The sequence below is a fragment of the Quercus robur genome, chromosome 6 (assembly GCF_932294415.1).
Source record: "Quercus robur chromosome 6, dhQueRobu3.1, whole genome shotgun sequence".
In the NCBI taxonomy this organism is placed as follows: domain Eukaryota; kingdom Viridiplantae; phylum Streptophyta; class Magnoliopsida; order Fagales; family Fagaceae; genus Quercus; species Quercus robur.
The window spans coordinates 50,666,306-50,738,394 of NC_065539.1; the positions used below are offsets into that span (position 1 = coordinate 50,666,306).

The 72,089-nt window shown below is 37.8% G+C and overlaps 4 protein-coding genes across 4 annotated transcripts in view; 1 reads left to right on the forward strand and 3 right to left on the reverse strand.

The window, feature by feature from the left end:
* Nucleotides 1-2,377, reverse strand: part of LOC126689317 (dual specificity protein phosphatase 1) — a 4,079-nt gene extending 1,702 nt beyond the window's left edge. Inside the window, exons 1-5 of the mRNA XM_050384477.1 lie at nt 2,207-2,377; nt 1,389-1,539; nt 1,113-1,248; nt 456-576; nt 1-27 (exon numbers count right to left, since the gene is read on the reverse strand). The exon at nt 1-27 is cut by the window's left edge and continues 119 nt beyond it. Of these exons, the coding sequence (XP_050240434.1) occupies nt 1-27; nt 456-576; nt 1,113-1,248; nt 1,389-1,496 (392 nt within the window). The 5' untranslated portion in view covers nt 1,497-1,539; nt 2,207-2,377. The remainder of the gene's footprint in view (nt 28-455; nt 577-1,112; nt 1,249-1,388; nt 1,540-2,206) is intronic.
* A 16,886-nt stretch (nt 2,378-19,263) lies between these two features.
* Nucleotides 19,264-20,712, forward strand: LOC126689318 (probable aspartic proteinase GIP2). The gene has a single exon (XM_050384479.1). The coding sequence runs from the start codon at nt 19,296-19,298 to the stop codon at nt 20,598-20,600; it is 1,305 nt and encodes a 434-aa protein (XP_050240436.1). The 5' UTR covers nt 19,264-19,295; the 3' UTR covers nt 20,601-20,712.
* A 26,819-nt stretch (nt 20,713-47,531) lies between these two features.
* Nucleotides 47,532-48,324, reverse strand: LOC126689321 (phylloplanin-like). Its single transcript, XM_050384481.1, has 2 exons — nt 48,116-48,324; nt 47,532-48,002 (listed from the first exon to the last, which is right to left on the reverse strand). Exons 1-2 carry the CDS (start codon nt 48,264-48,266, stop codon nt 47,710-47,712), a joined length of 444 nt encoding a protein of 147 aa, XP_050240438.1. The 5' UTR covers nt 48,267-48,324; the 3' UTR covers nt 47,532-47,709.
* An 8,214-nt stretch (nt 48,325-56,538) lies between these two features.
* LOC126689320 (phylloplanin-like) lies at nt 56,539-57,307 on the reverse strand. Its single transcript, XM_050384480.1, has 2 exons — nt 57,123-57,307; nt 56,539-57,009 (listed from the first exon to the last, which is right to left on the reverse strand). Exons 1-2 carry the CDS (start codon nt 57,271-57,273, stop codon nt 56,717-56,719), a joined length of 444 nt encoding a protein of 147 aa, XP_050240437.1. The 5' UTR covers nt 57,274-57,307; the 3' UTR covers nt 56,539-56,716.
* Between the last annotated feature and the right edge of the window lie 14,782 nt (nt 57,308-72,089).

Genomic DNA, 72,089 nt, shown 5'->3' on the forward strand with positions numbered 1-72,089 from the left:
ATTAGATAGGCAACAACTACGGTTACACTGCAAGCCAAAATATGCAAAATAATCTAAGTTCAAAATGAAAGTTCAAACAAGATCACAATCCAAGTGCAAGCCAATTCAAGGTATAGACACGGTTTGCATCCCAATTCCACTTACTTAATGAAGCAAAATATGGTTTCTTTGAAGCATACATCTTAAAAGTCTATGCACACTAAGAGATAAGATAAGGCTTCAATCATAATTTTTTTTTTTTTTTTTTAATTGTAATAACTAAAACTAATAAAATATATGAGAGAAAAAAGTAAAATCAGAAAAGAAGATAACATATCATTATAAAAACTGTAAAATCACAACACTTTGAAAGCCCATGCATCATTTATAAGGAGAGGAGATGTCATCTGGTCCAGAGACCGTTGGCAAGAAGATCCCCAGAAAGCAAATAACCTAGATAGGGAAGAAAAAATCACCTTCTGGACCTTCCAACAAGGCAGTGGACCAAAACACCACCACCCAATCTTTTAGCTTCATCAATGAAATTGAAACACTCATCAAAGTACTGTTTTATATCTGTGTCTTCCCTGTCAGCAACTACCTCAAATTGCAAAAACACCGAAGATAATAATTTCAGCTCTAGAAACTCAACAAGGTTCAGAACAATGATAAGTATCAATAAATTTTGCATCAAAATACTCGTATCTTTAGGAATTAGAACTCTATAAGGTGGGAGCAATAAAAATAAATTGCAGCGCTGTGAGATAAATCCACACACAAAAAAAAAGGTGTTGGTGAAACTTGTTTAAAAAATTATTGTTGGGATGCATGTATGTACCATTAGAGTAAAACCTAAAAAACATGACAAATACAAATAAGAGACACATTACAATGCGAGAAATAGAGCAAAAACATTCTTTAAGCTAACACAAAAACAATTACTTAGATAAAAAGAGAGGACAATGGAAAAATCTACTCAGAGAGCTATAGATAAAAGGAGAAACATTAGATATAGATACAGAGAGAAGAAAACTAAAAAACTTTAAGGTGACATCAATTCATAAAAATTATATGTTAGAGTTTAGAAAACACACACATACACAATTCCAACCGAAAGAAGAAAATTTTCATACCATTGATGATTTTGTATACGAAATCATTTGGATGTCCTGGTAGCAATGCACTAGCTACAGTCAATACATGTGTGACATTCAAGGCTTTCAATGCATCCTTGTTATTTGCAGCACCAACAGAACCCAAGAAAAGACCCTGAAAAATCAAGAACAAACATATAAAACAACCTTAGTAGCAAACAAAGGTTAAAGGATAGAATGAAAACAAAACCAAGATGCTGAGTAACTAAGCGGTAAAAACACCAAACTGGATCATAATAACCAAATTTCAATCACCTCTTCAATTTTGCACGGAACATTGTCATCTTTAATGCATCTTGTAAAACTTATAACTCGAAAAAGTGCCGCTACTTGTTTCCTGATGGACTCGTCAAACTGATCCATTGTCAACTAGGAGAATATTATACACTTGATTCTTCTTTTTCACCTGTAAAACAGGCATAAAGTTGCTAATTTGTGATTCTCCAATAAGTTTCAGGCACAAAATTGCTAACCAACTATGTGTTTCTCCTACAATACCAATAGAGTCATGTTGTCCCACAATTTAAGAACGACAATTCAATGATTCCCCATTCTGTCACAGCAACTAAGAATGTGACAAAAGTGCTACATTTCGAAAACCCACATCATCATTTTATTTCACTATTGTCCCTTGAAAAACATGTTTTGACCAAGCCAAACATACAGACACGCACACAAGATTGTCTAATAGCACATGAATCGCCAAGGGAAAAAAACAGTATCTTTATGAATCACCATGAGAAGAAAAAAAAAACAAAATCTTTATGAATTTTTGACTCCAAGAAACAATTTTGACACCAGCAATCTAAGCAAAACAGTAAAACAACACAAAAGTGATTAAGAAACACAACGAAGAGGCCAAATTATCATCTGGGTAATTGATGAAAATCCAAAAACAAACTTAAAAGGCAAGCATATACATATAACAGAAATAACCCATATCAAAAAATTTACTCAACAATCACTTTATAATAACTAGGATCGGATTATTCATATAAGTAACGCGAATTTACAAGATTGCAAAATATTATTTGGAAAGGATAAAAAGAAAAAGGAAAAGGCAACAAACTTACAGAAGAAGCTCTGTATCTATTGGAAATGGGGTCTGAGAAAAGACTGAATATTTGGAGTGTAAAACTAATATCCCTTCCGTTTTTACCGCTTGCATTTGATTTGTTGATCCATATAAAAATGATTTATATAATATAGGGGTTCGCTATCGTGTAGAGTTTAGTTTTTTTGGTGGAAAGGTCACGTCGCGGGAATTTGCTTTCTCTACGGTCACTCTTTATGCGGTCCTTACTTTTAGCCGCAAAGAGCCATCCGTACAAATTTGCCTACAAATTTGTTTTTTTCCATCAACAATACGAAGATATCTTAAGGAAATATTTTACATGTAAAATAAAATATTTTCAGTAAAATATTTTTAAGTGTGTGGTATGATAAGTAAATTTTTTTAAAAGTAAATTACTAAAATTAATGGCTTAACACTAAAGTTGCTGGCCTTTAGAATCAGAAGCAAGAATGGTGGTTTTAGTGACTAGACTTTCAGCGACCGGACTGCTAACACCAGTTGACAAGATGACATCTTCGATTATCAAACCTTTCGCACTATTTACGATGCGGTGACTTTGGCCACCAGATTGCCAGCATTAGTTGTCAGTGCGGAGTCTCCAAATATCGAATTGCTAGCACCAATCGCTAATGAGGCGTCTCCCACCAATAAACTGTTGGCATCGGTTACTAAAGTGGAGTCTCTGACCACCAGACTGTTGGCACCAATTGCTGTAGTGGTGTCTTCGGCCACCAAATCGATGACCTAGTGACTAGATGGGAGAAGGGAAGCCATTGTGTGTTTTTTGAAAATGTTTTACGAAATTTTCAAAGGCAAAAAATTTTACAATTTTTTATAAAGGATTTTACGGTTAACATAAAATATTTTACAAGTTTCACTATATATTATCTACAAACAAACACCTAAAAATGAGAAAATATTTTACATTAGAACAAACGGAGTGAACATGTGTCCTTATCGCATGTCACTTTGTTGTAGCCAAACTTTGTTTTTTTTTTTTACTCATGTATAATGAAGTCTAGCTTGGTTTCCATCCAAATCTCGAAGTCTATTAACATGTGTTTTCTTGGCTAATGCAGGAGCCATAGAGTTGCCTTGTTTCTTTGACATGTTCAAAGCTCCACCGTAGTACCTTCCTAGCTTGTCCTTGTGCATCCTCAATGATATGGTCACAAGTTGTTAGACATTTCTTTTTAATTTGGAGGAGGAGGAGGAAAGGAGAGTAAAGCAGAACAGAGAAAAGAGGAAGTGTAGCATTCAATAAATTTTGTTTGGATATTTTTTAAAGGGGAGGAATAGGAGATTAGAGGCAAATAAAATAAAAATAAAATAAAACATAATTATTAATTGGATTTAAGTAAAATGAAATTAAAAACAAAATAAAACATAATTAGTAATTGGGTCATATTAAAGGGTGTCTTTAATGTATTTATTAATAAAATATTTAGAAAAATTTTGATACCATTTTTATGAGAAATATAAAAAAATTGTGAAATAATTGTAAAAAAATCAATTACTATTTTTATATATTTTTTAAAAAATTTCATAAATCAATACCCTTAAAACGTCCCTTAACTTTTCCATTAAAAATTTTTACACCAGAGATTAAAAATAAAATATTTTAATAAACAATGCCCCAAATTGTGGCCAACTTGTTTGTGTAAGAGGATAAAGTCATAAAACCTATAAAAAATAGATTTTGGTGGGGACATCCAAATGACCAAAGGAATATACAAGGTCCAATTGGGACGTACGCCATTCCTTCCTCGAGGGTCAATCACATATAGGGAAAATTATACCGTATATAGAGGCCAAGACAAAGTATGATAAAGGCAAGACATGTCATAAATAAAGGAATGTATTATGTATGGATAGTTCATAGTTGGTTATGGTTTGATAATTTGGGGTGACAAATGTGTACAAACCTTTGGTATGCATAAAATCGTCTCATTCTAAATAACCCTCCATGAGAATGCCACTGTGAACAAATTTATAGAATCAGGAAATGCACTATCGAATGCCATGTGAATAGATAAAATCTTCATGCCCTAAAAGCATAAACTTTCAAAAGCATTCCTAAGTGATGTCATTAAAACCTAAAGAAAGCACACATGATACTTTCTTAATAAAACAGAAACTACATTGTTAGTTTTTGGTAGTAAACCTCGAATTCACGAGGAGTTCCCTGAATCCATAAGGAAAAAAAAAATGAAATTCACTAGAGAAATAATTTGACAAAAGTCTGTGTTTATTGATAATAATTTGATTTGCCTCTGACGACTACAAAACATATAAATATTAAGAAAAATGTCTAAAACCCTAATTCGTACTAATTACGTGATTAGGTGACAAAATACCAAAATTTACCAAAAATGGTAAAATTGAGTTAAATGCAGAATTATAAACTACTAATTTTAAGGGTTGTTCCAAAATAGATAAGACCTTATTCTGGTTTTTAAACTAAAAGTTATTAAAGAAAAACAAATATTACTATAAATAGCAAAAATACTCTTTTCAGGGCCTTAACGAAGGAATTTGCCTAAATTTAGGCAATGCTCATGGCAATCATGAGTTCAGATCAGAATGCTGTTTCCCTTCAACTTGCTAAATTTCATGCAATTCTGACACTATCACCCTGATGGCCTTTATTAGCATTTCTCCATCTTGCATTGTGACTTCTTGCGCCCTTGTTGCTCTAAGAAGGCATGTATTGTCTGTTCTATATCACTAAGTGTCATGTCTGATGACACAAGAATCATGATAAGTACCCAAGATGGTGAGTTTTCCATTATAAGTGCATATATCAACTAAAACCTAGAGTAACCTAGCATTCAAGCTTTGTTTCCATGAGCCTTGCAGTACATCTGACACTACAAGTGTCAAGAGTCAGCTAGCATCAAGGTGTGAATTCCTTCTTCCTTCGTTATAACTATTGAATTACCAAAAAGCATCTGGATGTAAATACCATGCATCCAAAAGAATTTGCCTAAAGGCCTAAACACTAGTTTGTATAACATTGAACAGTGATAGTAAAATTATAGGTACTTAATATTTGTCTCTGTTTGAGTTCAACTTATTTAGTTAGCTTTTAATTTTTAATTTTTATGTAAAACTTTTTAAAATTTCATTTTTTTCCTCACTTTTTTAAAATATAAGTATATTTTACCAAACTTTTAGCCAAATAATGGTCAGCAAAAAACTAAATAAGCTAATACCAAATGCATACTTGAATATATCAACCTCTTTCATTTTTTTCTGCACTACACATGCATATATATATATATATATATATTGTGGGGCCCGGTCCAAAATAATGGGCTAGTTAAATACAGGCCCATCCGAGAAGCATCGTGTCCAAGGAGAAGTCATAGCCAAGACATTATTCAAGCCGAACTGCGGTAAAATAAACCTGTCCGAGGAGTAACACCTCCTTGGACACCACGAAGTCCAGATCAAAAAGCTCGCCCCAACCACTGCAGCTCATCCTCCGAGTATATAAAAAAGAATAAAACCCAAAATATCTCATGGAAAGCTGCTACCACCACATTAAATGTGCCACAACCACTCTCTTGGCCGCATTAATGAGGAAAAGACCCCTGAACAGTACTACCTTGGCCACTGCAACTCACAAAGGAGTGATAAAGGTGTCTGATAGGACAGGTGCTCAAGTGGGGGTTTAGATGATCAACAAGTGTAAGGTTCAGATAAGAATGAGAGAGCTATATAATGTAAGGGAGTCCCTCAAAGAAGGGGACGGAAAAAACTGTATTCAGCACTCAGGAAATAGAACTTTCTGTGGAGTATCCATTCTGGTGTTTTATACTTGCAACAACATTCTCCATACCTTAGGCTGACTAGGTTCATTGAGGCTAAGTTCTTTGACCCATCCTCTACAAGTATTTATTGTGTATTGCGCCTTGGGCCAGGGCTTGATCAAAAGGGTTTGGGCCAGGAAAATCGTGCAACTATAATTGGCGCCGTCTGTGGGAAGAACTACAGCATCAGCTAGCACAACGGTCGAAGTATGGCAGAACTAGGCCCACACCAGGAGAATCCTCACCAGGCAAACTCCCAACAGACACAACCCGCCGAGTCCCAGAGGCAAAATAACCCCACCAACCCAGGCGGCAGGGGGAATCGTGAGGGAAGTGTGCATACTATTCGGACGAGCCAGAGTCACACTCAGATAGGCAGTCACGTGTCCCAGAGGCGAAATAGTCATCAGGCCATGCAGCGGGAGATAGATGACCTGAAAAGGGAGTTACGACGTGTGCGGCGAAAACGATCCCCCTCTGACTCAGACGAGTCTTCTAATGCGGAGGATGCGAGTTACCGACGGAGGTCAAGGACCCCCCCAAGTGAAACCTTTTCCTACGAAAGGGAACCACGCCCTGTACGGAAATATGAGAACCCATCCAGCAAGGGTTCAGGGAACGATGTTATGAAGAAGGCGCTGGACCAGGTTTCGAGATCACCCTTCACGTATAGAATTGAAGGGGCTAAGCTGCCCCGACGCTTCAACCAACCGGCGTTGGCCATTTATAATGGCCGAGCAGACCCGGTAGAGCATGTGAGCCAGTTTAACCAGAAAATGGCAATCTACTCCCAAAATGAAGCCCTAATGTGCAAAATCTTCCCATCCAGCTTGGGATCAATGGTGATGAGGTGGTTTAATAGTTTGAAGACAAATTCCATAGGCTCCTACAAGCAGCTCACTCAGGCTTTCTGCTCCCGTTTTATCACAAACACCAGAGTCCCTCGACCCTTTAGTTCATTATTGTCCTTATCCATGCACGAAGGAGAAACCCTGAAAGCATACTCGGATAGATATTGGGAGGTGTATAACGACTTAGATGACAACCATGATGATGTTGCTATCAGCACGTTCAAAAGCGGCCTCCCCACCGAGCATGGCTTGAGGAAATCCCTCACTGGTAAACCAGTTGCCGACGTTCATCAGCTGATGGATAGGATCGACAAGTATAAAAGGGTGGAGGAAGATCAGCTGCAAGGAAGGGGAAAGGAGAAGGTCATTCCCCCCAAAGCAAATGACTTTAGGTCGGAACGGTATAACCCTAGCCAGCCGAGGAGAGATTTCTCGTGACAGGCTGGACAGAGCCACCCACAAACAGTGAATGCCGTGTTCAGGGAGCCAGTACAACAGGTGCTGGAGAAAGTAAGAAACGAGCCCTACTTTAGATGGCCGGGAAAGATGGCCGGAGACCCTTCTAAACGTAACCAGGACCTATACTGTCACTACCATCAGGACCATGGGCATACCACTGAGGACTGCAGGAACCTATGGAATCACCTAGATCAGTTGGTCCGAGAAGGGAAGTTACGTCACCTTCTGCACCCCTCGAGCGGACATCTCGGTCAAGCAATGCCAGAGTCTCGAAAGGATGTGTCCTTAAGACCCCCTACTGGAACGATACATGTCATCCTCGCTGCACCAGGAAGAACTGGGCCACCCATCCCCAGGGTACTGGCTGTAGATCGGCTCTACTCCGAGGACAGGCATAGGGAACCCAAAAGATCGAAAAAGCGAAGCTCTTTGATACTGGGATTCTCGGACGAGGATAAGAGGGGAACTATTCAACCTCACGACGACGCCTTGGTGGTTACGTTAAGAATTGGAGGCTTCGATGTGAGAAGGGTGTTAGTAGACTCAGGAAGTGTGGTAGAAATAATGTACCCTGATCTATACAAGGGGCTGAACCTAAAGCCGGAAGATTTAGCAGCTTATGATTCCCCCATTCTCAGCTTCGAAGGGAGGATGGTTACACCGAAAGGGCAGATCCGGCTACCCGTGCAGACTGGGTCGGAGGTGGTGGAGGTAAATTTTATCGTGGTCGACGCTTACTCCCCCTACACCGCAATAGTTGCCAGGCCGTGGATCCACGCCCTAGGAGTTGTATCCTCCACACTCCACCAAAAAGTAAAATACCCATCCAGAGGGCAAGTAGAAGAAATCCGAGGAGATCAGGGCGTAGCCCGGAAGTGTATGGTTGCCTCCATCCTACATCGGCCCGTTGTCGAGTCCTCGGCCCCACAGAGCTCATAGCAACCAGCCTCCTTGGCCGGGCAAGGGGATGGGCTAGCCGAGGAGATCAGGTGTGAAAGTTTAGATAAGATCGCTGTCAACAACGACCCGGACAAGTTTTTTCAGGTCGGCTCTGAGTTGCCTGCTCAAGAAAAAGAGGAACTGGTCAGATTTCTCAGAGGAAATGTCGATGTGTTTGCGTGGGACGCCTACGACGCCCCGGGGGTTGATCCTAGTCTTATTTGTCACCAGCTGAACGTCAACCCGTCTTCCACTCCGAAGAAGCAGCCACCCCGACGCCCTTCAAAGGAACACGCTAGTGCCTGCTCAAGAAAAAGAGGAACTGGTCAGATTTCTCAGAGGAAATGTCGACGTGTTTGCGTGGGACGCCTACGACGCCCCGGGGGTTGATCCTAGTCTTATTTGTCACCAGCTGAACGTCAACCCGTCTTCCACTCCGAAGAAGCAGCCACCCCGACGCCCTTCAAAGGAACACGCTAGTGCCGTGAGAGACGAGGTGGCAAAACTGAAAAAAGCAGGGGCTATTAAAAGGTCTTTTACCCCGAATGGTTGGCAAACACGGTGGTGGTAAAGAAGAAGACAGGTAAGTGGAGGGTCTGCGTGGACTTCACGGACCTGAACAAGGCGTGCCCAAAGGACCTATTCCCCCTACCCTGAATAGATAGGTTGGTGGATGCAACCGTGGGTCATCCTCGGATGAGCTTCCTGGACGCCTTCCAGGGCTATCATCAGATCCCCCTTGCGCCAGAAGACCAGGAGAAGACGGCTTTCATGACGCCCATCGGAAATTATCACTATAAGGTGATGCCGTTTGGGCTAAAGAACGCAGGCTCAACCTACCAAAGGATGATGACCCGGATGTTCGAACCACAGCTGGGCAAGATCATTGAGGTTTACATAGACGATATGGTTGTGAAAAGTAAAAGGGTGTCCGAGCACGTGAAAGACCTCGAAGAAATCTTCGCTATCTTAAGAGAACACCGGTTGCGGTTGAACGCTTCCAAATGTTCATTCGGAGTTGGGTCGGGGAGATTTCTAGGGTACATGGTAACCCATAGGGGAATAGAAGTGAGCCCCGATCAAATCAAAGCAATAAACAGCTTACAGGCTCCTCGGAACTCGAAGGAAGTGCAGAAGCTCACTGGTATGATTGCAGCATTAAACCGGTTCATATCGCGGTCAGCGGATCGATGCCGACCATTTTACCTCCTGATAAATAAGTGGAAAGGGTTTGAGTGGTCGGAGGAGTGCGTTCGGGCTTTCCAGCAGCTTAAGGAATATCTGTCACGACTCCCCATCATGTCCAGCCCTGAGGCAGACGAGGTGTTGTTTGCGTACATCGCTGTAGCTCCCCATGCTGTAAGCCTGGTACTGATACGGGATGATAATGGGGTGCAGCGACCAGTATACTATGTGAGCAAATCATTACACGAGGCTGAGGTGCAATATCTACCTCTAGAAAAGGCAATTCTGGCGGTAGTACATGCCACCCGAAAGCTCCCTCATTACTTTCAGGCGCATACGGTCATCGTTCTCACCCAGCTTCCCCTCCGAGCAGTGCTTCGAAGCGCTGACTACACAGGAAGGATCGCCATGTGGAGTGCGCTTTTGGGAGCATTTGATATTAAATATATGCCCAGATCCTCCATCAAAGGTCAGGTCCTCGCAGACCTGGTAGCAGAGTTCGCTGAACCCTCTATAGAAACAATAACCGAGAAGAAAGACACGGATGGAAAACCAGTTGGCGTAATTTCAGCAGGGAAGACCTTGCATTGGAAGGTCTACGTGGATGGCGCGGCCAACCAGAGAGGATCTGGAGTTGGGATAGTTTTAGTATCACCAGACGGTGCCGCCATTGAAAAATCACCGAGGCTCGAATTTTCAACTACGAACAATGAAGCCGAATACGAGGCCTTACTCCAAGGGATGATAATGGTTCAAAAACTGGGCGGAAGAGTAATAGAAGCATTCTCGGACTCCAGGTTGGTCGTCGGACAAGTGATGGGTGAGCTGGAAGCCAGAGATGCTAGGATGCAAGAGTATCTGGGACAAGTCAAACGCTTGCAGACGAGTTTTGAGTCATTCAATCTGATGCACGTTTCCAGAAGTGCAAACACTCATGCAGACTCGCTGGCCACTTTTGCCACGTCCTCGGCGCATGATCTGTCACGAATGATCCTCGTAGAAGATCTAATCAGGGCGAGTCCCCTCGGCAAAAACCTGGCCCAAGTCCATCAGATTAGACAGAGTCCCAATTGGATGGACCCCATAAAGAACTTCCTCCAAGACGATATCTTACCGGAAGAAAAACTAGAGGCCGAGAAGATACGTAGAAATGCTCCTCGGTTCTGGCTATCAGAGGACCACAAACTATATCGGCGCTCTTACTCTGGACCGTACCTACTCTGCGTACATCCAGAAGAGTCCGAGTCTCTGCTTGAAGAGTTACATGAGGGAATTTGTGGAAGTCACATCGGAGGAAGGTCGCTGGCGCACAGGGCACTCACCCAAGGATACTGGTGGCCGAACATGCAAAGACAGGCCCAAGAATACGCTAAGAAGTGCGATCAGTGCCAAAGATTTGCCCCGAATATCCACCAACCCGGAGGGGTTCTCAACCCATTCTCTAGCCCATGGCCGTTCGCACAATGGGGTCTTGATATTGTCGGACCTTTCCCCAAGGCTGCGGGGAACAAGCGATACATAATAGTTGGAACCGATTACTTCACTAAATGGGTGGAAGCTGAACCTTTGGCCAACATTAGGGACGTGGATGCCCATAAATTCATCTGGAAGAACATTATCACCCGCTTCGGAACTCCACGTACACTCATTTCCGACAATGGTCTTCAGTTCGACAGTAAGAGTTTTAGGGAGTATTGCCGCGAATTTGGGATCATTAATCAATATTCCACCCCCGCATACCCCCAAGGAAATGGGCAAGTCGAGGCCGTGAATAAGGTTATAGTGAACGGACTGAAGAAAAGACTAGATGAGGTAAAGGGAAGATGGGTAGAAGAGCTCCCGCACGTCTTGTGGACCTATCGGACAACGCCGCGGCGTTCAACCGGTGAAACCCCCTTTTCGATGACTTATGGGGCTGAGGCCGTGCTCCCAATCGAGAAAAAATTCCCCACACTGAGGTCTAGCTCGTTGACCCCAAGCGATAACGACGAGTTATTGGGAAGAAGTCTAGACCTAGCCGAGGAAAGAAGGGAAAAAGCCACGATTCATATGGCCTATTACCACCAGAAGCTGAGACAAGGGTATGATGCCAACGTCAAGCTGCGACCTCTAGGTCCAGGTGATCTCGTGATGAGAAAGATTCTCGGCAGCGCGAAAAACCCCTCTTGGGGCAAGTTGGGGCCCAATTGGGAAGGACCATACCGTGTCACATCCGTGGCCGGGATAGGCGCTTACTACCTAGAAGATCTGGATGAAAAAACCGTATCTCGACCATGGAATGTAAATAACCTCAGAAGATATTGTTATTAATGAAAATGGCTTCGCCCATGTTTTGTTTCGTGATTATCCTTTGCCTGCTGATCTATCTACGACTATTCATAGTTTTAAACAGAACCTAAGTCTTGCATGGCTCTTCGGACCACAGACTTAGGGGAAATTATTACTCATGACAATTTATACAAGTTTTAAACAGAACCTAAGTCCTGCATGGATCCCCAGACCACAAACTTAGGGGAAATTATTACTTATGGCGACTATTCATAGTTTTAAACAGAACCTAAGTCCTGCATGGCTCCTCGGACCACAGACTTAGGGGAAATTATTACTCATGACAATTTATTCATAGTTTTAAACAGAACCTAAGTCCTGCATGGCTCCTCGGACCACAGACTTAGGGGAAATTATTACTCATGACAATTTATACAAGTTTTAAACAGAACCTAAGTCCTGCATGGATTCTTGGACCATAGACTTAGGGGAAATTATTACTTATGGCGACTATTCATAGTTTTAAACAGAACCTAAGTCCTGCATGGCTCCTCGGACCACAGACTTAGGGGAAATTATTACTCATGACAATTTATACAAGTTTTAAACAGAACCTAAGTCCTGCATGGATCCTTGGACCACAGACTTAGGGGAAATTATTACTTATGGCGACTATTCATAGTTTTAAACAGAACCTAAGTCCTGCATGGTTCCTCGGACCACCGACTTAGGGGAAATTATTACTCATGACAATTTATATAAGTTTTAAACAGAACCTAAGCCCTGCATGGATCCTCGGACCACAGACTTGGGGGAATTATTACTTATGGCGACTATTCATAGTTTTAAACAGAACCTACGTCCTGCATGGCTCCTCGGACCACAGACTTAGGGGAAATTATTACTCATGACAATTTGGGAAACTATTGCCTAAGGGAAATCGTTTTAAGGCGTGCGCGCAGTCCAGCAACGTTGCGACCCTTATTCAAATTCGCTACAAGACATCCTCTTCACCTTGACCGTTTATATCGTTATCAGCGTTAAATAAAAGGATAGTGCTAACAAAAATCCATGAAAATGAAGGAAACATTCTATATTAATATTCCGAGATCAATACAAAAAGAGAGGTCCTTACAAAAGAGTGCAAAAACAGGACGACTCTCGTTCAAAAAAAAAAAATATAATAACAATATAGGAAGGAAATATAAAAGTTAAAAAGCCTAAAATCTAAGCCTTGGTAGGAGGGTCTTCTTTCTGCTCTGGCTGAGGAGGAGGAGCCTCGATGGTAGGGTCCGCAGCCGGATCCTTCGAGTTGTCAGGTATGGGGACGGCATCTGGCACCGTCAAATCCTGCTCAGACGCTGCTTGGACGCCGTCAGGATTCTCTCGGATCTCCTGAGGGTAGAAGACGTTCTCAGGCAGTCTTAACACCGAGTCTGCAGGAACTCCTACAGCATCAAGGGCCTGAGCCCATGAGATGCTGCAGTAATCCCTGCACACCTCAGGGATCTCCTCGGACAGCCTGGCCTCCGTTTCTTGGACCCCAAGCTGGTGAGCAGCATTCTTTTCAGCCTCCGTAGCCTCTCGGATCAGCTGAGCCTCCTCTTTAACCCGCCGCAGCTCACCCTCGACTTTTTGCAGAGCAGTCTTGAGATCCAGCACTACCTGCTTCTCGGTGGCGAGGTTGATCTGGGTCGAATATAGCTCTTTGCGCTGGTCCTCTGCCTGGGTCTCAGCACTCTTCAGACCAGCCTCAGCACTTTTGCGCCGTTTCTCCGACTCCTTGAACTTCTCAGTAAGTTCAAGGTGATCGTGCTTGAGAGACCCCAAGGCTTTCTCCATCTCCGTCCGAGACTGAGCCTCAGCCTCAGCCCGACTTCGATTATCACGTCAAAATTCCTCAGCCACAAATACCTGCTGAGTAATCTGCAAACGAAACAAAATCGGTTCAGAATTTAACAGGGTTAAATAAATTAATAAAACAGTAAAAGGATTACTTACCATCGCAAGATCCCTTTTAAGGGATAGGAAAATCTCGGGTTGAGAGAACCGCCTATAGGCCTCCATATCCCGAGGAAGCAGTAGGGGTTGCTCTAAGGCATCAGCCACGTACCCTGCTAGGCCCCGGTTGTACTCTCGGATCGACGAGTTGTAGGGGATAGCAACCCCATCCAACTCCAACTTAGGGCTCCACGTACGCGGGGTAGCGCGCACCTCAGCACGGTTCTCCTCGTCCCTGCTCTCAGAGGAGTTTGCCCTCTTACTCCTCTGTCCCTTGGTAGCCTTTTGCTGCTTAGTAGGCCGGGTAACCAGCTCACCCTCCTCAGGGATGTCAGCCTGCCTCTTCTTTTTCAGGTCGGGGATAGCCTTGAGGCCAGGATTAGTAGGGACCTGAGGGGCGATTGGAGGTGGGTCCTGGGTTTGCGCTTTGGCAGGCGCCTTCGAGGACTGACCCTTGCCTCGGCTGGACATCAACTCTCTTAGAGACTTACCCATATCACCTCCTTCTCCGTCCAAGGAGTCTTCCGAGCAGGTTATAATAATTGGACCACCAGCCACGGAGTTGCGGTCCTGCTCTTCTTCAGGATCAGAAAGCTCAACCACGGGGTCTTGCTGAACTTCCTCCTCGAAATAAAACTCGTCTATTTCTTCCTCAAGAGAAAGACGAGATGATTCGATTTGCCCCTCAACTGGAACAGCAACACCAGGCTCTTCTGGCGGAGGTAGTTGCTCTGCTATACGGGGATACCGAACGCCGGGTAGTACGACTGGTGGAAGATCACGTTGAGCTAGGAACCCGGTCTTGGATACGTCAATACTAGCCAACCTCGGATTGCCAGCCCTTATGGCGTGACCAATAGCTTGGAAAGAGCGGCTTAGAGGTTGATAGCCCAGAACCAGATGAGCCGCACGTAGCTGTCCGTCCTCAGCAACGTAAACCTCCGACCTTAGAAGGTAGTTCAGCGCCGGCACATTCACGAAGTTTAGCCGGGGAGCGACGTGAACTTTATCTGCAAACATCCAAGAAAAGTGGGGTTAGTACATGAAATTCTCCAAGTGTAAGGAAAGCAAGAAAAATAACCCCCCAATGCTAAACCCTTTCCCCAAAAGGATTGGCCCTAAAGACACCGCACCTGGGATTCCTGCCCTGGTCGGACAATGAATACCATCGAACCACTTCCCCGAAGCAATAAGAAAATCATTCTTCACGGTCTTATTGGATACTGGAAGACAAGAGATCAATCTAACAACCTCGGATCGGGATTTAAGATAATACCCTCCACTCTCGAGGCGGTGACACTCATACAGATAAGCCAAGTCGTGCCAAGTAAGGCCTAGATTCATCCGCTCGTCTAAGACATCTACACAGCCTAGTATCTTGAACATATTTGGGGCACACTGATGCGGCGTCAACCTATGGTTGAACAGGTATTCCCTTGTGATCCTACGCATGGGAAGTGTCATCCCTCCCTCTATGAAAGCAATCATGGGGATAACAACTTCTCCCTCGCCTCTATCTGTCAATACTCCTTCAAGAGGACAGTACTGCAGCCCCACACCCGGGGGAATGTGGTATTTTGCCCTAAAGGCCTCCATAGCGGCCGGAGTATTTACTAATTTTTCGAATCTACCCATCTGAGCTGTACTGGAAGAATGAAAATAAAGACCAAGGGAAAAACAAAGTCCGAGGAGGAAGTCGAAGCGACAAAGCGAACGGAACTTACAGGTATCTTCTCAAATGACCAATGAGGAAATCGGAAAGCTCTTCTATGGAGGGTGCCTCGCAGAAATGACTATGAAGATCTGAAGGAAGGATGTGCTCAAAGATTTCTGGGCGCTGGAGTTCTCTGGAGGTCTCTGTTCTGATGTGCGGATAAAAAGAAAAAGAAAAAGGGAGCCTGTCTGACGTCTTATATAGCCAGGAAGAGAGAGAAAAGATCGACCTCGCCTAAAAAGTCGAGAAGTAATGATGGCCGTTCGATCCACGTTTCACCGTTGGATGAAGGGGACAAGAAACCTCCGGAAGTAAATGGCCGCGCTTCGTAAATTGTAGCGCGTCCAAAAGTAACTGCCCGCACGCGCGCCCCAAGCCTTCCTTACTTCCATCCTCTTACTGACATTAAAACCGCGCTTTTCTCCTCGGAAGGAGATAAAAACCGAAGTTTTGAGGGGCTATTGTGGGGCCCGACCCAAAATAATGGGCTAGTTAAATACAGGCCCATCCGAGAAGCATCGTGTCCGAGGAGAAGTCATAGCCAAGACATTATTCAAGCCCAACTGCGGTAAAATAAACCTGTCCGAGGAGTAACACCTCCTCGGACACCACGAAGTCCAGATCAAAAAGCTCGCCCCAACCATTGCAGCTCATCCTCCGAGTATATAAAAAAGAATAAAACCAAAAATATCTCATGGAAAGCTGCTACCACCACATTAAATTTTCCACAACCACTCTCTTGGCCGTATTAATGAGGAAAAGACCCCTGAACAGTACTACCTTGGCCACTGCAACTCACAAAGGAGTGATAAAGGTGTCTGATAGGACAGGTGCTCAAGTGGGGGCTTAGATGATCAACAAGTGTAAGGTTCAGATAAGAATGAGAGAGCTATATAATGTAAGGGAGTCCCTCAAAGAAGGGGACGGAAAAAACTGTATTCAGCACTCAGGAAATAGAACTTTCTGTGGAGTATCCATTCTAGTGTTTTATACTTGCAACAACATTCTCCATACCTTAGGCCGACTAGGTTCATTGAGGCTAAGTTCTTTGACCCATCCTCTACAAGTATTTATTGTGTGTTGCGCCTTGGGCCAGGGCTTGATCAAAAAGGTTTGGGCCAGGAAAATCGTGCAACTACATATATATATATATATATATATATATAATTACATATTTTGTTTTTTATAATGCTTCTCTGATTAAAGGATAGAGTTAACTAATTCCGTGCCATACCTTAACCTCATGAAGCAAGATACGGAGCTTATTTTTCATTCTTTTACTTTCTTTTTGGCTACACATGTTCTCACAGTTTTCCTTGATTTGGAGACTTCCATGTCATAATATATACATGAATCAAATTAACACAGTTAAAAAATTGAGAGATTATATAAGCTAAAGGGGTTGGTCCTGCGATTTTCAGGCCTCCTGTTAAACATAAAATCTTAAACCAAGTCTCTTTAATCTGGTGTGTTTGATTTTGAAGCCCTTTTTTTTAGGGATTTCGGGTCCCCTGGTCCATTGGTATCAGGTGTATTCTGCTCCTTTGTACCATGGTGGACAATTTGTAGTATTGTTTCCAGTGTGATTTTTTATTTGTTAGCTTCATCTTCTCAATTCCTTGTTTTCTCTTTGGTCTAGCATCTAACCTTGGTCAAGGAACCACGTATTCAATTTCTGTAACGATTGGAAGAGTGTTTGATTTTCCAACATCATTTTCTTCTATGTAATCTTGACCCCTTCATGTAAAATGGTGGCCCATGTGGAGGAATTTTGCTTGGATTGGATCCATATTGATCAGGAATCCAGCTTGCTAGTACTGGTACGGTTGGGCCCAATCTAATAACATTTGCGGGGTGGTCCGTTGGGCTTTAAAATTACACCAAAGCCCATCAGAATCTTGGCTCCGTTTACACCTTAGGAACCCTGCCATTAGCTCCTTCTCTTTCCATGTTGTATTGTTGGAAGAGAAAGTCTCCAGAAACAAAAAAATTTGACACCTGGCTTATATGACAAATTATTAGTGGTAAGTAAAAAAATAATGTCAACAATGAGTCTAAGATAAAAACTAATAAAAATTTGCTAACTCAACTGTTATGAAAAATATTGTAAATATTTTTGGGTTTGTAGCATTTTTCTAGTTGGAATGCATACACAACATGTTGATTTTGTTTTCATTTTTAAGTGTAAAACTCATGTGACACACTCAAAATCATACCCAAATTGACTCTAAGCTTATATGCCAACTTTTGATTGGTGAACCAAATATTTTTTTTTTCACCAAGTACATATAGTGGTTACATGTATAAATGTTGTAATCTAATCACATGTTAGCCAAGCATTTTGTGAAATTGACCTTGAATTTGGGTGTGTTGTAGACAAACAAAATGTCATTCTTTTTTATATTATTTTTATATTTTAATTTAATGAAAAAAAGGAAGCTTGTAGGTGAGTTTACTACCTCTGACCCACTTAATCTATACTCATAAATAATGGACAATTTTAGCTAATTAGCCATTTTCACTGATCAGGGTTGACTTGGCCATGGCTAATGGCCTAATGTGGCTATTTCAAAAAAAAAAAAAAAAAAAAAAAAAAATTATTCCAGGTAGAACTCCTTATTAAAAAAATTGAGTTCCATGTATTTTTTTTTTCAATGAATTTGATATTAATAATATTGAGTTTCGTTGAAATGTTTCTCTAACTATCTTATCTCATTCTCTCTCTTACTCTCGTCCTTCTTTGTTTCTTGTCTCCCTTAGTCGCATTAGTGCTCCCTTGTCTCCCAAAAGTTTAAAGGAACTCGATTTCATCATCTTTAAGTTATTTTTCAAAAAAATTACAAAATTTGTTATTACAAAAACTGAGTTCTTAAAAAAAAAAAAAAAAAAAACACAAATTTCACATTCGTATAATATTTTACTTTCCTTAAAACTCAATTTTACTAATATCGAGTTCCACCAAACAACATTTTTTGGAAATAGCCTCATCAACCATTGCTACCTCAGCCGTATTTATTGAGAACGTTTGAGTACCAAGGATAACTTAATTTTTGTATCATCAAATTCCAAAATAGGGCAGGAAAAAGTAATGTTATTTGGCTAAACAATTCAATAACTATCAGTCAAAATCGCCTACATAATGGAGGACCATTTACACCATAGCATTCACAGCAAAACATCTAAAAAGTATAGCTTTTAACAATTTAAAAAGTCATTTTATCTATTTTAATAACTCACTTAACAATACACCTAATATCAAAGGCTCTATTTTAGCATACAACACATTAAACTAATATAAACAATACAATAAAATAATATATCTAACACAATAAACACTACAAAAAACTAAAAAGAGAAAAAAGAAGGATAGCAATGTACCGTGCCACAATTAAAAAAAAAAAAATTTATATATATATATATATAAAACTCTTAGCTACAGTGAGTTGCCATCCTTGGCAGCTTACTGTAGTTAAGACTTAAAAATTTATAGGCATGCCAACTTTGATGTTGATGTTATTTTTAACGTGTGTTGGTGCTAAACTAGTTTTTTTAATTTATTTTGACTACTTTATTGTGAGTGCCCGAGGAAAGTGTTAAAAGGGACCGCGATGCCGTTATACCCTGTTGGTGAAGGTGGCGATGTGCATACATAAGGATATAAAAGAGTGTATATTTCCGCCCCCACAAAGAAAAAGAATGTATATTTATATGCTTGAGAGTTCAAAATATTGCTAAATGATAAAAGCACGTGCAAGTTTGTAATCAATATTGCCAATTGACAAGGCTTGCCAACCTTGACCACCCAAAACCCGAGACGCCATTCTTTCCATTCCATTCTAGCTTTGATAATTTTCAATGGCTTCTACTCTCCATCTCTTCCTCTTTTCCATTGCTGTTGTCTTCTTCTCTACCTCAAATGGAGCAAATTATAAACCACATGCCTTTCATCTTCCCATCAGAAAAGACGATGTCACACTCCAATATTATACTTCATTTGAAGTTGGACCCACTCAATTTATTGTGAATGCAGTCATTGACCTTGGGGCACCATTTCTATGGTTCAACTGTGGTGATGGTTACAACTCCTCATCTTACAACCCGGTTCCTTGTGGCTCATCCAAATGTAAAGCAGCTAAGGGCATAGGATGCCTTGGCTGCAATGGGACACCTAGGCCAGGGTGCACCAACAACACTTGCTCTTTGTACTCATATAACCCATTCAACAATTCACTTCGAAGTGGGGGATTAGGCGAGGATAACATTTATGTTTATGAAACTGATGGGAGAAGTGTCTTATTACAAATAAATGTGCCTAGATTTCCTTTTGTTTGTGCAGATTCAGGCAGCTTAGATGGCCATGCTAAAGGTGCTAAAGGTATTCTAGGCCTCGGAAGGACCCAAATTGCATTACCAATGCAGCTTGCAAATGCATTTGCACTTAAGCGTAAGTTTGCCCTTTGTGTACCTTCTTCATCCCAGTCAGGATTAGGGGACATTTTTATTGGTGGTGGACCTTATTATTTGCTTCCTAATACCAAAAATGCATCAGAGTTGCTCATCACCACCCCACTAATCATCAACTCCGTAAGCACTGCACCTATTTATTCAGAAGGTGACCCATCTGATGAATATTTCATTGGTGTAAAGTCCATCAAAATAGATGGACAAATTGTCAAACTTGAGACCTCCTTGCTATCCATTGACAAAAAAGGAGTTGGTGGGACTAAAATTAGTACCATAAATCCTTACACTATTTTGCATACTTCTATCTATAAGGCTGTCCTAAAAGATTTTGTCAAGAAGGCTGCATCAAGGAAGATTACTAGAGTGGCATCCGTGGCACCATTTGGAGCATGTTTCAGCTCAAAGACCATTGCTAGCACCATGACTGGACCAGCTGTGCCAACTATTGATTTGGTCCTGCAAAGCAAGAGTGTGTATTGGAGGATTTATGGTGCCAATTCGATGGTGAAAGTCAAGGAAAATGTGCTATGCTTAGGAGTTGTGGATGGTGGATCGAAGCCAAGAACTTCCATTGTTATTGGCGGACATCAGTTGGAGGATAATATGTTAGAGTTTGATCTGGCTTCTTCAAAGCTAGGCTTTAGCTCTTCGCTTTTGCTTCACAATACAAATTGTTCTCACTACAGAATTTTTTGAAGTGGTAGGTTTGGTTCAGATGTGTATTGTACTTGATTTTAGCTTTGCTTCATGAGCAATTTTTTGTACCACTTTTCATATCCAAAAATAAATGTTTTTCTTCCTCTTTTTATCCTTCCGCCCTCGAGACTATTAACATTTATGTTGGTTGAACTGTGATTATTTGCATAATTAGCATAATTAATCAACTTGGACAATTTATTATAATTAATTAGGGTTTAAATTTCGCAACATAATTAACTAATGGAAGCTCTAGGGGCCAATTTCATTGAGACCAAACATGTGGCCAATATTCCTAAGGACCGATTGTCCCAGTGGCTCAGACTAGTGGGATTAAGATGCGTTGAAGGAATGTTAGCCTAAGAAGATATTCAAAACTAGGCTTTAGCTCTTTGCTTCTTCTTTACAATCTGTTCTCACTACAGAATTTTTTGAAGTTGTAGCTTCGGTTCAAATGCGCATTTTACCTGATTTTAGCTTTGCTTCGTGTACAATTTTTTGAACCACTTTTCATATCCAAAAAATAAATATTTTTTTTTACCTCTTTTTTTCCTTTGGCCAGTGAGAGTATTACTATTTATGTTGGTTGAACTTTGATCATTTTCATAATTAGCATAATTAATCAACTTGGGTAATTTGTTAAAATTAACTGAGGTTCAAATTTCGCAGCATAATTAACTAATGGAAGCTCTAGGGGCCAATTTCATTGAGACGATACATGTGGCCAATATTCCTAAGGACTAATTATAGTAGCTTAGACTTAGGGGATTAAGATGTGTTGAAGGGATAGTAGCATAAGAAGATAGTCAAATAGCTTATGAAGAAGCCAAAAAGGCATTAGTGGGCAAACTGTTATCAAGAAAATCAACTAAAGGTTAGTCAAAGAGATCCTAATAAAGTAGTCCAAGGAGAATCTGTACTATAGGGAGGAGAATGAGAAATGTTTTAGAAGTAAATGCTACCAAAGAAAATTTGATTTGATTTTCTTTGATTTTGGTGGAAGCCAAATGAGCTAACTCAAGGAATGAGGCCTCACAAAAGATGAAATGGAAAAAGAATCGTTATATGGGTTGAGGCCTTCTTCTGATGTGGAAAGTAGAGATGAAAGCAAGATAAGTATAGTGCTAGGAGTGTTCACCAAATTGCTTAAACCATATGATTGCATCCAAACCAACCAAAATCACTTGTAAAATGATGTAACTGCACCGCACTGCAAGTAGTAATGAACTATATCGTAATATGATGTGGAGTGCGGTTTATGATAAGAAACCGCACAAAACCACACTACACCACACCCATATATATATATATGTTATATTGAATATAAATTAATAATTTAATATTATATGAAGTAAGTTGTCAGCCACCACCTAGTGTTAATTCATTCCAATTTCATGTTAAAACAACTTCATTTTGGTTAAATACAAATTTAGAAGTTCAAAATATCATTTACTTTTCCATCTCACACTCTTAGTCTTACAAAATCAAAAGTTCAAAAGTTTAATATTATTATTTTTTTGTTTTGCATATACTATATATTTGTGGGAATTTTAGTTCCCTGTCAATCTGTCATGGATTTTTTTTTTTTTTTTTTTTTTTTTTTTGTTTTTGTTTTTGTTTTTTGTCTTGTATATATTTGTGTTACTTTTTTTTTTGTTACACATGTTATATTTAAAAAAAAAAAAAAAACACTTATTGTCATATTGACTAAGGGTGACAATTCGTGTTTGCGTGTCGGGTTTGTATTATGTTGACTTATGAGTATTCAACTATATGAGTTAACCCTTAACCCGACATGTTTATTAAATAAGTCAAGATTTCTCAACTCTAACACAACCCATTTATTAAATGGGTCAGTCATGTTGATCTGTTTATCAGATTTTATCAAAATTAAAAAAAAAAAAAAAAAAAAATCTAATTTTAGTATTAACCAAATTGATATGAATTATGAAAAATCGAACAAATAAATATTTTTAATATAAAATTCAGAACTAACGAGTAACTGTATTACAAATAATCATTCAAAACTAAAGCATATCTCGATATCATAAATAATAAATCAAAATATGTCAAAGAAAATAAATCACAACAACTAATAAGTTTATATGCCTAGGGTTTGAAGGGTATATTGGTAAAATGTCATTTAATTAAACGGGTCAAACATGTTCCATGTAATAGACACTAATCCAACTCATTTATTAAATGGATTAGTCATGTCAACCTGAATATGACACGAACCTATTAAGTCTCAACTCATAACCTACTAATTTTGTATCGTGTCGTGTTAGGTTCGTGGGTCATGTCCAATTTTACCACCACTAATTGACATGATTATTAATAGTAAATTACAAAATTGGCCATGGCATCTTAAAAAATATACCATCACAAAACCGACCAAACTGCACCTTGTACACCACATCGAACCGCACATGTGACTGCAAAATTGAGGTGCAGTGTGGTTATGGTTTTGGTCAAACCGCACTGCAAAGTTTAGTGCTTAAAATGGTCCAAAGCCACACTGAATAGCACCGCAAATACCTTGTATGCATAATTGCTAAATATGAGTGTACTTAAATTTGATAAATTTGTGTGTACATAAATTTGTCTTAATTCTATCATCGTGTATATCTCCCATGTTATTCTACAGGCACATGAGCGTCTTGAATATTTATGCAAAGTCTTTTTTTTTAGTGATGTATTATGGATGACTCTATCTGAGGGATTTTAAACCAGATCGTCTATGTATTTATATAATATCTTTTTTGATGAAAAGAATATTTTGTTTGCATGCTTTGAAAGTGCAAATACTATCTTATAAAAAAATGATAAAAGTGCACAAGTAAGGTTTTGTAATAATTAAAGTTGGCAAGGCTTGCCAACTTTGATCACCCAAAATCTAAACCGTATAGCAGCCATTAGCCCATAAATTATTTGCATTCACTATATATATATTAAAAAAAAAAAAAACGCGGCTATAGCTCTTGAAAACGTGGCTCTAGGATGATTCGGCCTATAGCCGTGTTTTTTTAAGCCGCTAAAAAATCGCGGTTATAGCTCGCGTGTTTTGTAGTGATTCTTTCCTTCCATTCCATTGTAGCTTTGATAATTTTCAATGGCTTTTTCTCTTCATCTCTTCCTCTTTTCCATTGTTGTTGTCATCTTCTCTAGCACACTTGGAGCAAATTCCAAACCTCAAGCATTTCACCTTCCCATCCCATCAGAATAGACAATGTCACACTCCAATATTATACTTCATTTGAAGTTGGCACAACTATAGTAATAGTAAATGCAATCATTCATCTTGGGGCACAGTTTTAATGGTTCAACTGCGATGATGGTTACAACTCCTAATCTTACATCCCGGTTTCTTGTGGCTCATCCAAATATAAAATCGTTAAGGGCGTAGGATGCCTTGGGTGCAATGGGACACCTAGGCCAGAGTACACCAATAACACTTGCCCTTTGTACATAACCTATTCTATCATTCACTTTGAAGAGGATGCCATTTATGTTTATGAAACCGATGGGAGAGGTGTCATATTGCATATAAATGTGCCTAGATTTTCTTTTGTTTGTGTAGATTGATGTTATGGAAGCCTGAAGAAAGCACACGCGATGCTTTCTTTGATGGACAGAAGTTAAACTATTAGTTTCTGAGTAGTAAACCTCAAATTCACAAGGGTTTTTTTGAATCCACAATGTGTTTTTTGAATCCACAATGTGATAAACTAGAATACACCAGAGAAAGAATTTGACAAAAAGTCTGTATTTTACACTGAGAAAGTAAAACCTTAGGATGATTAGGAAACATCTAAAACCCTAATTTACACTAATTATGTGATTGGGTGACAAAATACCGAAATCAACCAAAAATGGCAAAATTGAGTTAACTGCAAAATCATAAACTACTGACTTTAAGGGTCGTCCCAAAATAAACGGGACCTTATTCTTACTTTTAAGTAAAAAGTTATTAAAGAAACAAAAATTACCATAAATGGCAAAATTGTAGTTTTTAGGGTTTAAACAGAGGAATTTGCCAATTTTAGGGAGTATCTCGTGGCAAAGCCACAATTATTGCTCAGAAGATTGTTTCGCTTTAGCCTACTAAATTTCAAGGCGTTCCAGAGAGTCCAAAAGAGCCATGGTGATTTGTTTTACATCACAGATTCAAGTAGCTTAAATGACCTTGCTAAAGGTAGTAAAATTATTCTAGGCCTCATAAGGATTCAGATTGCATTACCAATGCAGCTTGCAAAAGCATTTGAATTTCAGCGTGAGTTTGCTCTCTAAGTACCTTCATCCCTGTCAGGATTAGGGGACAAATTTTTTGGTGGTGGACTACCTTATGATGACATGCATCTTTGTACCAAAAATGTGTCAGAGTTGCTTATCACCACCCCATTCTTTCCTCGAGGGTCAATCATATATAGGGAAAATTATACCATATATAGAGGCCAAGACAAAGTATGATAAAGGCAAGAAACGTCACAAATAAAGGAATGTATTATGTATGGATAGTTCATAGTTGGTTATGGTTTGATAAATTTGGGGTGACAAATGTGTGCAATCAAAAATAGTAAGACACTTAAAATTATCCATGATAACAGAGATCAATGATCAACTCTTAGATCAAAAGATCTAAAACAAAAGAGCTACTACCCACTTTGATGCCACTTGTAAGTTTTTAGACCCCTGTAAAATTAGATTGTTCAACCTAATTAATTAACCAAGTGAATACTTAGGTTTATTATTCAAATATAGGTTAAAACAAAACAATCATATCATGCAAAGCAGCGAAAATACAAAGAACACAATGATATGATGATCCAGGAAAACCAAACCGGTAAAAAACCTGGGGAAGATTTAACCTAGTTATCATCAAGGTAAAACAGCAAGTCCACTATGAAAGAATTGGAGTTTTTACAATAGAACTTAGACCACTAATATCCTATTGCTACCTCGAGTAGAAAACTTACTACCACAACCCCATGATAGCTCCGAGTCCACGGACTACTTCTTTCCTTAGCCTTTGCAACAACACAAGCTCACCTGCTTGTGACTTTGAGACTCCACTCAAAGGTTTTGGATCTCCTTAAACGTTGATTTTGTATGCAGCAACTTCTACAATACTAAATCTTGAGATTCTTCAAGGAATAACACCGGTAGAAGACATGAGAGAGCTTTTGGGTACAAAACCCTAGATCTACAAAAGAGGCACAAGATGCACTCTAATCTCTCTAAAAAACTCTAAAAAACCTCCCTAGGAATAGCTTATAATGTCCTTTAAATACTGGAAAAAACGACTCGCAATTTGGGCTTCAAACGGTCAAGTTATGGGCTTTTTATGTTTTCTGATTTTTGCTGATATGTGATTTTCGATTGATCAAGTACCAATCGAACGAAATAACTTGTAACTCATTTTTTTTCATCCTGAACTTGAGTTTTTTGTCTTGGACTTCAATGTAGACCATTCTAAACCAATGAGACTTTGTTTTTGTCATGTTTTGTCATGGTTTGCCAACATTACAAACTCAAAACCTAACATGGGCTATTTATTTAAGTGAGTTTCTAAGAATGATGCATGATGCATTAATGCAAGAGTGACAAAGAAACAACTCTAGAAAATATGGGAGTAATATTTTACAAAAATTGGACCAAAGGTGAGTTTATTATTTAGAAAAACCTTAGTGTTTTTTTTTTTTTTTTTTTGAAAACATGATTTTTTTTAAAGAAGAACACGACATGCATGAGCTTTTGAAAAATGATGGAAAGATTCTTTTTAAAAAAGAATGCATGATGGAAAAAACATTTTTGAATCATGTGTTTTTAGAAAATAGTGCATGCATGTTTCTGGAAGGGAATTAAAAAGAATTTTTTTTTGGGAAAGTTTTTTTTTTTTTTTTGAAAAGCTTTTTAGGGTGTAGACACCATATTTTGTCCGTCCTCAGTTTGCATGCCGGACCCCGAAAATTCCAAAAATATTATCTTTTCTCCACAAGGCCGTGAAAACATCTAAATTGACGTGGCACAATCCGTTCGGACATCAGAGCACTCAAAGTGCCATTTCAAGTCAAATTGACCAAAATGCCCCTAGTCAACCTTCAGTTGACTGAATGTCAAAGTCGGAAAAAATCAACCAAAAACAACAATTTCATATTTCTACACCAAACCCGAGCTACTCGGTGATTTTCATCAACTTTGACTAAGTTTGACCAAGTTTGACCTGATGTTGACTCCCAATGGCACCAGAAATCCTAATTTTGATCTGACCATTAGAATCAGTTAGGACTAGTGCTGTTGTGAAGATTATCAAATTCCCTTTCCAATGACTATTCATGGGTCAAAATTGGAGTTAAAACAGTTGAGATATCTAGAAAACCGTAAAAAGCGCGTCAACACGCTTCCCAATGCCATAACTTTTGATCCGACTATTGGATTTTCAATTTCTTTAGTGTTCTGGAAACTAGACATCCAGAGCTTCCTAGGTACACTAAGATCAGCTCAATCTGAGTACAAGAAAATCTTCAAATATATGTCCAAAGTTGAACCAAGAAAAGGCCGAAACTGCTGATGTCAGCAGAGTGGCTAGCAGCCCTACAAGGTGCGTCGGAAGCAAAAGGGTAATTTTTTCTGTATAAATGAACCCAGACCCCACATTTTGCAAAAAAAGAAAAAGAAGTTTTGGGCAGTTTCTTGGCTGATTCTCTCTCTAATTTCTCTCCAAACACATCAAAGTACCCTTAAACACCTTAGGTTCTCATATTTTCTCTATAATCATTAAGGTTGTGTTCTTGCACCCAATCTTCCTCTCCTTAGTTCCATACCTTGGATTTGAGGTTTAGGGGTGTGGATGTAGCTTTTTAGATACAATCCACACCCCTTTCTCTTTATAGCTTTTCCCTAGCTTTATCTTGCTTAATAAAATGCTTTTATTGCTTTTTCTAGCGTGTTCTTGCTTCCTAGCATGTCTCTATAGTTTTTCTTGCATGTTTCCCTGCATATGCCAAGATTTATCGCTTTGATGCTATTGGCTATCAACGCCTCGTGGCTGCATGTTGACCACCCATCGCGGTGACGCTCACGCACCTATTCAATGTGAGAGTTGTTATGGAGGTGTGTCGTACCTCGGGTGTGTGACTGGAATCTAAGTCAATTTTAAGGAAATTACCAAGGGTAAGTGAAGTTGTCACCAATCATTGGTCACCTGACTCTATTTGATTTTATTACCGATCCTAGGTTATGAAAAAGAGCATTTTTCCTAATCTAATGTGGATGGGCAAAAAATTCTTTATTCTTGAGTTCGAAAGTCTAGTTATGTGTGGGGAAGGTGTTACGCACCACACAATGTTTGTCCATAGACAGTCCTTTATTTTGTTAAAATCATAATTTTTAGACATTGGTGTCGACGGCCGGCCTCGATTGGGGTGGAAGCGAAAAAACCACAGCTACCATCTCAGGCCCTCATTCGACCACTCGCCGTGGTGACAGCTCCCGCGTGCGCGGGGCCACGTTGGAGGGCCCCTCTTGGTATATATGGTGGTGTGTGTTCGCGTGGAGCTTCAGGTGCTCTCTTTCTCGGTGAAGGAAGGTTGGTCTACCTTTGGTTTTAGGGCAGGAATCTGGGCCAAATTTCAAGGGATTACCAAAGGTAAGTGAAGTCACCACCAATCATTGGGTTTTTCTAAGGTGTGATTGGTCACATGTTTCTAGTTGATTTTATTACTGATCCTAGGTTAAGTAAAATGGCATTTTTCCTAATCTAATGTGGACAAACGTATTGACCCCTTGTGATGAATGAATTGATTAATTAGCCAAGTTTATTAATTAATCAAATTAACATGCAACCACATGGTAGCACAAACAAATCACCAATTAAACTAAGTATGTAGTGGAAAATAAATTGACACGGTGATTTGTTTACAAATGGGGAAAACCAACACGGTAAAAACCCAACTTGGTGATTTTACAGTCACCACTCTTGAAATTTCACTATTATCATAACAAACAGTTATAAGTAAAGGAATCCTAGTACTTTATACTAATCTACAGTTGAACCCTTACCCTAATACCCAATTGGACATGTTCTGTAGTGACAATTTTTCCTTTCAATGCACGGCTTCCAAATACGTGACTAACCAATTGCGCGGATCCCAATATGCGACTTCAATCACCAACTAGAGAAGGTTGTTGGCTGCAAAGTTCTTCAGTTCATCCCAATGATGAAGATAAAGAAGATGCTTGGTCACAAAACCCAACAGTGCACAAACACAGCAACTTCTTCAAGAATGATAAACTAGGGAAAATTCTATCTCCGGTCACAATTTGCTTGAACAAACTTTGCTTAACACTTGTGCAACTTGTGAACTCTTTGACGGGCTTTAAAATAATCCTTTTATATGCCTAGGGTTGTGAGAAAAGAAGGCCCAAAGACACATTCACGGATCCTAAGAAAACAGAATAGAAAATTTGTTTTTCTTAAACCTCGATAGATAGGAGCTGTCGAGTAGTTGTCGAGCAGGTGTCGAGCACACGGGCTGAAATAGCTTTCTTAAGCTTGATAGATGCAATTGTCGAGCTTTAATGAATTTGCACTATTCAGCTTGTTTCTTGGACAGACTTGAATGATTTTAACACTTGATCTTGAAACCTTATTTCTTGAAGTATTAAAAACACCTAGATCTACGCAATTACAAGTAAAGTGCGTTTTGTCAAAAGATTAGCCAATTACATAAAATAGTGACATATGTTTCTAACAAGTGAATCAAATATGTCCTAACAATCTCTCCCTTTGGCAATCCATGGCAAAACCACAACAAAAAACTGAACATATGAGAGAAGTCATAAATCACTCAATTCATATTCACTTGTTGAATACAATAAAATCTATCCTAACACAAACTCTTGAAAAACTTTGCAAGAAGAGAGTTTATGGCAAGTAGACTTTGACAACCTGTATTTCTGAAACACTTGAAACAAAACACATCAAGGCTTCTTTGTGTGAAACATAAATAATAAATTGCATACAAGTAATAAGAAGCATGTGCATAAAGAGAGAAAAGAAACAACACATGTAAGGATTGGTGAAAGAAACATACATCAACATATGAAGAAGATAAGTACAATGTATGTCAATAATGGTCACAAGACCCAAAGTACAAGAACAAAGTATCTATAAAAGAAAGAAAAGAAGAGATACAAAACATCCTCACTACATCCCTCAAGATATCAACACTCCCTCTAACAAAAGTGTCCTATACTAACTCTCCCCCTAACAATGACTACTCTTATACCAAAACTACTTCCCTTTTTTGTCACGAGTGATAAAGGGTAAGAGTATCAAGTAGATATCTCATCGATAGAGCTAGCATCTCCATCATCATCATCAGAAGCATCATCGTCATCATCCTCAGCCTCAGAATCAGTAGCCACTAGAGGAGGTGGTGGAGGAGAAGCCTTAGGAGCAAAACCACCCATAGTTGCCTGCCACCATGCGATACAACCAACATGAAAGTTCACCTCATACAGCTCTGTAGAGAGTGTATCAAGGTGAGCATCCATACGCTGCAACTGTGCCATGATGTCCCCAAGTGACACATCACTCGTAGAAGAAGAAGGAGCAGATGTGGATGGAGCAGATCGAGAAGGTACTGAACGGGAGGGAGGAGTTGCTGACTCCCGTCGTGACCTAAATTGCGCTTCGCTACGTTTTACGGTAGTGGCGTCTATGGCACAAATATGAGTGAAGTGGTCAGACACAAGAAAAGGGATGGAAAAACGGTGTAATATCCTCGTGATAGCGGAAGGAAAGATGAGTTTATCATAGGACGTCGAATCCAGATGAACATCTATAATGGAAAGAATAAAAAAGGGAAATCAATAGTAAGATGCTCAAGAAGGGACAACAAAAACCGAGCACGAGGCTCTGTAATGGAGTTATAATGAGAAAGAGGATGGAGTGCAAAGGTCATCACCATGTTCAAAAACAGAGGGCCTTTTGCAAAGCCCGAATAGTAAGTGAACTGGCATTCACTCCACTCGGATGGACGCTCACAAAAAGTAGATTTGAGCTCATCTTTGGTCACAATCCTCAGATGCTCACAACTAGGGTAGTTAGGAAACTCCACCCTAGGAACATGAAGCACATCTGCAACAAGTTGCGATGTGAAGGGAAAGCACAGACCTCGAATGCAAGTGAAAAACTGAGGTACAGAATGATCAATTCTGTGCATGTTGGAGTAAAACTCTTGGATAAGCATGGAAGGACAAATGACCGGGATGTCACACAGTGACTCCCATCCCCAACTGTGAATGACATCGGGAAGGTCAGTGTCGGCAAAGTTCACTAGAATGACTTGGCGTTCAGAATGAATGTCTCGTCTAGAAAAGTTCTCCGAGAAAGCATGTCGAGCATCCTCATCACAGAACCGAAGATGAGAAGGAGTAGGATCAGAAGACGAAGATGTCTCGGAACAAAGAGGGTTCCGAGATGGAATAGACTTATGTTTTGGTGCCACAGACACTATTAACGTAAACAGAAAGAGAGGGAGAGACAAAGAGATAATTAGAAAAGTCCCAAAATATTTCAAATATAACAAGTATATCGAAAATAGAGTACGTATGCATGGGAAATGCATGAGCATGTGACATGCAAAAGAAATTGCATCATGGGCTCAGCCCAATCCAATTCTACCAGCACACAAATTGTTCAACATGTATAACACACAACTAAATGCATGAAAATACAATTATAATGCACATGAAATGCAATGAATGAGTTTTTTAGGATCAAATTTTCAAAACCCAACCCAAAAATTTCACAAAAACCTCTTTGATTTTGAAAAACCCTAAATTTTGCAAAAAACCCCCCAAAAACTTAGGTTTTAAAGAATGAAATGCATGAAAATGAAGGATTAGAGACATAACAAGTGAGGAAAAACTTGATTGAGCTCGAGAATCATTTGGGAAAGAGGTTTGGAGAGAGAGAGAGAGAGAAAGAGAGAGAGTAGGGAGGTGAAAAGACACTTCTGTCGAGAAAGAGATCGAGAAAAATGAGAAGAGAATCGCGAAGAACCTATTTATAGAACCTCAGTAAATCTCGACAGATGCAAGTGTCGAGAGGTGTCGAGCCATGTATCGAGGTAGGTGTCGAGATATAGGCCGTCGACAAATGAAGGTGTTAAGAATGTGTTGAGGAACAAACCACCAGATACATGAACAAAAGCTCGATCGATCGACCTAGCTGTCGAGAAGCTATCGAGAGGACATGAACTTTCTTGATCAATCCATGGAGTGTCGAGATTGCGATAAGAAAAAGCTTAAAAAGCTTGACAGATAGCTAGGTGTCGAGAAGTTGTCGAGCTAGCTTTTAAAAACAGTTTTTCGAGAAGAGAAAAAAACAGACATAGATGCAATCAAACATGCAACTCAACCAATGATCCAATCAACATATTAAGCTCTCAAAATCATCTCTCAAAAATAATTTTAAGCACATTGATCCCAAAAACACATACACACACACCAAACAAGTCTAACCAATTTTATATTTCAAAATCAAGTTAAGACAGTTTAGTGAGCATACATTAACATATGTAAAACCTTGTGATGGCCAAATCACATTGTACTTGTACATGTATCAAGAATAGCAAAGAATATTGCGTGTTGTGTGTGCAAAACATCGCAAGATTGCATAAGTGTATACATGTTATGACGATTTGAGATATGAAAAAATCACTTTAACTCACACACGATCATAACTATTTGATGGGGACTATCACCTTCGAGGTACATCCTATAACTCCTACATCTCCTAGAATACACGTTGCAATCACATTTAAAAGCATTTTGATCTTTTTGCTTTTTATTTTTCTTTGCATATTTTTCTTTTTAAGCAAATCATGCATGAGCATATAAGAGATAAAAAAGAGATACCCAATTATGTTAAGCATTTGACATTCCAATTTTGTTGTGCCAAAGCACACAAATGTCATTGACATTGCACTTTTACTAGGCCGAAGCATACAGATGTCATTTCATGATTAGTAGGCAATAGTGGTGAGATGGTTATTTATGTCTTTCTCTTAGGATTTTCTAGTCATTCCCGTCAAAAAGAGTGATACGAGTGTTAAGTATAAGAGATTACTTAATCTTACTCATCACAAACAAGAGCCATAGAGCTCACTTGCTTAATTGTGCAGAGAGATACTCATCTAAGCTACAAAAGATACAAAGTTTAGAAAACTTTGTTTCAATGGCCATCGAAGGTACACAAGTACCAAAGTACACATACACACACTGTTTTTGTATTTTTCTGATTTTTTTTTTTAAATATATCAAAAACAAAGTAAACAAAACTGAAAACAAACAAAAACATGTTAACCAAAGCAAAGCATAAAACTAGATTGACTCAAAACTTGAAAGCAAAACACACAAGTAATGCACACACAAAAACAAGAAGAGAGAAAGAGAAAAGTGATAGAATCACTTGGAGTCTTTTTTCTTCCACACCTTAGAAGAACATTTCCTTTGATTAAACCCTTGAACCGACGGTGAAGGGGAAGAATTGAAACAGTTCAAGTTCGAAAGGAACATGAGGGCTTTGAGAAGATCTCCAAGGGGAGCAAGAGAAGATTGAAGTTGATTCTGGCTTCCAGGTGCTATCATGTCGTTGCTCTGTTGAGTGGCTAATCACTTATAGCAATTTGGTCGAGTATAACTAGTAACTCCACAATGATGACAGAGATGCTGCTTCTTCTGTTTAGGCTTTTAAGAGTTAGCCTTCTTAGCCTAAGGGTTTTTTGCTTCCTTCTTATCTTGCTTAGGGGGTGCTCCTAAGATAGATTTACCTTTGTCTAAGTTCTCACTAGCTAAATCAGTTTTAACATCATTGTTCTCAATTTCCACATTATTGCTAAGAGGAACAAAAACAGTAGTACTAGTAGAGGCAATATTAGAGGAAGAGAAACCATACCCTAAACCTATTCGATCAGAAGAAAATTTCTGAAGACTAAGTAGCAGCAAATGCCTTGCTCTTCTTAATGCTCTTGAGATATGTAGGACACTCCTGTTTCATGTTACTGAAGCCTTAACACCCAAAGCACTTAGGTCCTGTAGGAACAGTGTACTGATCGCCATCCCTAGCATCCTTCTTCCCTTTGTCTTGGCTCTTGAACTGAGAAGAATTGGATTGCTTACGATCCTTGTCAAAGCCCTTCTTAGAGGATATTTTCTTGAACTCCTCATTGGTGACTGCACTGAATAAAGCATTCAATGCCCTACTGTTGAAGTTTGTCGCCTTGATCTTGGAATCATCCCAATTGGTCGATGCTTCTGTAGGCTTAGTCCAACCTATCTCCACAGCTTGCCACACTTTCTTATCTAAAGACTATAAGAAAGCTCTCATGCGTACTTTCCAGTATGCATAGTTAGTGCCATTAAATAAATGAGGTATAATTAATTACTATCCTCTATCCATGACAAATAGGGGTCAATGGATTAACACAGCAAAAATTAAACCTTAATCAGAGTGTGCCTACTCTGATACCACTTGATAGGCCAAAAACGTATTGACCCCTTGTGATGAATTAATTGATTAATTAGCCAAGTTTATTAATTAATCAAATTAACATGCAAACACGTGGTAGCTCAAACAAATCACTAATTAAACGAAGTATGCAGTGGAAAATAAATTAACACGGTGATTTATTTACGAATGGGGAAAACCAACATGGCAAAAACCCCATTGGGTGATTTTAAGGTCACCACTCCCGAAATTTCACTATTATCACAACAAGTAGTTATAAGTAAAGGAATCCCAGTACCTTATACCAACCTACAGTTGAACCCTTACCTTAATACCCAATTGGATTTGTTCTGTAGTGACAATTTATCCTTTTGATGCATGGCTCCCAAGTACATGACTAACCAATTGCGCGGATCCCAGTATGCGACTTCAATCACCAACTAGAGAAGGTTGTTGGCTGCAAAGTTCTTCAGTTCATCCCAACAATAAAGATCAAGAAGATGCTTGATCATAAAACCTTACAATGCACAAACACAACAAACTTCAAGAATGATGAACTATGGCAAATTCTGTCTCTGGTCACAATTTGCTTGAACAAAATTTGCTCAACACTTGTACAATTTGTGAACTCTTTGACGACCCTTAAAATAATCCTTTTATATGTCTAGGCTTGTGAGAAAAGAAGGCCCAAAGACACATTCACGGATTTAATTTGTTTTTCTTAAACCTCGACAGATAGGAGTTGTCGAGCAGGTGTCGAGCACATGGGTTGAAACAGCTTTCTTAAGCTCGATAGATGCAGCTGTCAAGCTTTAATAAATTTGCACTTTTCGGCTTATTTCTTGGACAGAATTGAATGACTTTAACACTTGATCTTGAAATCTTGTTTCTTGAAGTATTAAAAACACCTAGATCTACCTAATTACAAGTAAAGTGTGTTTTGTCAAAAGATTAGCCAATTACATAAAATAGTGATATATGTTCCTAACAAGTGAATCACATATGTCCTAACAAAATGCATGTGTATATTTTTTTCGCCTTCACCATATGATTGCAAACATGCGGAAATTTAGATGCTAAAAATAAAGTGGGACATAGGTGAGGGGACTTACTTGATATAGAGTGTGAGCATACGGCACGGCCGCTATCACCCACGGTAGATTAGGAACTTGAAAACTTTTTAGGAACTCAAAAACTGTGTGATGAGAGGCGTACGACACGATCGCTATTACCTCAAAGTGGGATGTAAGCATACGGCACGGCCACTATCAACCACTCTAGATGTGAATATGGCATTTCTTTGCGGACTAGTAATTGTGATGGCACGAGGCGTACAACATGGTCGCTATTACCTCAAAAAGGAATGTGAGCCTACGACATGGCCGCTATCACCCATTGTAGATTAGGAACTTGGGAATTCTTTGGGAACTTGATAACTGTGAGGGTGTGAGGAGTACGACACAGTCACTATTACCTTAAAAAGGGATGCAAGCATACGGCACGACCGTTATCACCCACTGTAGAAATGCGAGCATAAGGCACGACTGCTATCACCCACTGGAAATGCGAGCATACGGCATGGCCACTATCACCCGCTGTAGGAATGCGAGCATACGGCAAGTCTGCTATCACCTACTGTAGATCAGGAACTCGAGACTTCTCTGGGAACTTGATAATTGTGATGGCATGAGACATACGACATGGTCACTATTACCTCAAAAAAGGATGTGAGCATATGGCACGGCCGTTATCACCCACAGTAGAAATGCGAGCATACCCACTAGAAATGCAAGCATACGGCATGGCCGCTATCACCCACTAGAAATGCGAGCATACGACACAGCCGTTATCACCCATTATAGTCATGTATAAAAATCTACCTTCTCTGTGAGAACATGTACTTGACATAAACCTGCATGATATGTTTAGGAAAAGTGTTAGTTCATCTACATTACCATTTATTTATGGGCTTACCACTACCCTAAAAAATTGAAAGCTCAGATTTATTCTAAAACACAAGAGTTTGTTCAGACCCCAAAATAAAAAATACGGCTAAATTACGTTTACTCTAACTTAAACTAAGTGCGGAACAAGAGTAAATAAGCGCAATGAACTGATAACACTACCCTAAGCCATATTCAACAATAAAAAGAAAGCTTAAAGAGTAGGGAAGAGAGATGCAAACACAAGATAACACCAAGATGTGTTATCGAAGAGGAAACCGAAGAACTCAGCGAAAAACCTCTCCGTGACCTTCCTAGTCAAAATCGATCCACTAGAGAATAAAGTTGAGCGCACGAATATCAAAAGACCCTTCAAGCCTAGTCTACCCCATGTACTTGAGCCCTTCAAGCTCTTGCGACCAACGGACTTCTCAGAGTCTTGTCTTCTCTAACTTTCCGGATCCCGCAATTCAGCTCGATTGCATCCACTACTAAATGCCTCCTTCCAATATTTCCTAGCAACACCAAAATCTCACTTAACACTCAGAATGGGTGTGGTAAGTGTTTGGGCTAACAACCTCTTAAGGATCTAGAGATGGATAGGTAGGAGTTGAAGAAAACCAAAAGACAATTTGTAGATGATTGTGGGTATAACAATCTCTAACTCTCAAGTGTATTTGTTAGGATTTTCTTTCTAAAAATCACGCATTACAATCCATGGGTACTGAGGGTATTTATATTGTGGGTAAAGAATTTGGTAAAGCAACTTAACTTTTTTCCAAACAGAATGTTTCTTGGGAACTTTGTGGGATGGCCTTTCTCGCGAAACACTCGCAAACTTGATAGCCTGACATGACTCTTCAGCTTCCTGTCATGTGCTTCACACGTGGCCTTTTCACGGGTTGCTTCTTGCGAGTTACTCGCGAACTAGTCGCTAATTGTACGAATTCATCTTTTGAAGCTTGATTCTTCACCGATCTCTCACACTCATCCCTTACAAATAAACCCACCTACATACAGGGAAAATGATTGAAGAAATTACAATCGAATTTGGCACGGAATTAAAGCCAACACAAGTTAGTTGGAAACCACAACTTTACAAAAATAATATTAAATATTATGCTAGATCAAAGAAGAATGATGGAACATAGGGTTCCCATGGATGTGGACATACGGGTTCCATAGACGTTCTGTAGGGTTGGCAATCGCCTTCCATGAATGACATACAAAAAGTTCATGGATGATGATAGAGGAAGAAAAAGTAAGTACTTGTAATTCCTATTTTGCTAGTTTGGTGAATTAGAAATTTGGAAGAAAACTTGTTACTTGTTATTAGTTTTATGCACCTGAGAATTAAAAAAAAAAAAAAAAAACTATAGGAAATTTATTTATTTATTTTTTTGGAAAACATAGGAAGTTAATTTTCAATATAAGAGATAAATGACCCAATGGCTAAGACAAAAAGGCCTAGCTCAATTAACTCAAACGAATCACCTCTGGGTTGGTTTGGTCTGGTTATTTTCATGATAATTGATTGGTTGAGATTGGCAATTTTTTAATCGAAGGAGGTTGGTTTAGATTTAAAATGCCCCAACCTAAACCAACCCCTACCTTTTAGGCCTTAATTTGGCTTAGGCCTTTGAGAATTTCTAGAAGTGCTCGCTCCAGGCCCCAATGAAAGTAGTTAAATTAAGAGACCATTTCATTACAACATGATTCCAAATTCAGCCCATAAGCATATATATACTTGTGCCCACATATTAACAAAACCATAAAGATATATAAACTCAACTCATAGATTATTTGTGATCACTAATAATTGTCACACATTTGTACAAAAATGGAATAGGGATGAGTGTTTGTTAAGATAATTTGGGCTCCCTCATTTAGCAAAGAAACCGCATTAGGAAAGAAATAGACCATTGCGTGCACAACTTGATTCCTAAAACAAGCACCAAAAGGATGTTCAATGTCCTATACATATTCCTCTCTTTCAATTTCCCTCTGGCCTTTTTCTTTCTCCTCATGTGTAATGCTCTATCTCCAATATTCATACCCCATACCTCCTCAACCTTAAAACCCATATGCCAATCAATGCAACGCAATGCATGCCAAACAAACTTGAATTAATTCAATTCTGTCAAGACCAAAAACAAATCTATACCTCCATCCATGGCAACAATGACCCTAAGACTCATCATTCCTAGCCTCCATGATCTAATTATCTGGAACACCCTACACCATTTTGTGATGGTAGTAGTTGCAGGACTAGTTGTCCTATATCTTGTATACAAAAGAGAAGTACCCATTAATTTACTAGACTTTGCTTGCTACAAACCACACAACTCTTATAGGCTACCCTAGTCAATGTTCCTAAAGGCTGTCTTTCTTAATAACATGGATCCTAATAGCATTGCTTTCCAGATCAAAATCTTAGAAAAAACAGGGTTCAGTGAGGAAACTTGTATTCCTCCTTCACTTGCTCGAGTACCAATTAAAAAATCTCTCCCAAGAACAGTGTTTTCGACGTACTGTAAGGGCGAGGCCAAGCTTTCTAGAGAAGGAAGATTGGCCATACAGTTAGAGAGGGGAGTGTTAACCACTAGATTGCAATTACTCAATAGTGTTTGGAGAAGAACTTGTAGAGGATTCAAGGGAATTTAAAATATTCTGGCGTTATTGGTTGTTGCACTAGCAGCCACATTTCCAGTTCCACATTGCAGTTGTACTAGAGCATCTAGAAGTAAACATAACAAAACAATGGTAGATTTGAGGCATGAACCTTGTCACTGTCTTTAGACGATACACATCGTCTATGGGGTTTTCGGTTAGGTATGGCAAAAAGTACTCGATCTGTGGGTATCTGGCCCGACCCGACCTGACTCGACCCTAAGGGGACAGGTTTTACCCGGCCTGTAAAACAATAGAGTCGGGTTTGACTTTTTAAAATAAAACCCGAAACAGGTCTAGGTTTTAGTTAAACCCACCCTGAACTCAGGCCCGACCTTGACCCCGACTCGTTTAAAACTAAAATTACCAAAAAACCATATATATATATATATATATAAACTTATAAACCCTACCCTCACCCTCTCACTTCACACAGCTGCCCCATCCCATTTCCCTCACTTTCCTCTACTACTGTAACTCAGTCTCACTTACCCTCAAGCACTGTCACTGCCAGCCATAGCTCGAACTCACCGCTGGCCCTCCACCATTCTTTTCTTTCACATTTTCCTTTTCTCCAAACACCACTTATACTTTCTATTTTCAACACATGCATTAATTTTCATCACTATTTTTTAGATATTTTTTTTTCTTTTTTTAGTGATTATTTGTTCAAGCTTTTGCTAATCTGTGACTCCTCCATCGGAAAATCGTGCTTGCTGCTCAATTTGAATATGAGAAAATACGAATTTTCTTTTTTGCTTGGGCCACGGTATAGGCTTCAATTCCATCTTTTTCCTTTTATTGGGCCATGGTTTCTACCCAAATCTAACCTGGTTAGACAGGGCGGGTTTGGGGCCTGAAAAAATAAAAATAAAAAACTCGTTTATTAAACCTGTTGAGTTTAAGTAAAGAGTACTAGCCCGCAGAGCGGGTTTGGGTATAAAGAAACCCAATCCATTGCCATTCCTATTTCTGGTGTAGCAGACTAATAACATTGTGCGTGCCGCCCTCGGGATACAACAACTCAGCCACCTTGCTGATTATCCTTACAAGCCCACACCGCTTGTAGAATATAGTATATCGAAGGATATCTTATTTTCATGAGATTCGAATTTTGATTTTGCAAAAATGTTGGTAGTTTTCTTTTTTACGTGAAAATGGTGCCTACAAGAAAATTGATTCTCTCATCTAAAATCGGACATGTTGGCTGCATATTCATATTGGCAGAAGAAACATACAATAAAGATCAAGTTTATTTGGGTTTTAAATTTACTTGATTGTTGTTATAATTATCTTTAAAATGGACAGTAAATAGTAATTATATTGAATCATAATATATCAATGTCAACGGTAACATAAAAAATGTACAAACTCAACCAATTAAAGATGATGGTTTAAAGCAATGAATTAAGATTGAATAATAGAAAAACATGTGAGAATTTCATTAAAATCTTGTGCTATATTTTTTATGTTGTAAGTAAAAATTTATCAAAAAATCCTATTTGAGATTCAATTAACAAATTTATCTTTATTTCATAAGTTTTTATATTAAAATTGATATTTACTAGTAAACATTTATAATGAAAAATATTTTCAAATAAAAATGAACTATCTAGAATATAAAATATTTGATTGCAAGAGCTGTAACCTCGGGATCCACCCCATTGAACGGGTAGAAGAAGTGCGTTAATATCTGAATAAAATCGACTAATTATATTTGCCCTGTATATCGAGGGCTTAACATTGTATTACCCACTAATTTATTAAAATGTAAAAATAAGAAAATAATAACAATAAAGTAGTATATACATCGAAACAAAACATGTTGACAAAAATTTAGGATCAAAGATTTGAATCTAATCTAGAGACCAAGTGATGCCATGGCCTTCCCAGCCCCAAAGATTTTTTTTTTTTTATTTATTATTTATTGGGGTTTATAGTAAAAATATGTAGTCTATAATTTGGAGACTTGTAAGTAACTCCCTCTCAAAAGTTAAATTGGTCCAAAGAGGCCCAAAAAATATAAATAACCAACTTGCCCAGATGTAGTGTTTCTATATTGAAGGTATCGACTCATCTAGGACCACCAGTACCTCAGCGCTACCATTAATATGGGCTGGACAAAAGCTTTGACTTCTATTCCTCTAAGCCTGCTCTCTCTTTGCGAAATTAATTTTATGAAACGAAAGATTTTGAATTAATCGTTATTAATGATTTTTTTTTTCTTGAATACAAAACGCTTAAATTTTTGAGTTGGAAAATATGCCATTTTTTTATATGCTTTATTTATTCTTTTTTTTAGTTAATTAACCAATTTCAACTATTAGAATATGAATTTGGAAAAATTAAGAAAGTGAAGGCTTATTATATTTGCATGTTTTGGTGCTGATGTAGTTAAAAGAATGAGGAATAGATTATAATATAAAAATGATCTCTTTCTCTTTTTGTAGTGTTGGTGAGTAAAACATAATGTTGTGAGTTTTGATAGAGTCAAATTGAAAATACTATTCTTGAATCAATTTTTTTAGTTTTTCGATTTTATCAAATTTATATCAAAGATTTCCAACAATTACTATCTATTATGTTATCATATTATAATGAGATGAATAAAAAGAATTTTTTTTTGAAAATGTGATGCTGCAATTAGATCAATAATAAAATATTAGAAACAATTAAAAAAAACTACCAAAATATTTAAAATGTTAAAGAAATGGAGTTTATTATGTATAAATGGTTGGGATGAGAGTAAAACAAGTAATGAAAAATGGGAAAAGTTTAGTTCCAAACTTGTTTGGAGATACCTTTTTTAATTTATTATGTGACGATTTATAAGACTATCTATATGTATTATTTAAACAAGTCACATAATATATTAAAAGAGCATATGACAAAAAAATACACATGAATGGTCTCATTAACCATCACATAATAATTTAGAGCAAAATAACTCCAAATTAACATGTTTGGAGCCAAACATTTTCCATAAAAAAATTTATATGAAAAATAAGATGGAAGAGAAAGAACTGTTGGAAGAATATTGCTTGGGTGCAAAAAAGGAGAGGGGAAGAATAAGAGTGAAAATGTGGAGAGGAAGAGTTGTACAAAATGTAATTGGAAGAATATAAGAAGTCATGAATGAAAGAATTGAAGAAGGCCTTAAGGGAATGGATTTGAAAAATCAAATATTACCAAAAAAAAAAAAAGTTGTTAGTGGATTAGAGGAGATTCCTTCAGATCGGTTTGTTTGAAAAGATTTAGTGATCTTTTTTTCTTTTCTTTTTATAATCTTTGACTCTCTGAAAAAATTCTTGTTCTGTACTGCCCTTAATTTCCTTTTTGGGGCAATATTGGAGCTCTAACTCTATTTGAGGCTCATTGCTAGATGTACCCAAATCAAATTAATTGGTTTCTTACGTGGTCAATGATAACTCCACCACTTCCAAAAGCCACAAAACTGGTTTTTCCAACTCTGCTATGAGCCCATGCTCTAGCCACATGAATTTGCTTCTTGCTGCGGACATTCGTTGTGGAATATGCACACAGTCACATATTTGCATTGGCTATGAAATACTACAGCATAAGGAGATCAATGCTAGTGTGGACATGTTCATTTTGAATTTGACAAACTTAAAAAAAATAAAAAAAAGTAACTCACAGAGTAAATAAGTGAAACTGCTTACATGCGGCTATGGGTTCATAATGGGTCATTGTCAGGGGCCTTATGGAATACGCAAGGAGCAATATTTAACAAGTAAAACAAATATAATCCGAGGAAACACATGTAATATTGATTAGTTAAGAGTATTATTTAATATTTAACGACGTAAACACATTTATAATTTTTACCCTAATTCTCAATCCGTCTTTATATGTATATTATTTATTACGGCCTATATACAAACACATTCAAATTCACACTCAATTTCACAACTTATATAATAATGAATATTTCATTATCCAAACCAATTTATTTATTACTTTTTTGAATTACATACATAATACTTTATTACTTTGGACCCCAATAAAAGAATTATAGGTAGAAGTGACTTTGACCATTAATACTTTAAAAATTTATAGCCATATATGAATCTAGATCGTAATCATTTAAGACTCTTAAATTACATTAATTTAGTCAAAGGTTTTTTTTCTTTGATCAATATTGCATATGCTCACGCAACACAAACTCATTCAATCCAATCTACACAATTTGAGAATTTCATAATTTATGTGAAATTTTTTGGGGAGATAATAAGTTTTGGGTTAAGTATAATCCTATATGTTATATTAAGGTTTCAATTAGAGTATTCTCAACTAGTGATATTAAAACAAATTAATGATGGTGCAAGGCAATATGGCACGATTATTAAAGTGCCTTTCATAGTTGGAGTAGGAATAAGATGCGTGTTCTTAGAGTCTACACAGTATTTATCACACAAGGCAAGGCCACAAAAGCCCATCCAAATTATCTTTAAAAAAAACACCCTACAAAATTGAAAGCTCAGATTTATGCTAAAACACAAGAGTTTGTTCAGACCCCAAAATAAAAAATACGGCTAAATTACGTTTACTCTAACTTAAACTAAGTGCGGAACAAGAGTAAATAAGCGCAATGAACTGATAACACTACCCTAAGCCATATTCAACAATAAAAAGAAAGCTTAAAGAGTAGGGAAGAGAGATGCAAACACAAGATAACACCAAGATGTGTTATCGAAGAGGAAACCGAAGAACTCAGCGAAAAACCTCTCCGTGACCTTCCTAGTCAAAATCGATCCACTAGAGAATAAAGTTGAGTGCACGAATATCAAAAGACCCTTCAAGCCTAGTCTACCCCATGTACTTAAGCCCTTCAAGCTCTTGCTACCAACGGACTTCTCAGAGTCTTGTCTTCTCTAACTTTCCGGATCCCGCAATTCAGCTCGATTGCATCCACTACTAAATGCCTCCTTCCAATATTTCCTAGCAACACTAAAATCTCACTTAACACTCAGAATGGGTGTGGTAAGTGTTTGGACTAACAACCTCTTAAGGATCTAGAGATGGATAGGTAGGAGTTGAAGAAAACCAAAAGAAAATTTGTAAATGATTGTGGGTATAACAATCTCTAACTCTCAAGTGTATTTGTTAGGATTTTCTTTCTAAAAATCACGCATTACAATCCATGGGTACTGAGGGTATTTATATTGTGGGTAAAGAATTTGGTAAAGCAACTTAACTTTTTTCCAAACAGAATGTTTCTTGGGAACTTTGTGGGATGGCCTTTCTCGCGAAACACTCGCAAACTTGATAGCCTGGCATGACTCTTCAGCTTCCTGTCATGTGCTTCACACGTGGCCTTTTCACTAGTCGCTAATTGTACTAATTCATCTTTTGAAGCTTGATTCTTCACCGATCTCTCACACTCATCCCTTACAAATAAACCCACCTACATACAGGGAAAATGATTGAAGAAATTACAATCGAATTTGGCACGGAATTAAAGCCAACACAAGTTAGTTGGAAATCACAACTTTACAAAAATAATATTACATATTATGCTAGATCAAAGAAGAATGATGTAACATAGGGTTCCCATGGATGTGGACATACGGGTTCCATAGACGTTCTGTAGGGTTGGCAATCGCCTTCCATGAATGACATACAAAAAGTTCATGGATGATGATAGAGGAAGAAAAAGTAAGTACTTGTAATTCCTATTTTGCTAGTTTGGTGAATTAGAAATTTGGAAGAAAACTTGTTACTTGTTATTAGTTTTATGCACCTGAGAATTAAAAAAAAAAAAAAAAAACTATAGGAAATTTATTTATTTTTTTTTTGGAAAACATAGGAAGTTAATTTTCAATATAAGAGATAAATGACCCAATGGCTAGGACAAAAAAGCCTAGCTCAATTAACTCAAACGAATCACCTCTGGGTTGGTTTGGTCTGGTTATTTTCATGATAATTGATTGGTTGAGATTGGCAATTTTTTAATCGAAGGAGGTTGGTTTAGATTTAAAATGCCCCAACCTAAACCAACCCCTACCTTTTGGGCCTTAATTTGGCTTAGGCCTTTGAGAATTTCTAGAAGTGCTCCCTCCAGGCCCCAATGAAAGTAGTTAAATTAAGAGACCATTTCATTACAACATGATTCCAAATTCAGCCCATAAGCATATATATACTTGTGCCCACATATTAACAAAACCATAAAGATATATAAACTCAACTCATAGATTATTTGTGATCACTAATAATTGTCACACATTTGTACAAAAATGGAATAGGGATGAGTGTTTGTTAAGATAATTTGGGCTCCCTCATTTAGCAAAGAAACCGCATTAGGAAAGAAATAGACCATTGCGTGCACAACTTGATTCCTAAAACAAGCACCAAAAGGATGTTCAATGTCCTATACATATTCCTCTCTTTCAATTTCCCTCTGGCCTTTTTCTTTCTCCTCATGTGTAATGCTCTATCTCCAATATTCATACCCCATACCTCCTCAACCTTAAAACCCATATGCCAATCAATGCAACGCAATGCATGCCAAACAAACTTGAATTAATTCAATTCTGTCAAGACCAAAAACAAATCTATACCTCCATCCATGGCAACAATGACCCTAAGACTCATCATTCCTAGCCTCCATGATCTAATTATCTGGAACACCCTACACCATTTTGTGATGGTAGTAGTTGCAGGACTAGTTGTCCTATATCTTGTATACAAAAGAGAAGTACCCATTAATTTACTAGACTTTGCTTGCTACAAACCACACAACTCTTATAGGCTACCCTAGTCAATGTTCCTAAAGGCTGTCTTTCTTAATAACATGGATCCTAATAGCATTGCTTTCCAGATCAAAATCTTAGAAAAAACAGGGTTCAGTGAGGAAACTTGTATTCCTCCTTCACTTGCTCGAGTACCAATTAAAAAATCTCTCCCAAGAACAGTGTTTTCGACGTACTGTAAGGGCGAGGCCAAGCTTTCTAGAGAAGGAAGATTGGCCATACAGTTAGAGAGGGGAGTGTTAACCACTAGATTGCAATTACTCAATAGTGTTTGGAGAAGAACTTGTAGAGGATTCAAGGGAATTTAAAATATTCTGGCGTTATTGGTTGTTGCACTAGCAGCCACATTTCCAGTTCCACATTGCAGTTGTACTAGAGCATCTAGAAGTAAACATAACAAAACAATGGTAGATTTGAGGCATGAACCTTGTCACTGTCTTTAGACGATACACATCGTCTATGGGGTTTTCGGTTAGGTATGGCAAAAAGTACTCGATCTGTGGGTATCTGGCCCGACCCGACCTGACTCGACCCTAAGGGGACAGGTTTTACCCGGCCTGTAAAACAATAGAGTCGGGTTTGACTTTTTAAAATAAAACCCGAAACAGGTCTAGGTTTTAGTTAAACCCACCCTGAACTCAGGCCCGACCTTGACCCCGACTCGTTTAAAACTAAAATTACCAAAAAACCATATATATATATATATATAAACTTATAAACCCTACCCTCACCCTCTCACTTCACACAGCTGCCCCATCCCATTTCCCTCACTTTCCTCTACTACTGTAACTCAGTCTCACTTACCCTCAAGCACTGTCACTGCCAGCCATAGCTCGAACTCACCGCTGGCCCTCCACCATTCTTTTCTTTCACATTTTCCTTTTCTCCAAACACCACTTATACTTTCTATTTTCAACACATGCATTAATTTTCATCACTATTTTTTAGATTTTTTTTTTTCTTTTTTTAGTGATTATTTGTTCAAGCTTTTGCTAATCTGTGACTCCTCCATCGGAAAATCGTGCTTGCTGCTCAATTTGAATATGAGAAAATACGAATTTTCTTTTTTGCTTGGGCCACGGTATAGGCTTCAATTCCATCTTTTTCCTTTTATTGGGCCGTGGTTTCTACCCAAATCTAACCTGGTTAGACAGGGCGGGTTTGGGGCCTGAAAAAATAAAAATAAAAAACTCGTTTATTAAACCTGTTGAGTTTAAGTAAAGAGTACTAGCCCGCAGAGCGGGTTTGGGTATAAAGAAACCCAATCCATTGCCATTCCTATTTCTGGTGTAGCAGACTAATAACATTGTGAGTGCCGCCCTCGGGATACAACAACTCAGCCACCTTGCTGATTATCCTTACAAGCCCACACCGCTTGTAGAATATAGTATATCGAAGGATATCTTATTTTCATGAGATTCGAATTTTGATTTTGCAAAAATGTTGGTAGTTTTCTTTTTTACGTAAAAATGGTGCCTATAAGAAAATTGATTCTCTCATCTAAAATCGGACATGTTGGCTGCATATTCATATTGGCAGAAGAAACATACAATAAAGATCAAGTTTATTTGGGTTTTAAATTTACTTGATTGTTGTTATAATTATCTTTAAAATGGACAGTAAATAGTAATTATATTGAATCATAATATATCAATGTCAACGGTAACATAAAAAATGTACAAACTCAACCAATTAAAGATGATGGTTTAAAGCAATGAATTAAGATTGAATAATAGAAAAACTATAGCCACTAACGTTTACTAGGCAGTCAACTCTTAACAAATAGTTAAAAATAATAATAAATATAAAATATTATGATTTTTATAAAAATATTCCAACACTTAACCCCGTAGTTTACCAAATATTCTAAACGCTATAATTCTTTCTGGTTAAAATAAGTTTTAAAATTAAACTTTTACTTCCTTTGTACAATAATACCAAAACGAACACCATCAAAAAGGTTTTTTGCCAATTAACATAGCCTCGATTATCATATACAAGTCAAACGAAATCCACAACTAAGTCTATATTCATTTGAAGGACATTAAAGGCTTTATTAATTATATATAGCAACAGGAGTACTCCTTAATTAGGAAAGGAGTTTACAGATTGGATGACAATCTTCATAACATTATTAAATAGTTGGAAAGGAAAATACTATATCATTGGTTCAATTGACTTTATTCATGTAAATACTCTTCTATTCCTCAAGTTGAGGAACTGTAACGGAACCCAACTGGCCCAAACGTGAGAACAATACGGAGCCCCAAAACATTGCTTCTAATGAACTGTATGCGCGATTCCAAGACTCCCACAGGAGGAAGCGTGGAGTTGCAAGTGGAGAGGGGTGTTGTAACCACTAGATTGCAAAGATTCAAGAGTACTGTTGGTGAGAGAAAAAGTTGTGTAGAATCCAAGGAAAATGAAAATACTCCACTGGCATTGGTTGTTGTACTAGCAACCACATTTCTAGCTCCACACCGCAGTTGTACTTGAGCATCTAGAAGTAAACATAACAAAACAATGGTGAGATTGAAGTACCTTATTAGCTGAGACTAATGTGTGTAGTCATGGTGCATTGGACTAACTGTAACAAATTCAGAGCAAACTTACTTGGGAAAGGTGGGGTGGCAGTAACATTCGCACCTAAACTGCAAGGCACAAAAGACGGCTGGACCTCAACCACAACATTAGTGCCTTTAGCTATTGGAAGTGCCAATGCAGCAACCATTACGGTAACAAAGAGAACTAATTTCAAGGCCATTTCTCAATCACAGTGTATTGCTCTATCGATAGTCGAAACTGGCTTGCAGTAGAAATGCCGGCCATTCAACCATTTTATAGGATAAGTGTGGCCAAGTTGCAGCCGATTTTTTTGACATAAATCACGAAGCTAGAGCTCTCTGTGCAAGTCAAGAGAGATAATAACTCTCATGTTGTATGACATGAAGTTCACCTTCACCGTGGATTCGAACTTTGTGGGGTTACACCTACTAGAAGGCAGCTTGATATAGTTTGAGGCTTAGTGCAATAAATTTAAGCGGAATTTCTTTCTTTCTTTCATATTTAAATTGGTAGCATGTTCATCAGTTCATGTTCATGTTCATGTTATGCACAAATTAATTACAAATTACACATACATATATATATATATATATATATATTATCACAACCTTCATAATAATAGTGAGTCACTTGAAATTCTATATTAACTAACATAACAAATATATTTATATATTGAGCCATTTAATACAATTAAAGACAAAATGTTATGTGGAAGTTTGTTAATATTATTTTATTATCTTTAATTATATATAATAAGTGAATAAAAATATATATTTTTTATGAATTTTTTGTTGACGTGTGAGAATTTCATTAAAATCTTATGTTATATTTTTTATGTTGAGTAAAAATTTATCAAAAAATCCTATTTGAGATTCAAATAACAAATTTATCTCTATTTCATAAGTTTTTATATTAAAATTGATATTTTCTTGTAAACATTTATAATTAAAAATAGTTTCAAATAAAAAGGAACTATCTAGAATATAAAATATTTGACTGCAAGAGCCATAACCTTGGGATCCACCCCATTGAACGGGTTGAAGAAGTACGTTAATATCTCAATAAAATCAACTAATTATATTTGCCCTCGTATATCGAGGGCTTTACATTGTATTACCCACAAATTTATTTAAATGTAAAAATAAGAAAATAATAACAACAAAGTAGTATATACATCGATATAAAACATGTTGACAACAATTTAGGATCAAAGATTTGAATCTAATCTAGAGACCAAGTGATGCCATGGCCTTCCCAACCCCTAAGATTTTTTTTTTTTTTTGAATGGGGTTTATAGTAAAAGTATGTATCCTATACTTTGGAGACTTGTAAGTAACTTCCTCTCAAAAGTTAAATTGGTCCAAAGAGGCCCAAAAAATATAAATAGCCAACTTGCCCATATGTAGTGTTTCTATATTGAAGGTATCATCTCATCTAGGACCACCAATGCGTCAAGGACCTCATCTAGATTATTAACCAACGCACTAGGGGCACTCGTTCGCATGACCCTGAGAGTATTATTTAATATTTAACAAAGTAAACACATTTATAATTTTTACACTAATTCCCAATCCATCTTTTTATGTACATCATTTATTACGGTCCATATACAAACATATTCAATTTCACACTTAATCTCACAACATATATAATAATGAATCTTTCATTACCCAAACCAATTTATTTATTACTTTGTTGAATTACATAAATAATTCTTTATTACTTTGGACCCCAGCAAAAGAATTACAGCTAGAAGTGACTTTGAGCATTGATACTTTAAAATTTTTAGCCACATATGAGTCCAGATTGCGATCATTTAAGCAAACTTTGAGCATTTTTTTTTCTTTGATCAATATTGCATATGCTGACACAACACAAACTCATTCAATCCAATCCACACAATCTGAGACTTTCATAATTTATGTGAAATTTTTTGGGGAGATAATAATTTTTCGGTTAAGTAGTATCCTATATGTTACATTAAGGTTTCAACTAGACTATTCTCAAAGTCTTCTCCCCACAACTAGTGATATTAGAACTAATTAATGATATGGCAAGATTATTGAAGTGCCATTCATAGTTGGAGTAGGAACAAGATGCGTGTTCTTAGGGTCTACACAGTATTTATCACACAAGGCATGCCCAGAAAAGCCCATCCAAATTATCTTCAAAAAAATACCCAACAAAATTGAAAGTTTAGATTTATGCTAAAACACAAGAGCCTATCCAGACCCCCAAATAAAAAATATGGCTAGATTACTTTTACTCTAACTTAAACTAATTACGGAACAAGAGTAAATAAGTGCAATGAAACGATAACACTACCCTAAGCCATATTCAATAATAAAAAGAAAGCTTAAAGAGTAGGGAAGAGAGATGCAAAAACAAGATAACGCTGTAAGGTTGAATTTATTCAACCATCTAATTGGCTTTATTCCGTGCCAAATTTGCTTGTAATTCAGCATTTAGTAACCCTGTATTTAGGTGGGATTGTTGTAAGGGTAGTGAGTGAGATAGTGTGAAGATTGCTCAAAAGTGTGCAAGAAAACAGAGTGTCGCGGCTGGGACTCGCGGCTGGACTCGCAGCTTCAACCCGCCAGAAGATGCACACGTGCCAAGCATGCTGGAAGATGAACAGTCATGCTAGCTGGAGCACTACAGGACAAAACAGGACAACTGGCCATACGGTTAACTCGCGACTGGAACTCGCGACTTAGTCAAGCCGCGAGGTCAAGCCGCGAGCCACCCCTGTTTTGGAAAAACCTGACGTTTCACATTCCTCTTCACTTCAGTATAAATACCCTTTTAACCCACGATTGAAAGAGAGCTTCCAGAGAGAATTTTGAGAGAGAAACCCTAAAGAAAAACCAGATTGTTTTACCCACAATCTCTACCTTAGAGTCTCATCAAAATCCCTCACTCTCTTCCTCTCCATTGTCAAATCCTTGAGAGGCATTATACTAAACCTGGTTCTCACCATTATCATCTCTGTGAGACAGTCGTTTGGAGTTCTGGGAAGCAGTTAGGAAGGAGCCAATATTCATTGGTTGATGCTACGGTGTAGTAGCGGAATCCGGAAAGCTAGAAAAGAAAAAGGTTCGGCGCAACCTCGTTGGAGCAAGAAGCTTGGAGGGCTTAGGTGCATTGGGTAGATTAGGCTTGGAGGGTCTATTGCTGTCCTTGTATCCCAACTGTATTTTCTAGTGGATTGATTACCGCTTGGAGGGCGGCGGAGAGGTTTTTCGCCGAGGTCTTCGGTTTCCTCTTCGATAACATATCTGGTGTTATCGCTGTGTTTGCAGCTTCCTTCCTCTCTATCTCTGCCTTTACATTATCTGCTGTGGTTTATTTTGTTGTGGCTTAGATAGTTGTTTAGTCAATTCCTTATTATAGCATATGTTAAGTTTCTGCACACTAGTTGTTTAACATATTGCGTGTGTTGATTAAATTGGTTTTTGGGGGTCTAAACGTTCAAAAGTGTTTTTGTACACGTTTTTGAACTTTCAAACGCCAAGACGTGTTATCGAAGAGGAAACCGAAGAACTCGACGAAAAACCTCTCTGCGACCTTCCTAGTCAAAATCGATCCATTAGAGAATAAAGTTGAGCACACGAATAACAAAAGACCCTCCAAGCCTAGTCTTCCCCATGTATTTGAGCCCATCAAGCTTTTGCTACCAACGAACTTCTCGGAGTCTTGTCTTCTCTAGCTTTCCGAATCTTACAATTTAGCCCGATTGCATTGACCACTAAATTGCTCCCTCTAATACTTCCTAGCAACACCAAAATCTCACTTAACACTCAGAATGGGTGTGGTAAGTGTTTGGGCTAACAACCTCTCAAGGATCTAGAGATGGAGAGGTAGAAGTTGAGGAAAACAACAAGAAAATGTGCAGATAATTGTGGACACAACAATCTCTAACTCTCAAGTGTATTTGCTAGGGTTTTCTCTCTAAAAATCACTCATTACAATCTGTGGGTAATGTGGGTATTTATAGTGTGGGTAAAGAATTTGGTAAAGCAACTTAACTTTTTGCCGAACAAAATGTTTCTTGGGAACTTTGCGGGATGGCCCTTCTCGCGAAACACTCGTGAATTTGACAGCCTGGCATGACTCTTCAGCTTCCAGTTATGTGCTTCACACTTGGCCTTTTCACGAGTTGCTTCTTGTGAGCTACTCGCGAACTAGTCGCGAATTGTACTGATTCATCTTTTGAACCTTGATTCTTCACCGATCTCTCACGTTCATCCCTTACAAATAAACCCACCTACATACAGGGAAAATGATTGTAGAAATTACAATCAAATTTGGCACGGAATTAAAGCCAACACAAGTTAGTTGGAAATAACAACTTTACAAAAATAATATTACAAATTATGCTAGATCAAAGAAGAATGATGTAACATAAGGTTCCTAGGGATGTGGACATACGGGTTCCCATAGACGTTTTGTAGGGGTTGCAATTGCCTTCCATGAATGACATACAAAAAATTCATGGATGACGATAGAGGAAGAAAAAAGTAAGCATTTGTAATTCCTATTTTGCTAGTTTGATGAATTAGAAATTTGGATGAAAACTTGTTACTTATTATTAGTTTGACGCACCTGAGAATTTTAAAAATAAAAAATTAAAAAAAAATTTATGGGAATTTTTTTTTTTTTGGAAAACATAGGAAGTTTAGCTCAAACCAATCTCACCTATGGGTTGGTTTGGTCCGGTTATTTTCATGATAATTGATTGGTTGGGATTGGCAATTTTTTAATGGAACGAGGATGGTTTAGATTGAAAATGCCCCAAAATAAACCAACCCCTACCTTTTAGGCCTTAATATGGCTCGGGCCTTAGAGAATCTCTGGAAGTGCTCGCTCCAGGCCCTGATGAAAATAATTAAATTAGGGGACCATTTCGCAACAACATGATTCCAAATTCAGCCCATAAGCATATATATACTTGTGCCCACATATTTACAAAACCATAAAGATATATAAACTCAACTATTCAATGCCCTATACATATTCCTCTCTTTCAATTTTCCACAAGCCGTTTTCTTTCTCCTCATGTGTCATGCTCTATCTCCAATATTCATACCCCATACCTCCTCAACCTTAAAACCCATATGCCAATCAGTGCAACGCAATGCATGCCAAACAAACTTAAATTAATTCAATTCTGTCAAGAACAAAAACAAATCTATACCTCCATCCATGGCAACAATGACCTTAAGACTTATCATTCCTGGCCTCCATGATCTAATTATCTAGAACACCTTGCACCATTTTGTGATGGTAGTAGTTGCAGGACTAGTTGTCCTATATCTTTAATACAAAAGAGAAGTCCCCATTTATTTATTAGACTTTGCTTGCTACAAACCTCCCAACTCTTATAGGCTACCCAAGTCAATGTTCCTAGAGGCCGTCTTTCTTAATAACATGGATCCTGACTACATTGCTTTCTAGATCAAAATCTTAGAAAAAACAGGGTTTAGTGAGGAAACTTGCATTCCTCCTTCACTTGCTCGAGTACGAATTAGAAAAATCTCTCCCAAGAACAGTGTTTCCGACGTACTGTAAGGGCGAGGCCAAGCTTTCCACAGAAGGAAGAATGGCATTACAGCTGGAAAGGGGAGTGTTAACCACTAGATTGCACTTACTCAATTGTATTTGGAGAAGAACTTGTTAGGATTCGGGGGAATTGAAAATATTCTGGCGCTATTGGTTATTGCACTAGCAGCCACATTTCCAACTCCATATTGCAGTTGTACTGGAGCATCTAGAAGTAATCATAACAAAACAATGGTAGAGTTGAGGCGTGGACCATGTCCCTGTCTTCAGATGAGACACATCGTCTATGGGGTTTCTGGTTACGTATGGCAAAAAGTACCCGACCTGTGGGTATCTGGCCTAACTCGACCCTAAGGGGACCGGTTTTACCCGACCCGTAAAACAATAGGGTCGGGTTTGAATTTTTAAAATAAAACCCGAAACAGGTCTAGGTTTTTATGAAACCCGCCTTGAACTTGGACCCGAACCCAACCCTGACCCGATTAAAACTAAAATTACCAAAAAAACCATATATATATATATATATATATCTATATATATATAAACTTATAAACCCTACCCTCACCCTCACATTTCACTCAGTCGCCCCATCCAATTTCCCTCATTTTCCTCTCCCACTGTAGCTCAATCTCACTCACCCTCAAGCTCTGTCACTGCCAACCATCTTTCGATCTCACCACCGGCCCTCCACCATTCTTTTCTCTCACATTTTCCTTTTCTCCAAACACCACTTATACTTTCTATTTTCAACACATGCATTAATCGTCTTCCCTATTTTTTGGATATTTTTTTCTTTTTTTAGCGATTATTTGTTCAAGTTTTTGCTAATCAATGACTCCTCCATCGGAAAATTGTGCTTGCTACTCAAATTTGAATATGAGAAAATACGAATTTTTTTTTTTTGCTTGGGCCACGGTATAGGCTTCAATTCCATCCTTTTCTTTTATATGGCCGCGGATTTTGCCCAAATCTAACCTGGCTAGACAAGGCGGGTTTGTGGCCTTAAAAAAAAAATTAAAAAAAAAAATGATAGGCCACAAACTGAATGACCCCTTGTGATAGAAATTAATTAATTAATTAGCCAAGTTATTAATTAATCAATTTATCATGCAAAAACGTGGTAACACAAACAAATCTCCAATAAACTAATTATGCAACAGAAAAATAAATAACACGGTGATTTGTTTACGAATGGGGAAAACCTAACGGCAAAAACCCCACAGGGTGATTTTCTTGTCACCACTACCGAAACTCCACTATTATCACAACAAGCGGTTACAAGTAAAGGAATCCCAAGTACCTTACCAACCTACAGTTGAACCCTTACACCAATACCCAATTGGACATGTTTTGTAGAGACAGTTTCCCTTTCTGATGCACGACTCCCAAGTACGTGACTAATCAATTGCACGGATCCCTGTATGCGACTTCAATCACCAACTAACTAGGTTGTTGGTTGCAAAGTTATTCAGTTCATCCACACGATGAAGATCAAGAAGATGCTTGGTCACAAAACCCTACGGTGCACATATACAACAACTTCTTCAAGAGAAAGAGATGAACTAGGGCAAGAACTTCGTCTCCGGTCACAATTTCCTTATACAGAGTTTGCTTAATGCTTGTGCAACTTGTGAACCGTTTGACGGCCTTTAAAACAATCCTTTTATATGTCTAGGGTTAGGAGAAAAGAAAGCCCAAAGACATATTCACAGATCCCAAGAAAATCATATTTGAATTCTGAAATTCTTAAACCTCAACAGATAGGAGGTGTCGAGCACACCAGTTTTTGAACAGCTTTCTTAAGCTCGATAGATGCAGCTGTCGAGCTTTAATGAATTTGCACTATCAACTTGTTTTCTTGGACAAACATGAAGGCTTCAACACTTGATCTTGAAACATGGTTTCTTGAAGTATTTAAACACATCCTAAATCTACCCAAATACAAGTATAGTGCGTTTTGTCAAAGGATAAACCAATTACATAAAGTAGTGACATATGTTCCTAACAAATGAAACACATATATCCTAACAAAAAGAACTCGTTTATTAAACGAGCCGAGTTCAGGTAACGAGTACAAGCCCGTGGAGCGGGTTCGGGTATAAAGAAACCCAGCCCGAACCCAACTTGTTGGCATTACCATTTCCGGTGCAGTCGACTAATAAAATTGTGTGTGCCGCCCTGGGGATACAACAACTCAGCCACCTTGCTGGTTATCCTTACAAGCCTACACTGCTTGTAGAATAGCTTTTCTTTTACCCAAAAATATAGTATATCGAAGGATATCTTATTTTCATGAGATTCGAATTTTGATTCAGCAAAAATGTAGGTAGTTTTCTTTTTTACATGAAAATGGTGCCCATAAGAAAATCGATTTTCTCATCTAAAATCGGACATGTTGGCTGCATATTCATATTGGTTGAAGAAACATACAATAAAGATCAAGTTTATTTAGGTTTTAAATTTACTTTATTGTTGTTATAATTATCTTTAAAATGGATAGTAAATAGTAATTATATTGAATCATAATATATCAATGCCAACGGTAACATAAAAAGTGTACAAACTCAACCAATTAAAGATGATGGTTTAAAGCAATTAATTAAGATTGAATAATAGAAAAACGTTAGCCACTAACGTTTACTAGGCAGCCAACTCATAACAAATGGTTAAAAATAATAATAAATATAAAATATTATGATTTTTACAAAAATATTCCAACACTTAACCCTGTAGTTTACCAAATATTCTAAGCGCTATAATTCTTTCCGGTTAAAATAAGTTTTGAAATTAAACTTTTACTTCCTTCATACAATAATACCAAAACGAACACCATCAAAAAGGCTTTTTGCCAATTAACATAGCCTTGATTATCATATACAAGTCAAACGAAATCCACAATGTAGTCCATATTCATTTGAAGGACATTAAAGGCTTTATTAATTATATATGGCGACAGGAGTACTCCTTAATTAGGAAAGGAGTTTACAGATTGGATAAAAATCTTCATAACATTATTAAAGAGTTGGAAAGGAAAATACTATATCATTGGTTCAATTGACCTTATTCATGTAAATACTCTTCTATTCCTCAAGTTGAGGAACTGTAACGGAACCCAACTGGCCCAAAGGTGAGAACAATACGGAGCCCTAAAACACTGCTTCTAATGAACTGTATGCGCGATTCCAAGACTCCCACAGGAGGAAGCGTGGAGTTGCAGGTGGAGAGGGGTGTTGTAACCACTAGATTGCAAAGATTCAAGGGTACTGTTGGAAAGAGAGAAAGTCGTGTAGAATCCAAGGAAAATGAAAATACTCCACTGGCATTGGTTGTTGTACTAGCAACCACATTTCCAGCTCCACACCGCAGTTGTACTTGAGCATCTAGAAGTAAACATAACAAAACAATGGTGAGATTGAAGTACCTTATTAGCTGAGACTAATGTGTGTAGTCATGGTGCATTGGACTAACAGTAACAAATTCTGAGCAAACTTACTTGGGAAAGGTGGGGTGGCAGTAACATTCGCACCTAAACTGCAAGGCACAAAAGACGGCTGGACCTCAATCACAACACTAGTGCCTTTAGCTATTGGAAGTGCCAATGCAGCAACCATTACGGTAACAAAGAGAACTAATTTCAAGGCCATTTCTCAATCACAGTGTATTGCTCTATCGATAGTCGAAACTAGCTTGCAGTAGAAATGCCGGCCATTCAACCATTTTATAGGATAAGTGTGGCCAAGTTGTAGCCGATTTTTCTGACATAAATCATGAAGCTAGAGCTCTCTGTGCAAGTCAAGAGAGATAATAACTCTCTTGTTGTATGACATGAAGTTCACCTTCACCATGGATTCGAACTTTGTGGGGTTACACCTACTAGCATGCAGCTTGATATAGTTTGAGGCTTAGTGCAATAAATTTAAGCAGAATTTCTTTCTTTCTTTCATATTTAAATTGGTAGCATGTTCATCAGTTCATGTTCATCTTATGCACAAATTAATTACAAATTACATATATATATATATATATATATATATTATCACAACCTTCATAATAATAGTGAGTCACTTGAAATTCTATATTAACTAATATAACAAATATATTTATATATTGAGCCATTTAATGCAATTAAAGACAAAATGTTATGTGGAAGTTTGTTAATATTATTTTATTATCTTTAATTATATATAATAAGTGAATAAAAATATATATTTTTTATGAATTTTTTGTTGACATGTGAGAATTTCATTAAAATCTTGTGCTATATTTTTTATGATGAGTAAAAATTTATCAAAAAATCCTATTTGAGATTCAAATAACAAATTTATCTCTATTTCATAAGTTTTTATATTAAAATTGATATTTTCTTGTAAGCATTTATAATTAAAAATAGTTTCAAATAAAAACGAACTATCTAGAATATAAAATATTTGAATGCAAGAGACGTAACCTTGGGATCCTCCCCATTGAACCGGTTGAAGAAGTACGTTAATATCTCAATAAAATCAGCTAATTATATTTGCCCTCGTACATCGAGGGCTTTACATTGTATTACCCACTAATTTATTTAAATGTAAAAATAAGAAAATAATAACAACAAAGTAGTATATACATCGATATAAAACATGTTGACAACAATTTAGGATCAAAGATTTGAATCTAATCTAGAGACCAAGTGATGCCATGGCCTTACCAGCACCTAAGATTTTTTTTTTTTTTTTTGAATGGGGTTTACAGTAAAAGTATGTAGCCTATACTTTGGAGACTTGTAAGTAACTTCCTCTCAAAAGTTTAATTGGTCCCAAGAGGCCCAAAAAATATAAATAGCCAACTTGCCCATATGTAGTGTTTCTATATTGAAGGTAACAACTCATCTAGGACCACCAATGCCTCAAGGACCTCAACACTACCATAAATATGGGTTAGACAAAAGCTCTGACTTTCGTTCCTATAAGCATGCCCTCTCTTTGTGGAATTAATTTTATGAAAAGGAAGATTTCAAATTAATCATTATCAAAAAAAATATATATATATACAAAAGGCTTAAATTTTTTTGTTTGAAAATATGCCATTTTTTTGTATTCTTTTTTTTTTTTTAGTTAATTTACTGAATTCAACTATTAGAATAAGAATTTGGAAAAATTATGAAAGTGAAGGCTAATTATGTTTGTATGTTTTGGTGCTGATGCAGTGAAAAGAACGAGGAATAGATTATTCTATAAAAATTATCTCTTTCTCTTTTTGTAGTTTTGGTGAGTAAAACATAATGTTGTGAGTTTTGATAGAGTCAAAATGAAAATACTATTCTTGAATCAATTTTTTTAGTTTTTGGATTTTATCAAATTTATATCGGACATTTCCAACAGTTGCTATTTATGTTATCATATCATAATGAGATGAATGAAAAGAAAATTTATAGAAAATGTGATGCAACAATTAGATCAATAATAAAATATTAGGAACAATTAAAAAAAAAACTACCAAAACAATTAAAATGTTAAAGAAATGGAGTTTATGACATATAAGTGGGACAAAAAAGAGTAATGAAAAGTGGGAAAAGTTTAGTTCCAAACTTGATTGGAGATACCTTTTTCAACTTATTATGTGACAATTTATAAGACTATCTATGTGTATTACTTAAACAAGCCACATAATATATTAAAAGAGCATGTGACAAAAACTACACATGAATGGTCTCTTTAACCGTCATATAATAAGTTAGAGCAAAATAGCTCCAAATTAATATGTTTGGAGCCAAACATTTTCCATGAAAAATTTATATGAAAAATAAGATGGAAGAGAAAGAACTGTTGGAAGAATATTGCTTGGGTCCAAAAGAAGAGGGGGAGAATAAGAGTGAAAATGAGAAGAGGAAGAGTTGTACAAAATGTAATTGGAAGAATATAAGAAGTCATGAATGAAAGAATTGAAGAAAGCCTTGAGGGAATGGATTTGAAAAATCAAATATAAGTTCAAATTTATAAGAATTGAATTACACAAAGTTTATAAGTTCAAATTTTACCAAGTTTTTTCAATTTCATAAAATTTTATATAGTAATTTGAAAAATAATTATCAATGGACAATAAGATGATAATCTAGTTATAGAAAATTTGAATATAACATTTTATATAATCCTATTTTGCTTATAAAAATCATATTTGTGATAGCTATGATCGAAAGAAATATAATCAATCAAAATATATCCAAAAGCAAGGTAGGGCTAGGGGGGCAATTTTAGTTATTAGTTATTACAGTTTGCAAGTCTTCCCTACATATATAATGTTATTAGATATTTTTCTTTTTCTTTGATGAATATTCTTTATGCCTTCCTTTTTGATATAACAAATACACTATTCTCATTTATGTGTCTATGAATGTTTAAAATTTATAAAAGGAATACAATGGTAGGAAAAAAATTGCAAGAAGCAAAGTTTTAATAAAAGAGGAAAAAATATAAGAGCATTAGTGTTACCTTTTCAAAGGTGATAAGAAATAACGATAATAAGATGTCAAATTATTTGTGTAATAATTATCATGGTTTGTGTCGATTGATATGTAATTTTTTTTTGGGGGGGTGTAATATAGCACCTTAAGAACAGTTCTTTTATAAGACACTATAGATAATGTATTTATATGGACACTCACAATAGTATTTTAACATGTGCTATTGAGGTTTTGAAGTTGGGCAAATTTGTTTACGGTTTCTTGGGATGTGCTATACTAATAGTACATTGGCCTATTTTGGTTTTTTTTTTTTTTTTTTTTTAGTTATTTATTTTGGGCTTAGTGGTAAAAACCCCAAGAGTTCAACTCCTATTAAGTTTTCAAGCCACTAGGTTTAGGTATTAGTCTTCTATCTATATAAGGCTAATGATTTTTATTTAAGAGTAGAAGATTGAATTATCTAAATTTTCAGAAGCTACAAAGTTTAATGAGCTCTAGCTCAACTAAAAATCTCCTCCCCTTATAAGTTCTGGGTGGGGAGAGAGAGAGAGAGAGGGTGGGGGGTGGTTTAGTTGATGTTGTGCATTGTTATCTTGTATTAGAATATGTCTACCATTCCTATAGATTCATTTTTGAATGTGAATGTAGCTTTGTGATTCCAAGTAGCTTGTCTCTCCCTTAATTGAAATCAGATACCAAAAGATGCAGTCTTTGTATAGTAATTGCAGTAGATCAAGCTTGCACTATATATGATCACGTACATGGTCTCAAGTTTTATGTCGGTTTCTTGCTATTTCTATATGTTGCAACTTGCAAAAGAGATGGTTTTAACTACAAGAACTTATATAACTGGAAAAAAAAAAAAAAAAAACTTTTAATAACTCAGTAAACCAATTTTATCATAACTCTTTTAGAGCGCCTAAGTGCCAAACCTATAGATGCTTACCCTGAAGCTTTTCTCCATAGTCACCGATCCAAATCCATAATCCCCATATGCCCAACAGATATCACCCCAGATGATGAAGATGAAGTAGAGACCCCTGCAAACCACAAACACCCACATCACAAAAAATCAACCACAAATGACTAGTCAGAAAGGTACACCCACAAAAAAAAAGAGACCTTTCAAACTATAGAATGAAAAATAAAAATATGGAGAATAATATATAAAGGACTACTAGTGCCGTTGGAACATATTAGTGCCTTTTTCCTCTCCTGAGAATGACTACAGAATTTTTGGAAGACACAATCGTAGAAATCCTCCATCTCTAACTAAACCCTTGATATATTTTAGGCTTGTATCTAAGTATCCCATAATTTCTTCAGATTTGGAACTGATCCTGACCATCTTCAATTTCATGTCACCTTGAAATCCTATAAATTGCAAGTATGAATTATACAATTATACTATTGTTTGATTGCTAGAGAAACAATAGAATATTAATCATGGATAACGATAGAGGAAGAAAAAAGTAAGTACTTGTAATTCCTATTTTGCTAGTTTGATGAATTAGAAATTTGGATGAAAACTTGTTACTTATTATTAGTTTGACGCACCTGAGAATTTTAAAAATAAAAAATTAAAAAAAAAAAATTTATGGGAATTTTTTTTTTTTTGGAAAACATAGGAAGTTTAGCTCAAACCAATCTCACCTATGGGTTGGTTTGGTCACCTATGGGTTGGTTTGGTCCGGTTATTTTCATGATAATTGATTGGTTGGGATTGGCAATTTTTTAATGGAACGAGGATGGTTTAGATTGAAAATGCCCCAAAATAAACCAACCCCTACCTTTTAGGCCTTTATATGGCTCGGGCCTTTGAGAATTTCTGGAAGTGCTCGCTCCAGGCCCTGATGAAAATAATTAAATTAGGGGACCATTTCGCTACAACATGATTCCAAATTCAGCCCATAAGCATATATATATTGTGCCCACATATTTACAAAACCATAAAGATATATAAACTAAACTATTCAATGCCCTATACATATTCCTCTCTTTCAATTTTCCACAAGCCGTTTTCTTTCTCCTCATGTGTCATGCTCTATCTCCAATATTCATACCCCATACCTCCTCAACCTTAAAACCCATATGCCAATCAGTGCAACGCAATGCATGCCAAACAAACTTAAATTAATTCAATTCTGTCAAGAACAAAAACAAATCTATACCTCCATCCATGGCAACAATGACCCTAAGACTTATCATTCCTGGCCTCCATGATCTAATTATCTAGAACACCTTGCACCATTTTGTGATGGTAGTAGTTGCAGGACTAGTTGTCCTATATCTTTTATACAAAAGAGAAGTCCCCATTTATTTATTAGACTTTGCTTGCTACAAACCTCCTAACTCTTATAGGCTACCCAAGTCAATGTTCCTAGAGGCGGTCTTTCTTAATAACATGGATCCTGACTGCATTGCTTTCTAGATCAAAATCTTAGAAAAATTAGGGTTCAATGAGGAAACTTGCATTCCTCCTTCACTTGCTCGAGTACCAATTAGAAAAATCTCTCCCAAGAACAGTGTTTCCGTCGTACTGTAAGGGCGAGGCCAAGCTGGAAAGGGGAGTGTTAACCACTAGATTGCACTTACTCAATTGTATTTCGAGAAGAACTTGTGAGGATTCGGGGGAATTGAAAATATTCTGGCGTTATTGGTTGTTGCACTAGCAGCCACATTTCCAACTCCATATTGCTGTTGTATTGGAGCATCTAGAAGTAGACATAACAAAACAATGGTAGAGTTGAGGCGTGGACCATGTCCATGTCTTCAGATGAGACACATCGTCTATATTGTTGATGTTTTTCAGGATATATTGTGTTTGTACCCATGTGCTTATGTAAGCTTTTAGGGTTAATGTTTTTATGCATATTCTGTAGGCTTTATGGTTTGTACCTTACTTAATGCAGCCTTTTATGCTTTGTTGAAATCAGTACTTCTATCTAAATGTCTTGCATTTTGATTTATGTACTGTCACTCTTGTGCCCTTGTAGGATTGTTCCTAGATGCATATACTTAGTGTATTATGCATTGGTTGAGTGTTTGGCATACAAGAGACTTGCATTGAGTTTGTTAGCTTGTATGTCCTAGTGTTCATTCCAAGTGTGAATGAGCATTGTGGTCACTACCTTGTAGTAATTACTTGGTTGATCAAGCCATGTTTTGTTTCTTAACTCCATCTTTGCTTAAACACATATTGCCTGTTTCATATGCATTTCACGATTTTCTCCTTACAATGATCATGGTGTATTGTTGTGTTTCAGGAGTCTTATGTTCATATGATTCAAGTGCTTCACAGCTTCTAAAGTTAGGTGTGAGTGAGTTTTGCTCAACTGTTCCCAACTCACATGTTAAGTCTAGAGTTTGTTTTAGGGTTTTGTCACGGAATAGCCAAAGGGGGAGATTGTAAGGTTGAATTTATTCAACAATCTAATTGGCTTTATTCCGTGCCAAATTTGCTTGTATTTCAGCATTTAGTAACCCTGTATTTAGGTGGGCTTGTTGTAAGGGTAGTGAATGAGATAGAGTGAAGTTTGCTCAAGAGTGTGCAAGAAAACAGAGACTCGCGGCTTGGCCTCGTGGGTGACTCGCGGCTGCAAGCCGCCAGACGCAGCACACGTGCCAAGCATGCCAGAAGGTGAATAGTCATGCTAGCTGGAGCACTACAGGACAAAACAGGACAACTGGCCATACGGTTATCTCGCGACTGGATCTCGCGACTCAGTCAAGTCGCGAGGTCAAGCCGCGAGCCACCCCTGTTTTGTAAATCCTGACGTTTCACATTCCTCTCTTACTCCAGTATAAATACCCCTTTTACCCACAAATGAAAGAGAGCTTCCAGAGAGAATTTTAAGAGAGAAACCCTAAAGAAAAACAAGATTGATTCACCCACAATCTATACATTAGAGTCTCTTCAAATTCCCCAACTCTCTTCCTCTCCATTGTTAAATCCTTGAGAGGCATTTTACCAAACCTTGTTCTCACCATATTCATCACTGTGAGAGGGCTGTTTGGATTTCTGGGAAGCAGTTAGGAAGGAACCAATCTACATTGGTTGATGCTACAGTCTAGTAGCGGAATCCGGGAAGCTAGAAAAGAAAAAGGTTCTGCGCAACCTCGTTGGAGCAAGAAGCTTGGAGGGCTTAGGTGCACTGGGTAGATTAGGTTTGGAGGGTCTATTGCTGTCCATGTATCCCAACTATATTTTCTAGTGGATTGTTTACCGCTTGGAGGGCGGCGGAGAGGTTTTACGCCGAGGGCTTCGGTTTCCTCTTCGATAACACATCGCGTGTTGTCTTTGTGTTTGCATCTTCCTTCCCTTTTATCTTTGCCTTTTTATTTGATGTGGGTTGTGATTTTAATTTGGCTTAGATAGTTTTTCTAATTCCATATTATAGCTTTTGTTAATTTTCCGCACACTAGTTGTTTGACATAATGCTTGAATTGGTTAAGTTGTAATTTGGGGGTCTAAACGTTCAAGGATGTTTATACACATATTTGAACTTTCAATTGGTATCAGAGAGGGTACACTTTTATTGGTTTCAATACCATTGTGTGATCCTTGACTCCCTATTGAGAAGGATCGGTCTCAATCCCTAAATGCATCTCCATATTTTGATGGTAGTAATTATGCTTTTTGGAAGGTTCGCATGAGAGCATTTCTTTGCTCAATTGATGAATCAGTTTGGGATGCTGTTGAGATTGGTTGGACCAGACCTGAGGCAGCCAAATCCACATGGGATAAGGCAGCACTCGCTGCATCTAATGCTAATAGTAAAGCACTCAATGCTATTTTCTGTGGTGTGTCTCCAGATGAATTTCACAGGATCTCCCACATTACCGTTGCCAAAGAAGCATGGGAGATATTGGAAACCACCTACGAAGGCACGAAGAAAGTGAAAGACACCAAGTTGCAAATGCTGACCACTCGGTTTGAGGAGCTCAAAATGAGTGAGGATGAGTCCTTTGACTCTTTTTATGGGAAGCTAAATGAGGTGGTTGTCAGCAAGTTCAATTTGGGGGAGAAACGGAGGATTCTAAAATTGTAAGGAAGATCCTTCGATCATTGCCGGAAAGTTTTCGTGCTAAAGTGACAGCGATTGAAGAGAGCAAGGACCTTGATGACATCAAAGTCCAGGAACTAGTTGGTTCTCTTCAGACTTATGAGATGTCGCTGCCCAATCAACGGAAGAGTAAATCTCTTGCTCTTAAGACCATTAATGAGAAGGTAGAAGATCAAGACTCATCGGGAGAAGATGTGGTTGACAAAGATGTTGCATACCTTGTTAAAAATTTCAGAAAGTTCTTGAAATTCAAAAATAATGGCAAATTTGATGATAAAAGAAAATTCCAAAGTTTTGGAAGGGAGAAAAGGGAATTCAAAAAGAAAGATGGAAAAGAATCCCAACCTACACAAGGTGTCACTTGTTTCGAATGTAACGGGCATGGACACTTTAAGAAAGAATGTCCGAATTATTTGAAATCGAAAGGCAAAGTGTATGCCACAACATTGAGTGACTTGGATTCATCCGACTCAGAATCTGAAGAAAGCTGTGATGGAGAGGGGAACTACTCAACTTTTATGACTATTGCTCATGTTGAGTCTTCAGACGAGTTGAATCTGCTTGTACGAGATTTTGGAGAACATAGTGATGAAGAATCACTGGGAATTGTTGATGAATCAGATGCTGAAGAAGATGAAAGCACAGCCAATCTTCAAGAGAATTATAACTCACTCCTGGAGAAGTCGAGTGAGTACACAAGGGTGGCCAAGGCTGCTGTGATAAAAATGAAGAAGGCAGAGGAGGACTATAAAAGTCTCCTAATCCGATATAGGGAGGCTAAATGTGAGATAGAGACACTGAATGGTGAGCTGTCAGAAACTTACACAAAAGTGAGATTTCTTGAGCAAAAGGTTGTGCAAGCAAATGCTAAAATAGAGAGGGTCACCACCAAGAAGCTAGATGATGTTATTTCATCTCAAAAGAGTTTTTCAGACAAATCCGGATTGGGATATACCGGAGGAAGTAGCTCATCTGGAACTGTCACTAAAGAAGTGAAGTTTGTAAAGGCTAAAGATCCAGTTGAAGTTGACCTTACTGCTAAGAAGCTTAAGATGGAGGAGAAGAAGAATGTGGAGAACCAACGGTTGTTGAATCCCCGCAATCAATATGTGGGCAGGTCTGAATCTCGTCCCAAGTCTCGTCCACGACCACAAAGAGGTCCTAGATCAACTTATGTGTGTCATCATTGCGGACTTCAAGGGCATACTCGACCAAATTACCAAAAGCTGAGAGCAAAGAATAGTGCAACTCCTCAAAGGTCAGGAGGACCGAGAAATGATAGAAGAAATTGTGCAGATGAACAATCTAGAGATCAAAATGGTGATCTCGGAATGATGAACGTGATGAAGATGATTGGTGCATTCACCAACTGCTTGGAAAACTTCTCACGAAGGTTTGAAAGCCCTAACTCCCGTACCCAATCCTATAAGGAAATCACCCCAAATGCAAGTGACGTGTGGGTGAAAAAGGGTACTCATGCATAAGCATTACAACAAGTCCATGCATTAATACTTCCTATGCATTAATACTTCCTATGCTTTGCGACGATGTTTGTTTGTTTGCTTGTTATTTTTGCCGATGGTTGTTTGCTTGTCTACTTGTGCATACTTTTAATTTTTGTTGTTGTTTTTGATCAATCTTTTTCTTCTAGTGTCAAAAATCCAAAAATCACATAAAAATTAGAAAATCAAAAAGTTTGATTGACATTGTTGAGCTTTTGTCTCAAAACCTGTTTTGCCTTGTACCTTTGTGCTAATGGCTTTGTGCATTTTCGAGCATTACTTGTTTCTTTGCACTCATATCACTGGGGAGAAATCTTGAAATCTATGTGATTGTTGTAAATAGATCTTCAAACTTGTCATGAATGATTAGTGAATGGTTATGTTGATCTTGAGACATGCATAGACTTGTGTCTATATATCTTCCCACTCTTTATTTTTGTTTTTGCTAAAAAGAGCTCACCAAATATAAATCTCCAAATGAAAAGAGATATTGAGCTGCAAAAGCCTGTCGCACATTCTAGTATTCAACTAGGAAAAAGGGTAAGCGACCTTATATTAAAGTGAATGTTTATTCAAAAAGCCAAAGGCTAGTTCTTTAAAGTGAAATATCATATATCACTCTCACAATGAGAGGTAATTGTCTCAAAGGATCAAAAAGATCAAATGTTATGATTAAAAGTGGAGTCAAATATAAAGCTCCAAGATATGTTATCAAGTTTTGTGGGAGGTCATATATACATATTTCTATAATTGAGATGGATCACATGATCTAGTGCTAATTGTGTATGCCTTGGTTGAATTGATCATTGAAGCTTCACATTAGACTAAGGACTATCTCATTGTTGATATCCACACACAACACACAAGTTTATGTTCAATAAATGCCATAATCATTTGTGTGATTGTACTTGATGAAATGTGTTTTCACATGCTCAATCTTTGTTAATTCAAGCACAAAAAGATTTTTGAGTGTTTTAGGTGTTTTTGGAAAGTATTTTGTTTAAAAAATCTGAAAATTTCAAAAATCCTTTTTTGCCCTGTTTTGGCGACTCAGTCGCGGGTAAGTCAAGTCGCGAGCCTCAGTCGCGTCTTCGCGGGTCATTTTTGGCGACTTGTTCGCGAGTGGAAGGTCCAGTCGTGAGGGTTACTCAGAGATTTTGGCGGCTCAGCTCGCGACTCTCTCGCAGGTAGACCTTCCAGTCGCGAAAAACACTTAGAAATTTTTTTTCAAACTTTTATCTTTGAGTGTTTTGGCGGCTTGAACTAGCGACTTTTTGGCGACTCTCTTCAGTCGCGAAAAACGCGTGTTTGGCAAAAATAAGGGCAGTTTTTAAATCTTTTTCAGTTTTTCCCTCGAACTTTTGTGACTATTCATCTTCTCTCTCAACTATCTTCTTCCTAAACACTCCGTGTACCCATTTTCAAACTCCATTGTTGCCTCATTTCTTCTCAAAATCATCTAGAAAAGGTATGGGTCTCGTTTTCCTCATCTCATTTTCCCTGCTTAATGAATGTTTTTCTTCCCATTTGGATAGATTCTGTGCTCGAAACATTCCACTCTTTGTTTGATGGGTTTGGCTAGTTGTGTTTGTTGTTGATTTCATCTGTTTTCATGTTGATTGGTTACAATGTGTTTAATCTTTGGTCTGTTATTTGCCTGTTGTTGATTCTTAAACTCTTTTGCTAGATGGGTTTGGTATTTTTGTGACTTGCTCCTTTCACTTGTTTGTGTGTTGTAGTTGGCTTACGGCATTGGTTTACTGTGTTTTTATGATAACATAACGTGTGGATGATGGCATCTTGAAAGTATTCCTTTAAAACAACTTCTTTTTCTGAATGTTGTGTCTCACAGCCATGTGCTCTAGTTTGGGTGCTCTGATCCTTCATTTTGAAATTTTATGTGGTCTGTTTTATGCTATCCGTTCTTAATGTTCGAATGCTATCTTTGTATGCATATCATGGTCATGGTAGACTGTCTAATTGACAGTTATTTTGGAATTTGTGTCTCTCTATGCTTTATTATTCTTTCACCATTTTACTGCACCTGTCGTATTGTGCACTTTAGTATTGTTGGTGGTTTGTTTGGGTCTGAACTGTCTTAAGTTAGCATTTGTGTATTAATTTCTCTGGTTTTCACTCTTATTTGCATCGAATCATGTTGATATTTATCTTGTCTGGTGATATTTTTGGTTCTTTGCTATGGGCCTATTCTCTTGCAAATGTCTCATCGATCCTCTAAGGGTAAAGACATTGTTGTTGACGATCTAGCAACCCCAGTTGCTAAAAGGACTCGACTCTCATCACAGTCATCTCAAGACTCCAATGAGAAGAGGTTTAGAACCCCGCTTACCTCACACATCTACTCAAACATCTTTGACAAGTCAACTCCTATAATGGAACGGGTGGTGGAGTTTAACACCTTAGGGACCACTTTTATCTCTCGAATCTTTGAGACACGAGATTGGGCAAACTTGTTTGGGAACTTTGTCGATCCAATGGATGAACTGGTTAAAGAATGCTTCTCCAATGCAAGTGATCTTGGAGCTGAACTTATTTTCTGGGTCAGAGGAAAAGAGTTTGGCATTTCCCCAAACTCCATCGCAGATGTTCTCGGCATCACTAGACCTCAGAATGTGGATCTAACTCCGTACGATGATCAAACTCCAGAGATTCAAGACATTCTACAAATCCTAGGATCCGATCATGAAGTATCCAATACAGGAACATCCATCAGCACCGCAAAGTTTGCACCAGAGCTGACCACACTGAAGTTGATCATGTTCACTAATCTCTACCCACTGTCCAACACTACATTCATAAATCTTGGGAGAGCTCTATTCCTTTGTGATCTTATTACAGGAGCCCCCATTGATATATGTGCTCACATCTTTTACACCATGAGGAAGACCGCGGTTCGAACTGCAGCTCGAGGAATTATTCCATTTTGCAGTCTCATCATGAAGCTCATTCTTCGTGAAGGCATTGTTCCTCCCACTGATAGAAAAATGTTGACCCGCCAGCGTCCTATTTCCATGTACACTCTTCAAGCTAGCAGAAGTCACTCCTCTAAAACACCAAAGAGTGCACACATCTTTTCGATTACTCCATCTACCCCTGAGTCAGAGACACCTGCACATACCACACCTACTTCGCATGTTATTCCTGAAGTTCCACAAGCTAGCATTCCGTATGCACAGACTGATCCTTAAACTAATAAAGTGGGTAGTTTACTTGAAAATATACAGAAACGCATTGATGAGATGGTGACACTTCTCTATTCCACAAACAACCATGTTCAAATGCGTCTTGAGACTATGGAGAATCAGCTAGATGCTATTCAACAAAAGTTGGACGACAGCCTTTAGCTATTCGTGCGACTAAGGGGGGAGAGCATTCAGTAAGGGGGAGAAAGCTCAAAGGGAAGTGTGCATAGTGATAGGGGGAGTACACACATACTCTTGTTTTAAGTCTTAACCTTTAAACTTATAGGTTTATATATATATATTTTTTTTGTTTATACGAGTTGATACACTGTGGTTTTGGTGTATTTTTGTTTCTAACTCACAACTTACAATCTTGGTTTAATCTTTTATATATATTGTTGATGTTTTTCAGGATATATTGGGTTTGTACCCATGTGCTTATGTAAGCATTTAGGGTTAATGTTTTTATGCATATTCTGTAGGCTTTATGGTTTGTACCTTACTTAATGCAGCCTTTTATGCTTTGTTGAAATCAGTACTTCTATCTAAATGTCTTGCATTTCGATTTATGTACTGTCACTCTTGTGCCCTTGTAGGATTGTTCCTAGATGCATATACTTAGTGTATTATGCATTGGTTGAGTGTTTGGCATACAAGAGACTTGCATTGAGCTTGTTAGTTTGTATGTCCTAGTATTCATTCCAAGTGTGAATGAGCATTGTGGTCACTACCTTGTAGTAATTACTTGGTTGATCAAGCCATGTTTTGTTTCTTAACTCCATCTTTGCTTGATCACATATTGCCTATTTCATATGCATTTCACGATTTTCTGCTTACAATGATCATGGTGTATTGTTGTGTTTCAGGAGTTTTATGTTCATATGATTCAAGTACTTCACAGCTTCTAGAGTTAGGTGTGAGTGAGTTTTGCTCAACTGTTCCCAACTCACATGTTAAGTCTAGAGTCTGTTTTAGGGTTTTGTCACGGAATAGTCAAAGGGGGAGATTGTAAGGTTGAATTTATTCAACCATCTAATTGGCTTTATTCCGTGCCAAATTTGCTTGTATTTCAGCATTTAGTAACCCTGTATTTAGGTGGGCTTGTTGTAAGGGTAGTGAGTGAGATAGAGTGAAGTTTGCTCAAGAGTGTGCAAGAAAACAGAGACTCGTGGCTTGGCCTCGCGGGTGACTCGCGGCTGCAAGTCGCCAGACGCAGCACACGTGCCAAGCATGCCAGAAGGTGAACAGTCATGCTAGCTGGAGCACTACAGGACAAAACAGGACAACTGGCCATACGGTTATCTCGCGACTGGATCTCGCGACTCAGTCAAGCCGCGAGCCACCCCTGTTTTGTAAATCCTGACGTTTCACATTCCTCTCTTACTCCAGTATAAATACCCATTTTACCCACAAATGAAAGAGAGCTTCCAGAGAGAATTTTAAGAGAGAAACCCTAAAGAAAAACAAGATTGATTCACCCACAATCTATACATTAGAGTCTCTTCAAATTCTTCAACTCTCTTCCTCTCCATTTTTAAATCCTTGAGAGGCATTTTACCAAACCTTGTTCTCACCATATTCATCATTGTGAGAGGGCTATTTGGATTTCTGGGAAGCAGTTAGGAAGGAACCAATCTACATTGGTTGATGCTACGGTCTAGTAGCGGAATCCGAGAAGCTAGTAAAGAAAAAGGTTCGGCGCAACCTCGTTGGAGCAAGAAGCTTGGAGGGCTTAGGTGCACTGGTAGATTAGGCTTAGAGGGTCTATTGCTGTCCATGTATCCCAACTATATTTTCTAGTGGATTGTTTACCGCTTGGAGGGCCGCGGAGAGGTTTTACGCCGAGGGTTTCGGTTTCCTCTTCGATAACCATCGCGTGTTGTCTTTGTGTTTGCATCTTCCTTCCCTTTTATCTTTGCCTTTTTATCTGCTGTGGGTTGTGATTTTAATTTGGCTTAGATAGTTTTTCCAATTCCATATTATAGCTTATGTTAATTTTCCGCACACTAGTTGTTTGACATAATACTTGAATTGGTTAAGTTGTAATTTGGGGGTCTAAACGTTCAAGGGTGTTTATACACATATTTGAACTTTCAAGGTTTTTATGAAACCCGCCCTGAACTCGGACCCGAACCTAACCCTGACCCGATTAAAACTAAAATTACCAAAAAACCATTTATATATATATATATATATATATATCTATATATAAACTTATAAACCCTACCCTCACCCTCACATTTCACT

Coding starts and splice junctions, on each gene's coding strand:
- LOC126689318 (XM_050384479.1), top strand. CDS start 19,296: ATGGCTTCTACTCTCCATCTCTTCCTCTTTTCCATTGCTGTTGTCTTC.
- LOC126689321 (XM_050384481.1), bottom strand. CDS start 48,266: ATGGCCTTGAAATTAGTTCTCTTTGTTACCGTAATGGTTGCTGCATTG. Junction 48,003..48,115: donor TGCCACCCCACCTTTCCCAA/GTAAGTTTGCTC, acceptor GTTTACTTCTAG/ATGCTCAAGTACAACTGCGG.
- LOC126689320 (XM_050384480.1), bottom strand. CDS start 57,273: ATGGCCTTGAAATTAGTTCTCTTTGTTACCGTAATGGTTGCTGCATTG. Junction 57,010..57,122: donor TGCCACCCCACCTTTCCCAA/GTAAGTTTGCTC, acceptor GTTTACTTCTAG/ATGCTCAAGTACAACTGCGG.